The following is a 72,089-nucleotide window of genomic DNA, read 5'->3' on the forward strand; positions in this document are numbered from 1 at the left end:
CGCATTCCATTGTGCACTTTGTGAGTAAACATTAAGTGAATGCACTATACGTTTTCAGTCAACTACACGTCTCAGTTTTATATTTCATTGCACATAACCTCATTTGATATTCACTGTACGTGTCGTCGCTGCTTGGTTAACCTAGTTGCATTCAAAAACGTTTACATGATTTTATTTGTAGTATTGTTGGTTAAGAGGTTCAGTTATGCTTGGCATATATCAGTCTATTTTCAATGAATATACAGAATCTGAATAATGTTTTTTGAAATTTTGTATTGTTTTATTTGTACACATACACTAATTTACAATAAATACAAAAATAATTAAAACAAAGAATTTATTTTAAAGTCGAATGCCTCTGTTTGTAGAAGCAACATAATTGAGAAGTTCCTCACTGTCTTCACAGATGAAAGGCTTTTCGTGATAGCAGGCAACATCATGCCAAGCGATGCCATCATTGTAGACATTGTTGAGGATAGCAAGGCATGATTCGTTAGTGCCGTTGATGTCGAATTCTGCATTGTCAGGTTGGCGGAATTTCTTGTGACCAGTTTGACTCCAAGGGTTGAAACTGAAGCCGGGAGGAATCTGATTCGTAGGAGCCATCTTCTGGCGTGTTGCTGACCAGAACCATCCAAATATGCTCTTTGGTTCAAGATCACGGCGGTTTTCACAGCCTTTGAAGTCACAAAGACGTCCACTTGTCCATATGTAGGGTACGTCACCTATAAGGAGAAAGATGTTATCGTTATATACGATAAGTAAGAGCTCAAATGTTAAATGTAGGATCTGACTCGAGTAACGATAGTTCACAAATTCCCAGAAACTGTGATTATAGTTGTTTCTCATTAACAAAACTCAAAGCCTCTGGATGTCACCATCCCACAGAAATTTATTTGTGTTTAGATCATTCAACTGTTGTGTTCTATGTTATTAAATTCTCCAATCTAAAATGCACTACAAATTAAAAATTATTTCTTTTACTTCATTCAGATTATAGGGTGTGTCGGTTATGTGTGAGAAGCTAAAATTGTGTCCCACAAGCAGCCTGTCACCAACTGCGCCAACCAAGAATGCCGAAGCTGACTCAAAGCTTCAACCTGTCACAGGCTCCTCCCGTCCCTTTCAAAGTCTGGTAATAAGTTACCAATGTAGTCAGTTATGTGCAGGAATGTCTCTTCGTACCTTGCTGTATCAGCCTGAAGGCCAAATTATTTTCTTCCTGAGTTTCCATGGAGATCAGATCCATACAGTATTCTCTGCATATGTTTCGAGCGTCTAGCCAGTCGACACGACTATTGCGGTACTGAGGTACATTACCGCTGAAGAAGTAATTATGACCATTGAAGAAAAATTGCTTTGGTCCTGTAACAAAATGAAACAAAAAAGTAAATTGCATTCACACAAAGTCCACTAAAGTTTATAATCACTAAGTCACATTAAAAGAGCAATTATAGGTTTTATGATGCAAACAAATTATTACAGATCTACATTAAATATCCTTTCAAATCACAATGACTGTGTCCAACAGATTTAGCTTCATGTATGTAAATGACAGTTTATGCTCTTTTTATTTGGTCTATATCTCTTCTGGAGCTCTTTTATGCACTAATAAGCCATCCATTTTTTACTGATGTATCCATGTAAAAATTTTAATACATTTTACCAATAACCATACGCCGAAGTACAGAAAAAGTGATATACAAGCACGAAAGCTACCCTGGAAGAAATTTGCATGATTAAAAAAGACAGCAAAGTCACGGACGTAGGAATACCTATATTTTTTTCTTAGTTTCTTCCAGAATTGAACATGTAGTGGAGGGAGGAACCATTACCCCACGCTGCCCTGGGGTGACAAAAGTCATGGGAACCTCTTAATATCGTTTCGGACCTCCTTTTGTCTAGTGTAGTGTAGCAGTTCGACATGGCAGACTCAACACGTCGTTGGAAGTCCTCTGTAGAAATATTGAGCCATGCTGCCTCTACAGCCGTCCGTAATTGCGAAAGTGTTGCCTTTGCAGGATTTTGTGCACGAACTGACCTCTCAATTACTTCCCATAACATGAGATTCATGTCGAGCGATCTGGGTGGCCGCGTAATTCGTTCGAACCGTCCAGAACGTTCTTCAAATCAATCACGAATGATTATGGCCCGGTGGCACGGCGCATTGTCACCCGTAACAATTCCATCGTTGTTTGTAAACATGAAGTCCATGACTGGCTGCGGTTCGGTTGGACCAGAGGACCAAGTCCATTCCATGTAAACACAGCCCACGCCATCATTGGGCCACGTCAACTTTGGACCATGGCTTTGTGGGGTCTGCGCCATACTCGAATCCTGCAATCAGCTATTGCCAAATGAAATCGGGCCAAGGTTTTACAGTCCAAGCCAATACGGTCACGCACCGCAGTGAACGTTGATAAATGGACTGGGTAAACTCAACTTTGCCAATGAAGTGTTACCAACAACGTGGTTGCCGAATCTGTTGTTGAGAAGCGTACGAACACTTCGACTGAAGTGTGCAGGAGCTCCATCATGCATGAACCACATGTTGTGTCGTACTTGTAAAGGCACATGTTCTAGCAGCACAGGTAGAGTAACCCGTATGAAATCATGATAACGTGCTCCATTGAGCGTAGGTGGAAGAACATGGGGCCCAATCAAGACATCACCAAGAATGCCTGCCCAAACGTTCACAGAAAATCTGTGTTGATGACGTGATTGCACAATTGCGTGCGGATTCTCGTCAGCCCACACAAGCTGATTGTGAAAATTTACAATTTGATCACTTTGGAATGAAGCCTCATCCGTAAAGAGAACATTTGCACTGAAATGAGGATTGACACATTGTTGAATGAACCATTCGCAGAAGTGTACCCGTGGAGGCCAATCAACTGCTGATAGTGCCTGCACACGCTGTACATTGTACGGAAACAACTAGTTCTCCCGTAGCACTCTCCATACTGTGACCTGGTCAGCGCTACCTTGTACAGCGGCAAATTCTCTGACGCTGACATTAGGGTTATCGTCAACTGCACGAAGATTTGCCTCGTCCATTGCAGGTGTCCTCGTCGTTCTAGGTCTTCCCCAGTCGCGACTCATGTGCTGGAATGTTCCGTGCTCCCTCAGACGCCGATCAATTGCTTCGAACGTCTTCCTGTCGGGACACCTTCGTTCTGGAAATCTGTCTCGATACAAACGTACCGCGCCACGGCTATTGCCCCGTGCTAATCCATACATGAAATGGGCATCTGCCAACGCCGCGTTTGTAAACATTGCACTGACTGCAAAACCACGTTCGTGATGAACACTAAGCTGTTGATGCTATGTACTGATGTGCTTGATGCTAGTACTGTAGAGCAATGAGTCGCATGTCAACACAAGCACCGAAGTCAACATTACCTTCCTTCAGTTGGGCCAACTGGCGGTGAATCGAGGAAGTACAGTATATACTGACGAAACTAAAATGAGCTCTAACATGGAAATTAAGCGTTTCCGGACACATGTCCACATAACATCTTTTCTTTATTTGTGTGTGAGGAATGTTTCCTGAAAGTTTGGCCGTACCTTTTTGTAACACCCTGTAAAATGAAACTGACCACATTTTTATTCATTGAAGTGTCTTCTGTGTACATGTAATCAGTCAGTAGTGTGGTATGAACAGTGAAAAGTTTGATTATGTCGTATCATCCAAAGATCGTGGTGTTATACAACAGCTGGCAACGCGCATTGATACTACAGACACTAGGGATGTCTCGTTGCAAACCGCAAAGACGAGTGGGGGAGGCTAAAGAAGACTCGCCCTCTCTCTCAACACAGCAGCGCCCTCGCACGTAGGTCAATATAGAGCCGAGCATGGAAGCGCTGTGCCCCAGTTCATGGAGTCAGCTGAAACAGTCAACATCATCGAGTATGACTAAAGAGTGTTACTCAAGTCTCAAACGCAAATGTAGTTGTAGTTGTATGAATCTTGTGATGCTTTAATAGTCAATGAGAGTAGTAAACTATCAAGCACTCCTGTGGCTAAGGATTGTATCAAATTAAGTGAATCTTTTTATCATTCACGTAATAAAGTGTTGTAGTTCAGATGAGCAACCTCGCAGAGCAATTAAAGAACCGACAGCTGTTGCTGGACTATTGTAGTTTCGACTTGTCATAACACATTAAGCACACAGGTCTAACAGAACAGCATTAAATATCCAGTTAAATTATAATGGTATTGCACCTATAAGATTAATCTTTCGTAACAAGAGAAGATCCTGGTATATCATGGTGATGGGTGGAAGAACACAATGGATGGGTGTACATAGATTTATATACTTTATTAGTATTTTTGTACTTTAATCACATGAAACGCGTAACCTGGTGCCTCAGACGCAAGCTGGCGAAGGCATGGGACTTATACGGAGGAGAGACGAGACTATAGGACTAACTAGCGACCAGCCCCGCCTTCACATAGGTATCTACGACTGGACGACTTGTCTGACGTAGCGGTATTAAATTATATGTACAAATGAATCTCTGTTCCTATTAGTGAAAACCGTATCAAAATCCCTACAGTAGTTCCTGAGATTAGCCTTCACACACAGAAGGAAAAAGTGCGGCAGGAAACCTTAATTTATTAATATGTGTAGATAAGGGACAGCACTGGTACTCGAGAGGTGTAGAGTTCCAACCTCTGACCGAATTACACGATCAACGTTTTCTGTGGTTTTTCTAAATCATCTCACGCGAATATCGTAATAGTTTGTCCAACAAGTTAACGGCGGGTTCGTCCGCTGTGTATTTTTAATTTGCGCCGGTAGGTCATTGGTATGGGATGGTTAACAGAGAGAACACGCTCCGTTATTAAATGTCAATGACAGTGTAGCCTAATACGAAAACGCACCTCTGTATTTAATCAATATTAAAGGGACAGTTTTTGCATGTAAGAAAGTTTCCCTTCAGCACACAATATATTGATAGGTGTCAATTTATTCCGACTCAGTTTTTGTGGTACGGATTCTAGAAGCATGTTTTGTGAAAGGGGAGATTTTTACTTTCTGTCGCCTGTTCTGTCGAAAGAGTCAAGTTAAAGAATGCGGATCAGCGTGAGCCGCTGGCGCACGCCGCTTGCGTCTTATTGAGAATTCTTGAAGCGATTGCTCGAAGCTGGCCAAGGCGGTGCTTTCTCTTTCACACTTTAGTTTCACTGACATGTTACATATCTGCAAACACATGCATCAACTCCTGATGTGGGAGACGCTAGTTACACCTAGTAACTTATCACAGGCACGGTGTAGGAAGCACGGAAAAGTGCATTTTTTTACGTTTATATCTACATCTATACTCTTTGAACCACTGTTAAATGCATGGCCGAGGGTACTTCTCGTTGTACTGCTTATTAGTGCATTTTCTCATCTCATTCGCGTGTTGAGTATGGGAAGAGTGGCTGCTTAAATTCCTCTATGCGCTCTATAATTAGCCTAATAGTCTTCGTCGTACCCAAGGGAACGGTAGGTAAGGGACTGTAGCATATTCCTAGACTACTCACGTAAAGTTGATCCTTGAAATTTGTGAGCGTAAAATAGTTGGTTTCTGCATTCAAGCGTCTCCCAGTTTAGGTGTTTTGGCATCTGTGTGGCGCTCTCCCACGGGTCAACAAACCTATGACAATTCGTACTGTTTTCTTTCTATACGTTAAATATCCCTTGCTAATCCTATATGGTGTTGGCGCAGCAATGTTCTGGGATGCACCGCATCTGTGCTTTGTAAGCAATCTCCTTCGAAGACTGACTGTTTTTTCCCAGTATTGTAGGGACTGCACAGGATATGGTGGCTGATGGGCAGTGACCTATTCTTCAAAGCGCTGGACGGGTTCATTCATTTGTTCACAAGGGGGGGGTCTACAGCGTTTGCCCCCCTTTCGGCCAGTCGGCAGTGACAGAATAGAGGCGCACACCCTACAATCTTTCTTAAGTGATGTTACAGAAACCATTCGGGAAAAAAATTTATTTTTTGGTTGGTTATAGTTTTATATGCCAGCTTCATGCTGACGTTCCCATAATTCCTTAATGGTTATACTTATTGTGATGTTTGCATGGAGCGAAGACACTGCGCGAAATTAGAAAAAAAAATGGTTCAAATGGTTCTAAGTACTATGGGACTTAACATCTTAGGTCATCAGTCCCCTAGACTTAGACCTACTTAAACCTAACTAACCTAAAGACATCACACACATCCGTGTCCGAGGCAGGATTCGAACCTGCGACCGTAGCAGCAGCGCGGTTCCGGACTGAAGCGCCTAGAACCGCTCGGTCACAGCGGCCGCCTTGGAGGGTCTCCTAAAGTTGATAGTAGACATTATTCCGCTGTCTTATCATGATTTAACCTTGCCACCGACCTATCCGCACTCCCCTTTGCGAATAGTGTGTGATCAACGGTGCTCTCTGAGACTTTTATTCCTTCCGCAGAATTTTGCTGCGCTGCAACCTGTGACACAGATTCCTACCTGTGAAGTCTTAGCGTGTGGGGTATCTAACGAAGCTTACTTTTTTGGATGAGCCAGATCACCCTACGCTTCACTGTTTACTTGTGATTTCGCAACCATTTCCAAACTTTCGATGCGTACTGATGACCGCAGGATGTCAATATCAGTCGAGTAATTATCGGTCTGGCGTTTCGAGTTGCCAGACGCAGACTCATCATCATCTACCTTTTACCAAAGTCACTTAAATCGACTGTTTTCCTCATTTCTTGCACAAAGTGGTGACCAATGAATTTTCTTCATCATCAACGGCTGTTAAAAAGTACAAGGTTCCGTTCGACCAGGTCTAACCACCAGAAGGGTGGATCGTCGTATTGTGCACCAAGTACATCGTAACCACCTTTCATCTGCGCCTACTACCCAAGAACAAGTAACAGACTCTCTGCAACATTCTCTATTGTTCCGCACCATTGATCAGAGTCCGCAACTCTTGGTCTTGCGGTAGCGTTCTCGCTTCCCATGCACGGGGTCCAGTGTTCGATTCCGGCGGGGTTAGGCGTTTTCTTCTGCCTCGAGATGACTGGGTGTTATAGTGTCGTCTTCATCATCATCATTCATCCCCATTACGGTCGGAGGAAGACAATGGCAAACCACCTCCGCTAGGACCTTGCCTAGTACGGCGGTGCGGGTCTCCCGCATCGACCCCTACGCTCCTCGGAGTACGGGACATCGTCATCATCATTGATCGGAGATTATCAGCAGCTGGACTTGGAAATACGCGTCCCTCGCTTAGGCTGTAGTAAATACTACAACAGAAACGGACGCGTTTGGGGTGGTGCCGTGACAAAGGGGCATACATTCTTGTTCGACGGACATTCGGGCACCCTGAGCATGTCGATTGGACTGTTAAATTGCCTAATCTTAACATCACAGAAAATGTCTAGGACTACATGGAACAACAGATGAAATATAGTAACAAAGATCCCCACAATTTGTTAGCTGAACTGTATCCAAACATCAGGGAGTGGCTTCAGATGGATGTGGCATACCTGGAGAAACTTGCAGACTCTCTTCTTATACGAGCCGTTTTGTCCGATTTTCTTTCGTCAGTCGTGTGTTCGATATCAGTTTGCGCGTGTATGGGGTCACACGCTGCAACAGCGTTACGCCACGGGTCAAAATCAACATTCCGTATCGATATGTTCAACAGGCTCGACTTCTGAGAAATACTGAAGAAATGATTTAACACAATTTGCCACTCGTACTACATCTACATACGTACTCCGCAAGTCACCATACGCTGCATGGCGGAGGGCATGAAAGCGAGTTAAGAGAAATTCGGGAACGTACAGAGGCATATAGGCAGTCGTTTTTCACTCGCAGATAGAGCGAGGGAAAAACGACTGTTTATATGCCTCCATACGAGCCCAAATTTCTCTTACCTCGTCTTTGCGGTTCTTAAGCGAAATGTAAGTTGGCAGCATTAGAATCGTTCTGCCATTATCTGTAAATGCCGGCTCTCTAAACTTTCTTAATGTTGCTCAATAAGAAAGTCGTCTTGCCTCCAGGGTTTCCCATTTGAGTTAATGAAGCATCTCCATAACACTCATGTTTTCATCAAATCTGCTGGTAACGAATCTAACGGCACAACTTTGAATTGCTTCGAACTCTTCCTTTAATCCGACCTAACGGGAAGCCCAAGCACTCGTATAGTATTCAGAATAGATTGCACTTATGTTCTGTATGCGGCCTCCTTTATGGATGAGCTAAACTTTCATAAAATTCCTAATATAAACCAAAGTCTACCATTTATCTTCTCTGCTACCTCGCCCTAGCCGTCTACAGCTATATTCCACAATCCACCTGGCGTTATGTGGTGAAGGGTAATTCTGGCGGCACTATCTTATCCCTTTTTCCCTGTTTCATTTTCTTGTGTGGTGTGTGGGAAGCATGATTGTCGTTAAACCCATGACGCAATGTTCAGATCTTCGTTGGATATTCTCTTTCTCTTCTATCAGTACTACCTGGTAAGGATTCCAGATTGATGAAAAATACTCAAGACCCACTCGAACAAGCGCCTTGCAATCCACTTCTGTCATGGATGAATTATACTTCCTTAAAATTCTTCCTACGAATCTCTCTGGCATGCGATTTTCCTACTATTCGTTTTATGTAATCTTCTACTTCAGGTTCCTTCGGGTATTTCAGCAATTTGTTATCAACAGTATAATTGTACAGTAGCGGATTTGTTTCTCATGTACACACAGTATGTCACATTTATTTACGTCCAAGGTCAACCAACAGCCCCTGCGCCATTCAGCAGTCCTCTGCATATCTTCCTGCAGTTCGCTACAGTCTTCTGACGTTGCTAATTTTTTACAGTCAATCACATCATTTGCAACTAAGCTAATGAATGTTCCCAATGTTATCCACTGACCTTATCACAGTTATTTGGGGTACTCCTGAAATTACTCCTACATCTTTCAGTTTTGTTGCGTTGACTTCTATTAGCAATGAAATCTTGAATTTAGTCACAAACCTGGTCCACCACTCGATAAACTCGTAGTTTTTCTGTGAGGGGGGAGGCGGTAATCGGTTCTGTATCAAATGCTTTCTGAGTTTGAGGAACACAGCATCAACCTGGGCGCCGATATCTACAGATATCTCATGAGGGAAGCGAGCGAGCTGAGTTTAAGAAGGTCTCTGTTTGCGAAATGTTTAATGACTTTTGTAGAGGAGATTTTCGTTCTCCAAAAACGTCATAATATCCCACAACAAAACATGCTTTATAATTCTGCAGAAATATGGAAACACCTCGAGAAATGTTGCGCTATTGTGTTTCAGCACAAACGTACCTGTGCATCGTCGTCAATATGTTGCAAGTGTCAGTCGTGGTCAGAACAGCGTTCTGTGTAGTTGTGAGTGAGTGTTATCGAATTTCAGTGCACTGGAATTTGACCGAATTGTTGGAGCTCATATCGTGGATACCGAAGTATTTAGTGTTTCCAGAAGCACCGTACCGAAGATTTATAGCTCGTACAGGGTTGGTTGGGTAGTTGATTCGGGGGCGGCGAACTAACAGAGAGGTCATCATTGGTCTCATCGGATATGGGCAGAACGGAGAAGGAAGTCGGCCGTGTGCCTTCACAGGAAGCATCCCGCCATTTGCCTGAAGCGATTTAGGAAAATCGGGGAAAACCTAAACGAGGATGGCCGGATGTGGGTTTGAACCGCCGTCCTCCCGCATACACGGAAAGCGGGAAAACATCACCCGCTAAGTCACAGTGCTGACGACAGTGTGTGTTGAGTGATCGTGAAGGACGGTCACTGAAGAGGATTGTGACCTAAAATAAGGGGACGACAGCTGCAAAAGTCACTGCAGAACAGAATGTCGCGCTCGCGAACTCTGTCAGTACCAAAACAACACGAAAGGAGATCCAGAAGCAGGGGATTGCAGCGCGACCTGGAATTCCAAAACCGTAACAGAAGAAACGTGGCGCCGAAGCGATAAAACCTGGATTGTGGAGCAACGGCAGAAAGTCATTTGGGAGGAGACTTGTTTCACACTGCTGCCAACTTCTGACTGAGTTTACGTTCCCGGAGTCAAACATGCCGGTGGTTGGGTGATGATTTGGGCAGCCGTATCGTGGAATTCCATGGGCCCCAAGGTTACCCTGCAAGGTCGCATTACTGACAAGGATTACGTGAACATTTTGGCTGACCAGGTCCATCCCATGGTACAATGTTTGTTTCTCAATGGTTACGCTGTCTTCCAAGACGACAGGGTCCCAGTTCACACAATTCGCATCATCCAGGGCTCGTGCTGTCGGTACGAGGATAAATCGTCGCACGTGCTATGCCGACAAGTCACCAGATCTCAATATTACTGAGCCTTTGTGGTCTACTTTGGAGAGAAGTGTCTGTGATCGCTATCCATCCTCGTTACCTGAACTAGACGCTATTTTGAAGGGAGAGTGATGTAAGATTCCCTTGCAAACCATGCAGGATCTGTTTTTTCCATTCTGAAACGACTGGAAGCCGTTTTTAATGCCAACGGCTTTCCTACGCTGTGTTAGGCATGGTAATGGGTTTTGCTTATGGTGTTTCCATATACTAGTTCACCTCCTGCAGTCCTTTCTAAGTGTGTCCTACAACCGTTCTTGATAACGGGAATGACCTGCCCTGCTTTTTTCTAGTTGCTAGTTACTCTTCGTTGCTGGTTGACCACAATAAACTGCTGCCAGCAGGGGAACAAGTTCTTTCGTATAATCTTACAGGTATCCCATCCGGTCCACATGCCTTTCCATTACAAAGCGACTGTAGTTGATTTTCTATTACGCGATCAGTTATCTCGGTTTCTGCTGTCTGATTAGAATACTTGATGTGAGAGGAAAGATACCAGTGTGTGAAATGTGTGTATGTGTGTCCTCACTTTGCGAGCACTTGGCGGGCACGGGCAGCGACAGGAACCTGCCGGGCCGCGGCTGCCGCTGCTGGCCCACCTCGCTGATGGCCGGCGAGCCCACCACGAGCGCGCAGCCGAACACCGCCAGCATGCACACTGCCACCCTCATCTGCAACAGGCACACACCGTCACTGTAAGAGCGAAGCAGCCACAACAGCAAAAGTCTCAAAATGTCATCATCTAAATCATACAGTAGACAAATGCGCTGTATGGTTAGTGTTATCACTTCAGGAAATACAAAAATCCATACATTCTGCATTGACAGAAATGGTAAATGCTACAAGAGGACCCTGAATAAGCACTACCAATCTACACGGAAGAGCCAAAGATACTGGTACACCTGCCTAATATCGTGCACGCAGAAGTGCCACAACACGACGTGTTGACTCGACTAATGTCTGAAGTAGTGCTGGAGGGAACTGACACCATAAATCCCTGCAAGGCTGTCCATAAATCCTTAAGAGTACGAGGGGGTGGAGATCTCATCTGAACAGTACGTTGTGAGACATCCCAGATATGCTCAATAACATTTCCGGAGAAAATGTTTTTATTGTTTCGTTCACGATACAACGTAATGCTGTTAGACTCCTCAACGTGTTTCATCCATACGGTGCTAAGTGGAAGTGGATGACTGTGGTTGGCAGGTATCTCAACATAATGGGCGATGTGTAACAATTACTCCTCTGAGAAAAAGCTATATTCTCTACGAATTTTGAACTTCACCGTACTAGCCAACGTACTCGCTTACACAGTCCTCACCCTGTTCCATCCCTACTGTCACTGTTTTGCACACACTTATTTAACCGCGGGTAACACCACGAGGCCAGTTCTAGTATAATGATATTGTCTCAACATATAGTATTTAAATGAAGCTGGAAAGGAATGGAAGTTACTTTATTTCATTAGGCGTTAGTGAAGTGATTGACGAAAACGTGCTAAATTATGAAAGGGATTATACTCACGAAGAATAAGCGAAATCACTTTAGTGAACCATTCGATTACTCGTTTTTTGTTGCTAGTATTTTTACCTTGGAGTCTATCTCGATTTTTTTTGTTTCTCCGTCCTTCGTCGGGTAAACTTCTATGCTTACGTTTTTCTTATGAAACTCGGCGTCTCCCATTCTGCAGGCAGTTTATGTTGATTAAGTTATCTACCCTCCGTCACCTGCTCATAGCGACGGCTCATAAGCAACAAAACGTTGCACGTACAACTTGACATACACTTTAAAGCATTAATAGGAAAGCGTTACTCTATTACTTTTGCCTGTCACCGACCTCACGGCCGGTCGGTGTGGCCGTGCGGTTCTAGGCGCTACAGTCTGGAACCGCGTGACCGCTACGGTCACAGGTTCGAATCCTGCCTCGGGCATGAATGTGTCTGATGTCCTTAGGTTAGTTAGGTTTAAGTAGTTCTAAGTTCTAGGGGACTGATGAGCACAGATGTTAAGTCCCATAGTGCTCAGAGTCATTTGAACCATTTTGAACCGACCTCAGGAATATGTTTTCGATCTTTTGTCTGTCAGCTTCAGCTTCAGCTTCCGCAAAAAGGAACAAGTTCTTATTGTGCAGCCAAAAGTTTTAAAAAAATGGAAACGAAGTCATAAAGAGTACGCTACCCCGTAAGAGACGTCGAAATATATTTTAGTAGTAAAGATAGAAACAGACTTGCATGGATAACTACGCTCACATTCAGTTGGAGCGATGTTGCAATACATATCCGGCCACTCTGGTTGAGGAACTCTTTGTTTTACCTAAACAACTGCAACCTAATGCCGAGATACTTCATTTACAATGATTGTCGCCGATTCATTCGCTAATATTCTTCCGGCTGAGTTTGTGCGTAGTCCATAATTTTCTCCTATGTGTCAGTAACAAGTAATGATGAAACTTGAATAATATATAGGAAGAACTGCTACAGCATAGTACAGAAGGTAAATTAAAGGAATACGCAATGAGACGAACAGATATCACACTTTTATTCAAAGGCAATAAATCACTGCGATTCATGATGGTTACCTGATCATTAAAAAGGGCGAGAGGTGGTTCTTAAAAGGGTGTGTGATCACCACGGACAGCAATGTATGCTCTATAAAGCTCTCTCACCCCGGTTACAAGGGTAGTAAGGAGTTCCTATGGCAGGGTGTTCCCTTCCTGCAACAGCGCGGCTGACAACTGCTGATGCACGCGGAACGTGCTGCTGTACGACTCCCCAGCGCCTCGCTCACGCGATCGACGGAATTTACGTCGGGGGAACGGGCAGGCCAGTCCTCGCATCGTTCCATGAGCACCTCCATCTACGCTATTCGATGCAGTAAAAATGAAGTCAGGACCGAATGCACCTTTGAAAAGCCGAACGTGGGGAAGCACCACAAATACGAGCACGTTCACCTGTGTCTGCACCATTTCAAAAGATTTGGCGGTCAGAATCCTTCTGCAACACTGTACTTCCCTGCACCAAAACGATCATTTTCGACAGCGCTGGACGTACCCTCATACGGCGAGAGGTGGGAATCCGTAGTGCAACCAGGAACGTTGTCGAACATGTAACGCATGGGATTGGTGAAAAGCCTACTGATAAACATACTCCACAACTTATCCAGTATCTTCACGGGGTCGCCATGTTTGCAAGCCAAATACACGCATCGAAGAAAAGTTTTGCATACCTCGGTTTCCAGAACTCCTGAAGATAGACGTCGACTGTGCATACTGTATCGCAGACACAGTCCCTTTGACTGTTCAGAGATGTCACTAAACCCGCCCAAAGATGTAAACAACCATGCATGAGCAGCGCCTATTGGACGGAGGCGTGTTCGACAGCCTATCAGTTCCAGTCATTCCACCAGGAAGGATGTAGACGGCTCTTGTTGTCTGTAGTTCAACCAAGCCTAGACTGTCAACGCCGCGGTTCGATCGCGTCCGCATTCTTACATTGTGCCAGGAAGGGCTCTCAACAAGGGAAGTGTCCAAGCGTCTCGGAGTGAACCAAAGCGATGTTGTTCGGCGGACATACAGGAGATACAGAGAGACAGGAACTGTCGATGACATGCCTCGCTCAGGCCGCCCAAGGGCTACTACTGCAGTGGATGACCGCTACCTACGGATTATGGTTCGGAGGAACCCTGACAGCAACGCCACCATGTTGTATAATGCTTTTCGTGCAGCCACAAGACGTCGTGTTACGACTCAAACTGTGCGCAATAGGCTGCATGATGGGCAACTTCACTCCCGACGTCCATGGCGACGTCCATCTTTGCAACCACGACACCATGCAGCGCGGTACAGATGGGCCCAACATCATGCCGAATGGACCTCTCAGGATTCGCATCATGTTCCCTTCACGGATGAGTGTCGCATATGCCTTCAACCAGACAATCGTCGGAGACCTGTTTGGAGGCAACCCGGTCAGGCTGAACGCCTTAGACACACTGTCCAGCGAGTGCAGCAAGGTGGAGGTTCCCTGCTATTTTGGGGTCGCATTATGTGGGGCCGACGTACGCCGCTGGTGGTCACGGAAGGCGCCGTAACGGCTTTACGATAGGTGAATGCCATTCTCCGACCGATAGCGCAGGCATATCGGTAGCGTATAGTCTTCATGGACGACAATTCACGCCCCCATCGTGCGCATCTTGTGAATGACTTCCTTAAGGATAACATCGCTCGACTAGACTGGCCAGCATGTTCTCCAGACATGAACCCTATCGAACATGTCTACGATAGATTCAAAATGGCCGTTTATGGACGACGTGACCCACCAACAACTCGGAGGGATCTATGCTGAATCGCAGTTGAGGAGTGAGACAACATGGACTACCACCTCTGAAGGTCTCGCTTTATGGCCCTACAACATGCAGTATGTGGTTTTCATGAGCAATAAAAAGTGTGGAAATGATGTTTATGGTGATCTCTATTCCAATTTTCTATACAGGTTCCGGAACTCTCGAAACCGAGGTGATGCAAAACATTTTATGATTTGCGTACTTCCGACGAAAATTTCTTCCCACGGTGGAATTTGTGTCGGCGTCCTCAGGGATGAAGAGCACACGAATGGCATGCGTTACCTACGAGGGGTGTTCAGAAAGTAAGCTTCGATCGGTCGCGAAATGGAAACGACTATGAAAATCCGATAAAGCTTTGCACAGATGTGTTGGGTAGTGTCTCTAGTATAACCCCAGTTAGCATCACGTCGCTCTTCTCATTTCTGAGCTCGCAGTGAGTACGTAAAGATGTCTAGAAAATAGTGTCTGCCGCCAAGTACGAGGGCCTGGTGAGAAATTTCGCCTGAAGCTATGCAGCTAACATTACATAACTGTCGTGCTGTTTCGTCTTCACGACAATTCTCAGCCGCATTCTGCAGGGGCAATGAAGATGCTACTGCATCGTTTTCAAATGGAAATATTAGATTACCCGCAATACAGTCCGCAATTGTCTCCCCCTGAGTTTCATCTCTGGTCACATAAACCGCTGTCTTTGAAGACAACATTTTGACACAGACAACGAGGTGTAGGCCAGCGTGGAGAATTGGCGGAAAGCACTGGCGGCTGCCTTCTATGATGAGGCTATTGAAAAGTTGGTACAACCCTATGACAAAAGTCTAAGTCAGAACGGCGACTACGTAGAGAAGTAGCTGAAAGGTGTAGCTAATTGTTACAAGTAAAACATTTCTGATGTTCACTGTGGTTTCAATTTGGCAATCAATCGGAGCTTACTTTCTGAACAGGCCTCGTATTTCAGCTGTGGAGGTGAAAGTCAGGAAGGGAAAACGAGACAAGAAACAAAAAGTGAGACGAGTATTAAGGCTGAGACGCCGAGAAAAAATTGAGACGCTAACAGACGAAAAGAGAACGGACGATAACTAAGTTGTGTATCATGTTGACGTAGCTTCCGGACACAACAGTTAAAAATGTACGCCCAACATAGAATGATGACTACCTAAAAAGCTGAATTAATACAAAGTTGTGTTGCCAACCGAGTGAAATAGGCGAAAAAGTGTATCTTTATGTAGAACTGCCACGGTGAGTAGACACCAGAAATAAAGGACAGTCATCATAAACGAAATGAGTGAATGTTACGGCGAAGTCTCTAGATTGAAGTATTTTCTTTATATAGCTGTTCAGATAACCGGTCTTCTTGTTTTCCCTGACCTTCATGGGGTCGACATGTTAATTTTTGGACTTGGAAATGTTTGTGGTAGAGGATGATAGTTTGCCCTTCTTGTAGCCACCCCTCCTCCTCCTCGTCGCAGACCCCCCCCCCTCCCCCCTTCACCCCCGGACGGAATATGTGCATCCCAACTTCCTGTATCTACTATTATTCCACGTGGGGACGTCCGAAGCCCCGAACGTTTCGTAAATAATTGCAAATCGTGTAACTAAGGCAGGAAGTCGGTACCAGCTCGGCATTCACCCACTCGGATGTGGGAAACCGCCTAAAAATCACATCCAGGCCCTAGTCGTTAATCCGGGACCGGCGCGCTTTCCCAAGTCCCGGAAGCGACGTGCTAATGCGTGTGACTACTCGGATAGTTCTTTCACTAACCTATAACGAATTATTTTCATTACCAGCCTACTAATTTCCAGCAGGCGAAAAATTAATTCCTCACGTAATATTACTTAACGGAGGGGAAAGTCCTGCAGTACTGGCCGGCTTACAGAACTGGCCACTAATGTGATTTTCCTTTCCGCGTCCACATGGCAGAAGTGTACAGTAAGCAGAAGATAGATTGGGTATCCATCTGCACTGGAGTCGGATATCTTCTTCCTCTTCTCAGTGTTTTGTCTGCTCTGAGTGCTTGATGGTGTTGCTATAGCTCTCAGTGCGCGGGAGTTATTTTGAGGCTGTAGTACCCGTTTCTAAGGCAAGTCATAAATTTCGTTGCTATATTTCGGTTAACTATGGTATGTGAAGAATTACTTCTAAGAAATGTTTCGTGATAATTTGTGTAAAGGAACGTTCAATGTGACAAGATCCTCTACGTGTCGCGCAGAACCGGCCACCTCATTGTCTTTCAGTATCGGCCAAAAGATAATTTCAATTTTTAAATTATGTTTTCTTCACCCTGCTTCTTTCCAGCTTGCAAAGGCGAAAAATGAGAAAAAAGTGAGATAAAATGGAATGTAGAGTGCCTGAAAATAAGTTTATTTACGACAAAATGACCGTGAGCGAAGCAGCTGAAGCGTTTTCAACAATCAGAGAAGAAAAAGATCGCCACCCAGGAGAAGAGATTAAAAGCAGACAAAAAAAAAGTCTGAAAGAGAGTTGAAGAAAGCTGGGGTGTTCCAAAATAAAATAAACATGCGAAGGATGGCCCGGAAAGCCAATTACAAAGCGGCGAAGGAACCTGGAGTAATTTACTGGAAATAACGGGTCAACAGAACACAGCGATAAGTGTCTTATATGTTTGAAGTCATTTGAAGGAAAACTGGATGCTGTGTATGAAGTGTAGAGTCTGGTCACATTCGTATTTTATTTGCGATATCTGTAAAACCTTGAGCTAAACATTAGTGAACTGAGCTGAAATGGTAACAATAAGTTCTGATGCTTAAGTGTTCTATTATTATTCTACACATAACTAATGAGGAAGTATTGAATAGGATTGGGGAGAAGAGAAGTTTGTGGCACAACTTGACCAGAAGAAGGGATCGGTTGGTAGGACATGTTCTGAGGCATCAAGGGATCACCAATTTAGTATTGGAGGGCAGCGTGGAGGGTAAAAATCGTAGAGGGAGACCAAGAGATGAATACACTAAGCAGATTCAGAAGGATGTAGGTTGCAGTAGGTACTGGGAGATGAAAAAGCTTGCACAGGATAGAGTAGCATGGAGAGCTGCATCAAACCAGTCTCAGGACTGAAGACCACAACAACAACAACAAGTATCAACGCAGTGTACTATTAACAACGGATATTATAACAGAAAAGACAATGGAAGACATTACAAGAAACTGCCTACAAGCCTTTTAATAGTAGCTCTTTTAGTTTGATGTAATTAATTACTGTTGTTGTTGTGGCCTTTAGTCCAGAGGCTGGTTTGATGCAGCTCTCCGTGCTACTCTATCCTGTGCAAATCTCTTCATCTCAGAGTAACTTCTGCATCTACATCCTTCTGAATTTGCTTGGTGTATTCATCCCTTTGTCTCCCTCTACGACTTTTACTCTCCGTGCTTCCCTCCAGTACTAAACTGGTGATCCTTTGATGCCTCAGAATGTGTCATACCAACCGATTCCTTCTTCTGGACAAGTTGTACCACAAATTCCTCTTCTCCTCAATTCTATTCAGTGCTTCCCCATTAGTTACGCGATCTAGCCATGTAATATTAAACATTCTTCTGTAGCACCACGTTTCGAAAGCTTCTATTCTCTTCTCGTCTAAACTATTTATCGTCCGTGTTTCGCTTCCATACGTAGCTACATTCCATACAAATTCTTTCAGTAAGTACTTCCTAACATTTAAATCTATACTCGATGTTAACAAATTTCTCTTCTTCAGAAACGCTATCCTTGCCATAGCCAGTCTACATTTTATATCCTCTCTACTTTACCATCATCAGCTATTTTGCTTCCCAAATAGCAAAACTCATCTACTACTTTAAGTGTCTCATTTTCTAATCAAATTCCCTCAGCATCACCCGATTTAATTCGACTACATTCCATTATTCTTGTTTTCCTTTTGTTGATGTTCATCTTATGTCCTCCTTTCAAGGCGCTGTCCATTCCGTTCAACTGCTCTTCCATATCCTTCGCTGTCTCTGACAGAATCGCAATGTCGTCGGCAAACCTCAAACCTTTTATTCCTTCTCCATGGACTTTAATTCCTACTCCAAATTTTTCTTTTGGTTTCTTTACTGATTGCTCAATATATAGATTGAATGAAATCGGGGATAGGCTGCAACCCACTCTCACTCCCTTCTCAATCACTGCTTCCCTTTCCTGCCCTTCGACTAACTACTACAAATAAAAAATATAAAAGGTTATTACGCAGTGATATTCGTAGAACATGTTTCGAGGTAAGAGAATAGTATATTAGTATTCCAATTAACCGCCACAGTTACACTGCAAAGTCAAAAAACCTAATGCGGCCGATACTGTACGACTCTCCCCTACATGATAATGGTTTTTCAACTGATATTAATAATCTCGACTACAAGCATGATGTCTAAGGACAGGCACTACTAGTTTCGTGTGGGTTATTCTGGACACATTTTAGTCGGCTTCAGAAGATGACGTGCAGAAGAAGTTCATAAGCCAAAAACGCTGAGCGTACCGCTTCGGCTCTCGGCACATTCATTTCCTTTTATCGTTTGCGCACTGGGTGCTGTCTGCGAGAGAGTCATCGATACTAAGGGGAAACGACTCCGTTGAAGAGCCATATTTGTTTGCAACTACAATTTATGCGCGGCTGTCAGAACAAAAGCGTTGCTATCCATCCCGCTTGCAGCAAGACCGCACCGCCAGCTTGGAATCCACGATGCTATCTCCCCGTTTGTTTCACAACGCTGCCGTCTTCGTGTTCGCTAAATGAAAGGCGGCCTGTGTGAAATGCTGGATGGCCTGTGTTGAAACGACTATCGCCTGCCCCGGATCTGCGCCTGGATGCTCGCGGACGGGCCAGCGCGCCTCGGCGGCGCGCATTCCGAGGGGAGAACAAAGGGAAGGCTGCAGGTGAGCCGTGCTCCGTTGCACGCGACCGACCGCACCGCGAGCGGAGGGTCTAGCACTGTGGGTCAGTCTGTGCAGGGGCATGCTCAGTGAGCTGCTGAGATACCGCGCCTAATGACTTCTGTCGACGCAACTTTAGTTTCAAAAGCGAGATTTAAGACTGGCTTCCCATCGACAGAAAAATGGGCTGGTGTGTAAAACTTAACCCTTGACTACTATGGATTGTCTTTCAGACCGCTACAGTTTTTTTTTCGTGGTATTTCACGAACCCCTGTGAGGTGAAGTTAACTCTTCTGTGTTCCTTCCTACAGGATGGCAAGCTACGCGAGCCAGAAATCTCGTATTGTTGTTGTTATTAGTTACTTATTTTTGGGCCTTGAGTGATCTCACAGACGTACCACAGTGTTTGTGTGTCATGTTTTTGTTGAACGTTACCGTTTCTCCGTGGTTGAGGAAAGCTACACCTTCTATGTAACGTTTTCTATGCGAGACTGGTGTGGGTGTTCTCATGGTAGTCATACAAATTCTCATGGCTACTCTTCAGACAGATCGATTCCGCAAAATACATGGCACAACAAATGGTTCAAATGGCTCTGAGCACTATGGGACTTAACATCTGTGGTCATCAGTCACCTAGAACTTAGAACTACTTAGACCTAACTAACCTAAGGACATCACACACATCCATGCCCGAGGCAGGATTCGAACCTGCGACCGTAGCAGTCACGCGGTTCCGGACTGAGCACCTAGAACCGCGAGACCACCGCGTCCGGCATGGCACAACAGATGAAGACATTGATGACAGTGGTAATGGCCCTGATTTTGAGTATTTAGTGATCTCGGTACTAATTATGAGAAGGAAACTAAAAGTGATGAAGATGTGATAGGTTACGACGATGGAGAAGCGTAATTCTTCGGTAAGAACAGGAAGATGTTTTCGATGGAGAGAACAGAACCCGCTACCTAACGTAAGAGCAAGGCAGCTCAACATTGTCTCGCAGCTGCCTGGACTGCAACTGATTCCTAAAAGTCTCAGAGAAAACTTACTGTTTTGGAGACATGAGTATCAAATACGGAAATAGTTTTTTGAAAACAAAAAACATGAACCTTGCATTGTCCTTGTTTGAAGTGCAAAACAAGATATCCGTGTCAAAAGTATGGTGTTCCGATTTGGCTGGAGAATTGTAGGAGGGTCTGCGTGAAACGCATGCAGGCTGAAAGCAATTAAAATTTTATTCAGCACCTCAGAAGAATACTTTCTTCTCGATTTGTAATATAAAAATTTGGCGAAATTTCTTCCTTGATAGAATTATGGGGTGGAATAATCGCTCTAAGGCTGAAATGATGAGTAGTGAACTCAAAGCTGATTCCACATAAAATTTATCATAACTCAAATGTGTTTTTCCATACAGTTTTGTTGCGAATCTGTAATACCATGTCCCTGATGATAATTTGTGAGTGGCTAGGGAGGTAACTATGTGCTGTTATTTTAGTAATACATAAAATAAAAATAAACTGCAAATTTCTCTATGTTTTAGTTTTTAAAGTGTTTTAAATTCTGCACTGTTTAAAAAATGCAATTTTCCAGAAAGTCTGTTTCCAAGAAGTGTAACGAATAACAGGAATTCATGTAAATATATACTCACCAAAAAAGTTGTTTTATACATAAAAAATAAAAGTATACATAAAAAATAAAAGTAATTGTCTTCCTGTCAACATCCATAGTAGCTAAGGGTGAAGGACGAAAGTAATATCCGCGTAATGTGTCACTGCCCAGTAACATAGCTCGATGAACCTTGCAACATAAATGGAGAGAACTGTTACAGTAATGTACTGAGGGTAATTGAAAGAAATACACAATGAGACAATCGCAAATGACACTTTTATTCAAATAGAGCAATTACACTGAAGTCACCGCCATTCAGCATGGTCCCCTGGATAACAAAGATGAACGGACATGGTTCTTAATAGGGTGTGTGATCATCAGGGAGGGCAACAACCTCCCATGCTGACCAGAAGACTGGTTAAGAGTTCTTGCAGCAGGGCGTTCCGTTCCTTCATCTGCTTGGTTGAAAACTGCTGGATGGTCGTTCGTGCATGTAGATATGCTGCAATAAGTCTCTGCATTACATCCCACACATGCTCGGTGGGAGGATGGCAGGCCAGTCCATTCCAAGATCTCCGCCCGCGCTGTTCGATGCGGTCACGTATTCTCATCCATAAAAATGAGGTCAGGGGCGAATGCACCCCTGAAAAGACGCACACAGGGAAGAAGTGACACAATGAATTGACTGGTGAGTGCGTCCTGCTCTAATTGGATCCGGAGGTCAGTACGCCCACGAAACATCATGACTCCCTACACTATAACACCTGAATCACCAAAAGGATCATATTCGACAATGCTCCTTGGTACATCACGCGTTCCTGCCTCTAGCCGCATGAGGTTACGTCCAGTATTGTCGTACTTGATCGTTCTGCTGGCATAGCTGTTATGTTGTGAGAAGGCATAATGCTGCATGGGCATACTGATCTGCAAATCTTTCAACAAGGTACACTCACCAGCCAACGCCACTGTGACACTGTAGTCCTTCCCCATGTATGTCATGTGCAGTCGGCTCTGACTTCAGTTTTGTGGATGACAATGCGCGATCACATCGTACTGCGCAGGTGGAACAGCTCTTTGAACGAGAGGAAATTCGGCGAATGCACTAGCCTCCCCTTCCTCAACTTATATGGACATGTGTAATGGGTTTGGAAAACTATTGCGGCTCGTCCACATGCACGAGTGACCATAGAGTAGCTGTCAGCAGCGCTGGTGGAGGAATGGCAAGCCCCACCACAAGAAATACAGGGTGATCAAAAAGTCAGTATAAATTTGAAAACTTAATAAAGCACGGAATAATGTAGATAGAGAGGTAAAAATTGACACACATGCTTGGAATGACATGGGGTTTTATTAGAACAAAAGAAACCTCACAAAGTGTCCGACAAATGGCGCGTGAAAGATCTCTTGCGCGCGTCGTTTGGTGATGATCGTGTGCTCAACCGCCACATTCGTCATGCTTGGCATCCCAGGTCCCCAGACCCCAGTCTGTGCAATAATTGGCTTTGGGGTTACCTGAAGTCGCAAGTGTATCGTGATCGACCGACATCTCTATAGATGCTGAAAGACAACATCCGACGCCAATGCCTCACCATAACTCTGGACATGCTTTACAGTGCTGTTCACAACATTATTCCTCGACTACAGCTATTGTTGAGGAATGATGGTGGACATATTGAGCATTTCCTGTAAAGAACATCATCATTGCTTTGTCTTACTTTGTTATTCTAATTATTGCTATTCTGATCAGATGAAGCGCCATCTGTCGGACATTTTTTGAACTTCTGTATTTATTTTGGTTCTAATAAAACCCCATGTCATTCCAACAATTTGTGTCAATTTGTACCTCTCTATCTGCATTATTCCGTGATTCATTCAGTTTTCAAATTTATACTGACTCTTTGATCACCCGGTACTTACCGACCACGTGAACAGCATGGAAACGCGATGCAGGACTTGCTTTGCCGTGTGTGGAGATCTGATACCTTAGTGAGAATCATCACCCGTCCTTTGTAACGTCCGGGAGACCTTCATGAATCGCTGTTACTGAACTACCATTATTGTCTTGAAATAAAAGTGTCGCTGTGTGTTTCTTTCAGTTGCCTTCTGTACTACACTGTGGCAGTTTTTTCTACTATGACCCAAGCTTCATCGTGCTTTGTCACCTAGCAGTGACACATCACGTGAAAATTAGTTTCGACGTTGAGTTTTGCAGATCAGCGTATTAGGCATCAGAGAAATAGCTCAGTTGAATGAGAATTGGGATACGGTTGGCTGTGGCCTGTTGAACCACACCAGCGTTCGTATGAAGAGACTTAGGCAACCAACGCAATAGCGCTACGAGAATCTGAAACTCGTTTCAGCCGAACATGGAAAGGAGGAGGGAATGTCAGGGGTGAGCATTCGAGCTACAGCTGGATCACTAGTGGTTGAGCGAAGGCTTTCACTGGGGAAGGTTTAGGAACAAAAACTGGTAACACCTTTTCAGAGGAATCATTCTGACATTAGCTTTGAGCGATTTACGGAAACCCTAGAAAACCTAAATCTGGATAGCCAGACACGGATTTGAGCCCCCATCCTTCCGAATACGTGTCCAATGTGTTAAGCACTGAACCGCTTCGCTCGATGAGGGGCAAGAGTCCGTTGTATTAAAGATTGTCCCCTTCCCTCCCTCTCTCCCTCTTCTGGATAATGCATACGCCATGTCTCTTCCTACTGCTGTAAACAACAGAAAAAAGTGACCAGAAGAGAAAAAGCCAGTCACCGAAGAAAGCACCGAGTAATTAGCATACAAGATGCTCCGTGACACTGCACTCTTTGTATGACATGGTCCTTTCGCTTTAGCCTCTGCTTCAAGTGTCATTAGAAGGTTCCGTTTTAGCGGCACCAGCCCTCACAGCTTCAGAGAGGTTCTGCCAGGACTGACGATATGAAGTTGAGTCATGAGTCAAGGAAAGATTACTCCTGGTCCAGCGCACAGTTTCAATCTGTTTGGAAGTTTCACGACAGCGCATGCTTCGTTGCAGAATGAAAGAGCCACTCTGGAGACGTTAAGTACCTCAGTGCTGTAGCTGTAGGATCAACAAGGTCTACAGGATGTTTTAAAAAATGTGTCGCATATACATACAGGGTATAGCATTGGTCAAGACTAGAAGAGAAAGTCCGATAATTATACAAGGTGATTCAGCTGCCCTCACCGTGTCGTTTTGTGTAACTCGCAATCTATAGCCAGCCTTCATAAACCACGCGCGAGATTTTCATATTCTCTCGCTTGCCACGCGTAAACTACTAGTCCTACTGAAAAAAAATGTACAGGATATTTTTGTGGCAAACTTACGTAGTTAAATTTTGTACTGGGATACGTTTTCGCTGAAGACCGTGGTTTCCGAGTTATTCAAGAAAAACGTAGAAAGGTTTCCTTCACTGTTCCCACCATTGCCGCATTCGGCCCCCATTGGTCAGGATTTCTAGTATGTTGTTCATGGCTCTCCTTCCTACCACAGTACAAATATTTGCGACTGTAAACTCCAAAACCGTGGCCTTCAGTGAAAACGTTAAATTTCCTGCATAAATATCCTGCTCATTTCTTCTTTATGGCTAGTAGTTGAAGCATACGAGCGAGAGAATATGAAAATCTCGCGCGTGGTTTGTGAAGACCAGATAAAACATGGCGGGTTGCATAAATCGACAGCGGTGGGGGCAGCTGACTCACCCTGTATGTCTGGAAACCAATACGTGTTCAAAGATGGGCCGTTTTACTTGTGTCGAGTAATGTGTACGTACAGATGAGGTAGGATTCACAAGATATGGCATGGAAAATTGCGACAGTACTGACTTGCGGGCAGACGGAAATCCTCGAGCAGTCTTTGAGGCGAGGCATAGCTGTCGCTTCAGAGACAGTGTATGGGCAGCAGTTGTCCACGACAGACTCAGAGAGTTGTACAATTTACCAAACAGGATAACAGTTGCTGTCTATAACTGAGTTCTGCGCGATCGATTATCGGCGCTATTTGGAGAGCGCTACCCTTGCAGAAAGTCAATGACTGGTTTTCTGCATGACAGAGACCCACCCTATTTTTTACTCATCGCGCAACAGTACCTCATCACAAGGTTTCATGGATGATGGACTGGTCTACGAAGTCCAGTAGCAAGGCTTCCTCGTTCACCAGACGTGAATTCTTTGGACTTCTGGCTATGGGATATTTAAAGGCGTTGGTGTATGCACAACCCATCGAGAACGTGAAGATGTTACAGGAGCGTTTGACCAATGTATATGACGCAAACCGTATCGAGCTAGGTGTGTTTGAAAGAGTGCATGATTTATTGCGAAGAAGGGCTGAAAGATGTTCCAGGATGCGTGATAACCACATGCTGCGTTGTATCTCGTGTCCTGGTTAATATAAAGATGGGATTGTGAGGCCAGACAGACTTATGATTCTAGGAAATTCTATTCTAGTTTCGACCGATACTACCATCTGTAGGAAAATGCGACACATGTTTCGAAACCCTGTGTACCTTATCTCACTGCGTTATCTATCGGTAAGTTTGGGAGTGTTACACCGACAGCTGTCGAGAAGTGAAACTTGATTGTACACAGTCGACGTTCGTCTCCTGAATAACAGTTAGAGAGCTATTCTGAACAGACTCTAGAATAATCGGCGCTGTTAACTAGTATACGGTAAAGGTGGCAAAAAGTTAGCTTTAGATTCTAATATATAACTCTGCTTCATTGTCGCTATCTATCTAGTTATACTTTTCAAAGGATTATCACCTCGAGACACCGGAAAACCATGCTCATTTGTTTCGGCCGCATTTTAAAACTGCGTCACAGATATTCAGATTTCTTTTTATTGAAAAGCATGGGTTGACCTTTTTAGAACCGATCGCAATAGCCATTTATGGTGAAAAATAAGAATTAGGTTTCTCTGAGATTATTATAATGATTTCAAAACGTGTGGAAACAAAGAGCAGCTTTCACGAAAACTGGGTACGCTCTAGTCGCAGTAGTGCTGCAGGTAACTGCAGATACAGACAAACGTCGCTGCAAAATTGTGTACGGGGAAGGCATTTTTATGTTTTGGAGCACGACCGCAGCTGAAGTCGTAGGAGTGAGGGAAGACAGGTGTGACAGCCACGTTGGTAGAACGACCCGTGTCATTGCTGACAAGGCAGTTACATGCTCGTCCTTCGATTGGTCTTACATTATTATTATAAAACTGTTTAATCATCAACAAGCGAAGTGTGCGACGCACAGTCATACCGAATGGACACCGCCATCCCCACTACGGTTTGCCTTGATAGCGATAAATATACTGGGATATTATAAGCTCTGTGCGCAAACGGCTGCATCAAGGTGGTTTGAACGTGCGAGGCTTCCCCCACGTGTGAATCAAGATGACGTCTCGTCGGAGGGAGAAATGTTCGCAACAACATGCGAACACGTACGCAGGTCTGCTGTACTGTCATTCTCTGCATGATATTGTTCCGGTCTAACTTATAGGAAGGAGTTCCCTAAAGTTTCTGGCACAGTTTTGCCTTGGGCTGATTTTCAAGATACGGTTCGCTTGTTCTGCAAAATTGTGGTGTCACCGCCAGACACCACACTTGCTAGGTGGTAGCCTTTAAATCGACATCGACCGCGGTCCGTTAGTATACGTCGGACCCGCGTGTCGCCACTGTCAGTGATTGCAGACCGAGCGCCGCCACACGGCAGGTCTAGAGAGACGTCCTAGCACTCGCCCCAGTTGTACAGCCGACTTTGCTAGCGATGGTTCACTGACAAATTACGCTCTCAATTGCCGAGACGATAGTTAGCATAGCCTTCAGCTACGTCATTTGCTACGACCTAGCAAGGCGCCATAATCAATTGCTATTTATCTTGTGATGCATGTACCGTCAGACCGATGTTCACCAATTATGGATTAAAGTTAAGTATTCCAGAAACCACGTACCTTTTTTTTTTACTAGTGTCACCTCCTTTAACTGTTCCAGACCTCACGCCAGCCTGCGTGAGTTTAACCGCTGACTTTCGGCTTCACCTCCTAGTGGCTTGGCTGTCTTGCCAAGTCACAACAAAAATAACTTGAAATAAATAGCTTTTAAAAATCTGTGTTGCTGGAGGGGTTGTTACCTCACATAAACTGGCAACTGAGATGTTTCGACTTGGTGATAACTACAAGCTCGTTATAATCCTCCAAAATTACGTGAAAGGGGTTCTTCTGAGACAGTACTGTGTGTGTGTCCTGGATCTCTACGTTGTTCCACGTGGTACTGTGACTAGCGCTTCCACAAGGAAGATCAAGTTTTTGGACATGCGCTTCCACACCTGACGGAGTAGGCAGTGATTTCGTTCTACAAGGGCAGCTCCTTCACACAGAGCTCACTTCGTGGAAGGGTGTCTCTAACAGCAAACAACCCATGTTGTGGACAATGGTGGCGCTTTATGCTTTTAGGAAGTACGCTTGGGTGTCATTGACACTCGCGCTGTTTCTAGTATGCGACTAGTGTGTTTCCCGGATTGAACGTAAATACAAACGTTCTTTTCTACAGAGTGATCAAACCACAACTGGTCCTGAAATTACACACCAAACACCATTCTGACCATTATGTAACGACTATCCAGGGTACTGGACAGTGTGGGGCTTCAAGTTTGAGTACTTTTCAGATGACTTAATGTGTTAAACATTTAATTGCAGTAAAACCCTCGTGGTTAAAGACGCAAAACTGTAATTTTACGACAGGAATAGCATACATTTAGTAAGCGTTAAACTGTTTTCCTTTCAATATTTTTCAGCGAAGAAAGCGAGAAAAAGTTTAGAAAAGCTTTGTTTGAAGTTTGTCGGAGGTTGCTAAGTGCTCCCATTATCAAAACCTGGATGAGTACAGTCTGTGTAATTTGTGCTTCTTTCCTTTACATAAAAAAGGTATTTTTTCACTCATTTCAGTGTTTATGATGTCATACGTCCTGAACTGTGTGTTGTACAAATATAAAATTTCGCAAGGATACTTAGCGCTATCCGCTGATACTGTCAGTAAAATGTGTTCCGAGTGGAGTTACTAGTAAAGAAGCAATAAATGAAAATATCATGCCTGATGCTGTAGTTTTACTCCACGAACAGCGAAAGCAATGAAATTTTTCCTTGCATTATTTCGTGTGTGTGAGTGTGGGGGGAGGGGGTGGGGTAGAGTGGGAGAGAAGGTGGGATGTCAGGAAGAAGAACTTTCGAAAAGGTTTGAAACTATTTGTAAAGTTTGTTGGAAGTCGCTCTGTGCTTTCATTCTCAAATGCTAGATGAATGTAGTCTGGATAACTTGGACGCCGCGTGTTTCGCTGCCTCAAAACATAAGCACAGTTTTTAACTTTCATATTTGAGTTATTGCGTTAAACCTTTAACATAAAATTATACCTCTTAATGAAAAGACAGCATTTTACATTTTAAAATTCTGCAAATAATTTTAAGAAACACCGTAAATCACTAGTTTTTCCCCTGGAACCCATTAGATAGGGAACCTGCGATGGAATATTGATGACTAGTTGTTTAGTTGTATAAGTCTGCTAACCTGACACAGGAAGCAAAGTAAGAGGGCAAAATTATAGAAATCAAAAACAGGCGAAAGATGAATGATTGAAAAATCCATCTGCCAAATTGTCTGAAGGGCGCTTGGAGAATCAGGGGAGACGGATAAATTATTCCGTGGATCGCACTTTATCCGCTCCGGTACGTCTAGACTAGCATAGAGCACCGAGTGAAAGACTGAAGATACCACTGCAAGCAGAATGTGAAGGAAGTGTGCGACAAGCTACTGTGCAGCTGACATCGTCTCCTTGCTTGCGTTTATCACTGTGTAACTACCTGCAAAATTTTGTTGCAGAAGTGGCAACACGAATCTCTCACACTGCTTCTGACGTAACACGTTTGGTATGCTCTCTGGAGACGTCTTGATACTCGGAGTCCCCTTTGTCATAGCAGCTTCACAATAAGAGTGGCAGAGACATACGAATTCGGATTCACTCAGCTACCAAATTTTTCGCCTGGGTTGTACTGACTCGAATTAAATTAAAAATAGTTCCTACCCGAAGTTCTGGCAAAGGTTTTCACTAAGTTTCCCTTGGTTGTAAGGTAGATGCCGGAAATGTTTTATCCAAAATATTGCAAACTGGAATTCACACAACTATCGGTCCTCTTGATATTTGAATCGAATGTCCCTCACACTACAATAGGCCATCAGTCGAACTGCCAGAATGAAACGTATAATAAAAAGACTGCTACGCGTGGATCCTACAGATACTAGCATTTTAAAACACAATCTATTTTCCACTTTGGCTGTATTCTGATGAGAGTCATCTATTTTCTTACTATTAGCAGATTTCGGCGTTGTGCCATTTTCAGGTGCTTCCACATTTTCTCATAATTTTACAAAGGATACAAGGAAGTGCTTGAAAGTGGCACATCGCCGATATCTGTTGACAGTTTGAAAGTAAATGTCATCAGAAAACAACCAAAGTGCAAAATGAAGACCTCTTTTAATAAATCTGTGGCTATGGCGCCCGATATGAAAAACTTGTACAGTATTTTTGTCGTCGTTACTTTGTCTACAACACACAAATGTGAGGAACGTTAACCACAGTTAGCCGTTTCGGCAGTCAAGCTCCCATCATCTGGTTGGTTGCGTTCAAGCTACGTACTCCTAAAGTACAAAGCTGTCATGAAATAAGCAAAACAGCGGATTAGATGCTGTCGATTTTAAAGTAAGACAAGGACTTTCTTGTCTGAATACGTTTATTTTATTTCATGGCTAGATTGTGCTTCTTAAGTACGTGTATCTGACAGCTTGAACTCAGGTAGTCAGATAATGAGAGCCTGACTCCTGAAACGCCTAGATGTAGATTACATTCCTCACATTTGTGTGTTGTATGCTAAATAACTATAATAATTATATATATATATATATATATAGTCAAAAACAAACAGAAGAAACGGCAGCTTTCGAGCAGATAATGAAAGCCGGCTCGGTAGCTCAGTGCGTTCGGTTAGAGGGCTGAGTGCTCTCTGTAACAAAAAAACTGAATCAAGGAATCAACGATCAACTTGTGACGTCCGCTCAGACCAAACGCAACGAACTACATCGAAAAAAAAATTAAGTTGGATTGAGTGTCTGCCATGTAAGCAAGAGATCCGGGTTCGAGTACCGGTCGGGGCACACATTTTCAACTGTCCCCGTTGACTTATATCAACGCCTGTACGCAGCTAGGGGTATTCATTTCATTGCAATAACAATTATCTTCAGAACTTCTACCTCTAGCCCTTAACATAGATAACGTCTTTATGCAATATTTTACTTGAGACAATCACATTTCTCATGTACTATGCTAAACCTATGAATCTATGGCATATATTTCAATCGTTTTCTTAGTTGGTAGTAGGCACGAAGAAAATTATTTAGCTTTAAGCAAAGAAAAAATAAATCGAAGCACCAAGAAAGAATTTTCCGAATGGAACGGAAAAGGGTAGATACGATGTACATGAATAGTCAAATATTACAATTTAAGAAAAATCGGATAATTTATTGAAAAGAGAGAGAGAGAGAGAGAATTCACAAATTGAGCACGTCAGGAACGTATTTTCCTACTTATGGCCCTGATCAGGTAGTTATTCTGCTTGACATTGATTGATAGAGTTGTTGGGTATCTTGCTGAACTATATTGCGACAAATTCTATCCAACTGGCTCATTAGATCTTTAAAATCCCGAGATGCTTGGAGGGCCGTGCCCGTAAAGTTCCAAACATTGTTAATTGAGGAGAGATCCGGCAACCTTGCTGGCCAAGATAGGGTTTACCAAGCCCGAACACAAAGAGGTGAAACTCTCGTCGTGTGCGGGCAGACATTGTCTTGGTGAAATGTAAGCTCAGGATGGCTTGCCGTGAAGGGCATCAAAACGCGGAGCAGAACATCGTCGACGTACAGCTCTGCTGTAAGGGTGCCGCGGATGATAACCCAAGAGGTCGTGCTGTGAAATGAAATGGCACCCGAGACCATCACTCCTGGTTATCGGGAAGTAGGCGGGCGATAGTCAGGTTGGTATCCCACCGGGGTCCAGGGCGTCCCCAGAAACGTTTTCGGCATGGAATCTGTCTTCAGTGACGTGTCCCGCTTCGAAGTGAGCCCCGATGACAAGCGAAGGCGTGTGTGGAGATGCCCAGGACAGTGATGGGATACCAATCTGACTGTAGCCCGCCATACGACCAGACAACCAGGAGCGATGGTGTGGGATGCCATTTAATGTCACAGCAGGACCTCTCTGATTGTCATCCACGGCGCCCTTACAGTACAGAAGTACATCGACAATATTCTACGCCCCGATTTGTCGCTCTTAATGGCAAACCATCCTGGGCTTACATTTCACCAAGAAAATGCCCGCCCGTCCGCACACAGCCAGTGTATTACGGTTTGTTTTCCTGCTTACCAAACCCTACCTTTGCCAGCAAGGTCGCCGGATATCTCCCCAATTCAGAAGTTTGGGACCATTGTGGGCAGGGCCCTCCAATCATCTCGGGATTTTGCCTATCTAACGCGCCAATTGGGCAGAATTAGGCACGACAGCCTTCAGAAGGACATCCAACAACCTATCAATGGCGAGCCAAACAACCACTTGCGCCGGCCGCGGTGGCCGGACGGTTCTAGGCGATTCAGTCCGGAACTACGCGGCTCCTACGCTCGCAAGTTCGAATCCTGCCTTGGGCATGGATGTGCGTGATGTCCTTAGATTAGTTAGGCTTAAGTAGTTCTAAGTCTCGGGGACTGATGACCTCAGATGTTAAGTCCCATAGTTCAAATGGTTCAAATGGCTCTAAGCACTATGGGACTGAACATCTGAGGTCATCAGTACCCTAGACTTAGAACTACTAACTAACCTAAGAACATCACACACATCCATGCCCGAGGCAGGATTCGAACCTGCGACCGTAGCAGCAGCGCGGTTTCAGACTGAAGTGCCCAGAACCGCTCGGTCACAGCGGTCGACAAGTCCCATTGTGCTCAGAGCCATTTTTTTAACCACTTGCATAAGGGCCAGAGGTGGACCAACGCGCTATTAAGTTGCTCAATTTGTGAAGCTCTTTCTTTTGAATAAATCATCCATTTTTTAACATTTTAACAATCTGTTTGTCAGTACTTGTTTATTACATCTACAGTTTTTCGTCACATTCGGATAATTCATTCATGATGCTTCGTTTTTTTGTCTTAGTGTATTTATACATTTTCATGTTTTCATTATTTTTGGAAACCAGATATTCGCGCGAAGGGAGTAACCGCTGTAAGAAAGATACAATCAGCGGACTTTCGCTGCATAATGGGCTAACTGTGGAGAGCTGTTAGCGAAGCAACGAGACGCGACAAATGCGTTTGCTGGTTACGCCAGCGCCGTTGAGCTGTCGATTAACTTTCTCCGGCGCCGCTGAGGTGACGCCCACATGGCGTTTTATGAGATAACTCTAAGCAACGAATCCGCGACCCTCCCAGCGCTATGTGCCGCTCCGGGGTCCCACGCTCTGCCGCAGGCCTTCCGGCGTGCTCCCGCGGAAGCGAGGGCAATGGCACCCAGCCAACAAGAGCACTGCTTTCTTTTACGACGCCGTGCTGCGCCGCGGAGAAAACAACGTGTGCTGTTCCCTGTCAGCTGGGAACCAGTTGCTTACCATTTAACTGCTGTCTCCGGAAGACAGTGCTAGAAGGCAGTGAGTGCGCTGTGTCAACACAGATTTCACATTAGATGGCTCGGAAAATATTCCTCAGCCCGGTAGTGAAAGATCTGTTTTTTAATTCGTAAAGAATGCACTTGTTTTTTGACATAATCCTTCTACAGTGTGTTTCACAACTCATGTTACGCAATTCTGGAGGTTGTAGAGGGGACTTAGCAGATCATATTTAAAACAGGAACCCATGTCCAGAAATGTCATCCAACGGCGCTACAAAGCATCAAAGTTATAGGCGCCGGCGCATGTGTATGTGTGTATAGGTGATTCCGCGATGAAGTTACAAACTTTCAAGAACGACAGTGAAGGATAAATATATCAATTTGAGATAAGGGCCCTTCTGCCGGAAACGGACGAGTCGCAAGCTGTGAGCTAAAACCGTTCTGATACCTCTGACAATGACCACATGTACTGGTACTGTTGTTGCTAAGACCGTGGGGTATGTAACTGTCAGAGGTGGCAGCACGGGACAAAACAAGGAAAAAATGTCCAGTAAATATGGGCTCTAAAATGTATATCCTCAGTAGAGGAGATGTGTTTCACAGTAGCGAAGATGAACTAGTGCTCACAGCTCCTCAGGTATACATTTTAGAGCCCATGTTTAGTGGATATTTTTGCCTTGTTTTGTTCCATACCACCACCGCTGATTGTTGTCTACCCTACGATAGCAACAACAGTACTGCCAGCCGTAACGGAATGGTTTTCGCTTATAAATTGCAACTCGTTCGTTTCCGATACAGGGACTCTTACCTCAAACTGATAAATTTATCCTTCTCCGTCACCCCTGAAAGTTTGTAACAACATCACTGAATCACTCTGCACACAGGGTGAGTCACTAACTATTGCCACGTAGAATAACCCCGAAAGTATGATAGTAGCTGAAAAGTTAGTGGGACAAATGTTGCATGGGACAACGGGAGCTATAATACGACGTTGGTTTTTTGTTGCTAGGTGGGGGCGCATCCGAGATATGAAGATCAACTTTGTTTTTTTAAATGGGGTGCTTTAGTTTGGTACTTATTTTCTGATAGCGGCTATCGAGACCAATCCAATGATATTAACAGTGAGGTCTTTGAAGGTCAATGAAGGTCACAAAGGTGGCATGAACGTACATTTACAGAAGGTGTTCGAAGTGATGACCATTTTTATCAATGCAATCTTCTTATCATGGATTGAATGGTATTCCTTATCACTTCCGCACTTGCTCTGACATTGTCAGAGCACGTGCTCTGACAATTCTCTCTCGTATACCGTTGAAGTAGTAAATATTCGCCGAATACGGCATATCCATCTAACGTGCCATTGACATGTAAACACCATTCGACGGTTTCGCAATACAACACTAATAGGAACGGTAAGACTAGTATCGTCGAATCAGGCGAATGTAAATGACGTATTCCTTCGAAGAACAAGTCGATATGCTTCTCATTTACGGAGAACGCCAACGAAATTCAGTGAGAGCTAAAGACTTATACAGCCGGCCGCGGTGGTCTCGCGGTTCTAGGCGCTCAGTCCGGAACCGCGTCACTGCTACGGTCGCAGGTTCGAATCCTGCCTCGGGCATGGATGTGTGTGGTGTCCTTAGGTTAGTTAGGTTTAAGTAGTTCTAAGTTCTAGGGGACTGATGACCATAGATGTTAAGTCCCATAGTGCTCATAGCCATTTGAACCATTTTGAAAGACTTATACGCTGAAAGATATCCTCAACGTACTCACCCTGCACGTCGTACATTTAAATATGTGTATGATAAATAAGAAGAACTGGATCTTTACCGCATCGGAAACATATCTGGCAAAGAAAAATTACTAACAAGGAAACTGAAATAGGAACGCTTGCCACTGTGGGTCGAGATCCTTGTGTTAGTTCGCGTCAAATGGCAAGGGAATCTGGCATGAGCCAGAGTAGTGTTGTTCGTGTTCCGCAGCGCCATAAATATCACCCGTACCATATCAGTCTCCACCAAGAATTAACTGGTACGGATTGTATGCGTCGCAATGAATTCTGCCGATGGGCTCAACCTCAGATTCAGAGGTTTATTAATTTGATGTTATTTACTGACGAGGCTACATTCACGAACCATGCAAATGTTAATTTGTATAATAATGCATTACTGGGCAATTGCAAATCCATATTGGCTGCGGCAAGTTGCACACAAAAAACCGTGGTCGATGAATGTATGGTGTGGGGTTCTGGAGGGCAGAATTATAGGCCCCTATTTCATTTAAGGAAATCTCAATAGTAGGAATTACACCACATTCCTGCAAGAAACATTAGGTCTGTTATTGGAAATAATATCATTAGGAACAAGAGACAGAATGTGATATCAACACCATGGATTGCGGCACATTTTTGGCTGACGGCTAGAAATGAGTTGCAGAGACATTTCCCAAATCGTTGGATTGGACGCGGAGGAGATGTGCCGTGGCCAGCTCGTTCGACTTGACGCCTCTCGATTTTTTCTTGTGGGTATTCGTAAAAGACATTGTTTATAAAGACGTTCCAACTTCACCTGAAGATATGCCGGAGAGAAATGTCAGAGCATGTGCTTCGATAAGTGCCGATGTGATAGGCAATACCACTCAATCCATGATAGTAAGATTGATGCACTGAATTGATACCAATGGTCATCACTTCGAACACGTTCTATAAATGGACGTTCACGCTACCTTTGTGACCTTCGTTAACCTTCAAAGACCTTACTGTTGCACATCATTGGATTCATCTCGATAGCGGCTATTAGAAAATTAGTACCAAACTATAGCATATCATTTTTAAAAACGATGTTGACATTCATATCTCGGAAGCGACCCCACCCAGCAACAAAAAATCACCGTCATATGCATGTCCCGTGCAACTTTTCTCCCACAAACTTTTGAGCCCCTGTCATACCTTCGGAGCTATTCTTGGTGGCAACAGTTAGTGACTCACCCTATAATCATACATTTACAGGCGCTGGGGCCTATAACCTTGACGTTCTGTAACCCTGTTGGATGACGTTTCTGGACATGGGTTCCTAAGTAAAACATTATCTACTAAGTCCCCTCTATAGCTTCTAGAAGTGTGCAACATGAATTTTAAAATACCCTCTAGGTCAAGGCACTTTTTCCCAGTTTTGGCAGTGCGTAGATTCCTTTCCTAAAATGAAATTCACGAAGGCCTGGAAAATTACTCATCTCTTCATTGTACTAATTTTTTTCAACCACATATTTCCTTAGACGTCGAAACAGGTGAAATTCAAATTGTACCAAATTGGGCGAATAAGGTGATGTTGCAGTACTTTATACTTGAAATGTCTTTGTGTGAGCTAGTGCATTGTCCTGATGAAAGATGATTTCATTTATATGAAACTAAAGGTCTTCCTCACGATTTCTTTTTCCACGCTGTTTGTCCCGAACAGTTATTGTTTCACCTTTTGAAAGGTAATCCATCTTTTGTATCCCAGAAAAGGCTAGCCTTAAGATTCAAATTTGGACAAACCTTTTTTAAACACGCCTTTTGTACGTTGCAACTGAATGCATTTAATCACCCAGTCGCGTTTCGCCTGTATTAACAAGGGGTCATCAGTGGCTAAACTGGAATGTAATATGGTATTGGTTTACAGGTATTCAGTTTAGATTTAAAAAAAATCACTCATATATTTTAATTTAAAATGCAGGGGTACTTTCAATTAAAAGTATTTCTCACTTCTTGACTACTAAACTGCTTTCACTCATGTGGTAACAGACTGAAAGTCGCACTTTTCCGGTATTTTGTGTGTTCTTAATACGTTTGAGGCAAAAATTTTCGTCTTTCACTAAATTCTTTGCATATGCCGTGATTTACACTTTAAATTCACTGTGACTGGCGTCACTTTAACAGTAAACACAACTGCAGCCTTTATTCGAGGTCTTTGGTGTGTCATTTATTTGTGTAAGTAGTGTAAACAGTCTTGACTTTGTGTTAGCTTTATCTGATTCTGTGTATGCAAGTGTGTGTGTGTGTCTGTCTGCATGTTTGAGCTTTTTTATTTATATCCATAGAAGAGAGATGATGGGGGGGGGGGGGGGTTAAGATGGTATATGTGTTTGTGAGAAGTATATTGTACCTTTCGAAGGCACATGGGTGGTAAGAGATTGGTGGCTGACTGGATTTTTTTGAGGAGGAGTAAGGAAAGGAAAGCGATTGATGGTTACCTATCAGAATGATTGTCTAGGATGTTATCAGATAGTGTAAACAGTGAGTTGTTTGTCCTGTTGCCCTGGTTATTTAAGAGTAGTTTCTTTCCTGCGTGTGTTTTGTGTAAGTGATACGGTAGTTTTCTGAAAATTTGGGCCGGCTGGGGTGGCCGAGCGGTTCTAGGCGCTACAGTCTGGAACCACGCGACCGCTGCGCTCGCAGGTTCGAATCCTGCCTCGGGCATGGATGTATGTGATGTCCTTAGGTTAGTTAGGTTTAAGTAGTTCTAAGTTCTAGGGGACTGATAACCTTAGAAGTTAAGTCTCATAGTGCTCAGAGCCATTTTTTTGAAAATTTGGCAGATGGCTTTCGTTATTGATTCTAATTATTCTCAATTCTTTTTCTTTTGTAGTTGAGCTGTGATTCAATTCCCTTTTTTGTCAACAATAATGACTGTCTCCGTTGTTCTTTAGCGCAACTAACTTTCTTACGTGGATTACTTTGATAAGAAAACGAATGGAATACGATGGAAGAATTACGGTTTCTTTATCTTTACTGCTGGACCAGAATCCCCGTTTCCAGTCAATTTAGAAGCTTTATCACCTATGAAAAGACTTTGATTCTTTTTTTCGAAATCTCCTCTGAGTTTTCGATGTAGGGAACGAATGGAAGCACGGAAATTTCTCGGTGTGACATATATACGAAGCTTTGTTTCTGGAAAATTGGTAAGTGCTTCGCAGTAATATTACATGATAAATGGAGCAGTTCTGTTTGTACGAGACTGAGTTTACCCTGTACCAGTCGTACCACCAAGGAAAATTCCTTAGAAGTACCAGGAATCGAAGCAGGACTGACCAGCCCGGTATTCGCCTAGACGGATATGGGAAACCGCCTAAAAACTACATCCGGTTTGGGCGGTACCCCGGCCCCCGTCGCTAATCTTCCAGGTCGTCTTTATAGGGCCGGCGAATCTCCCCGAATCCCGGAAACGGCCTGTTAACGCGCTCTTATATCCTGGCTGGTATTCGTCATATTTGGTACGCGCTAAAAGTACATTGTTTTCCCGTCTACAGAAATTTGTTCCTCGAAAACATTTTGAGTGCAATGGCGAGCTTATGGCAGCCATTCGTTAGTGTTTTGTAGAGTATCCAAAAGTGAGCTGCTGGGATGGAGTTCACAGACCTGAAAAGTATCGGGTAGGAGCACTGGCCCGAAAGAAGATTTTGTTGGGATGTCACTGCACGGCCAGTAAAACGCGATTAAATTTTTGTCATTCCTCCCGTAGGTGTGGTGTCCACGGTGGCTGCTCTGTATGCTTGCTACGTGGAAGTAATAATGTGACTCGACGGCACGCTATCGTCAAAGCTTCGTAAGAAGGTGCGCGTGGGTCAAAACGATTGCTGAAAGTGGGGCCGGTTGCTAGGGGACGAGTGTCGGCGGTTGAAAATGGGGGTCAGGATCGAGCCAGGCGGCAGGTGCTAGTGACCCCAGCAGCGACGGACGCGGCGCCGTTACGAAAGCGCCTGTGGTGGGCGTCGTGGCGAGGCGTCCGCAAACGGGACGCACGGCGTCGCTGGCTGCGTCACGCGCGGCCGCGGCGGTGAAAGTGCGCGCCGGCTGTTGCCAAGACTGCGCCTCAGGCCGGGACGCTACCTTGAGGCGCGTCTACTGCGAGCGTCTAGCAAAGGCGAGGCCTGGCTAGCACAGTAACGTCTGAGGCCGCTGCTGCAAGAGCCTACCGCTATATATGAGGGGCGCGCAATAGGTAATACAACACATTTTCTTTCACGCCCATTTTGAGTTGAAAAAATGTGGCATTTACAGTGGGACATCGTGGAATATTCCCACTTCTGCCCCTGGAGTTTGATGAATTTCCTATAGGTGCCGGCAATATACGTAGCCTTCAAAATGGAATCTGTAAGGGATTATGACAACTGCTCGCCGCAAGACTGCTTGCTGCTTGGTTTCATTGCGAGCACGTGACGTGTCATAAGGGAAGTACACAAACAGAGCAGACACAAGTGGGGAAACATTGTGGTGCGTTCCAAGCAGAGAACTGTCACTGAGTTCCTTTTGGCGGAAAACCAGAGCGTCGCAGATATTCGTAGGAGTTTGCAGAATGTCTACGGAGACCTGTTAGTGAACAAAAGCACGGTGAGTCGGTGGGTGATGCGTCTCTTATCATCGCAACAAGGTCTCGCAGACTTGTCCGACCTCCCGCGTGGCGGCCGGGCGCACACAGCTGAGATTCCTGCAATGTTGGAACGTGCACACTGCGATTCGAGGTGATTGACGGATCATAATCAGACACGTCGCTGCGCAACTGGACGTGTCAGTTGGTAGTGCTGTCACACTCGTCCACCAGTTGAGGTGTTCAAAGGCGTGTTTCTGGGTTTCTCGCTGCCCAACAGCAGAGCAACGAAGGACCTTCTGTGCGGAACTGTTTGCGCGTTACAAGGCTGTTCGTGACAATCTTTTGTCGTGCATAGCCACAGACATTGAAACATTGGTTCATCACTTTGAACTGGAAAGAAAACGGCAATCCGTGGAATGACGCTACACCACCTCACCTCCGAAGAAGAAATTCAAAGCCGCATTCTCAATAGGTAAAGTTATGACGAGAGCCTTCTGGAACTCCGAAGGCGTCCTTCTGTTTGATATCCTCCTTAATAGTACAACGATCAACTCTGAGGTGTATCGTGTTATCCTCAGGAAATTGAAGAAGCAACTTCGGTGTACTCGTCACTACAAAAATGCAAACGAGCTTCTCCTTATTCGGGACAACACAAGGCTTCAGACAAGTCTGCGCATCCGAGAGGAGCTTACAGAACTTCATTGAGCTGTTCTTCCTCGTCAGTCTACAGGCAGGATGTCTCATCTTCCGACTTCAGTCTGTTTGGCCCAATGAAAGGGATGCACTCCAACGGAGTGGATGATGCGGATGTTACTGATGCAGCAAGACATCGGCTCCGACGTCGACTAGTAGAGTGGGTCGATACAGGCATGTAGGCCCTCCCAGTAAGGTGGCGTAAGGCCGTTGCATTGAACGGAGATTGTGTTGGTAAACAAGGTTTTTACCCAAAAGAGTGGGGAATAGTACGGTGTATTGTAATCCCGAATAAAACCAGTTGCATTATTGAACGCCCCTTATATTTCCTTGGGGACTATTTTTGACGTTGCAAACGTTTCAGAATGATTTACTTGTTTCGCTGTTAAGATACAGTAATCACCCAAAACATTATGACAACTGCTCGTCGCAAGACTGGTTGGCGCTTGGTTTCACTGTGGGCACGTGAAGTGTCATAAGGGAAGTACACAAACAGGCCACTGACAAGTGGGGAAACATTCTGGCGACTAAACTGGCGGCAGATGGAGAAATTCGCTGACATGAGCGAATTTGAAGGACAGAGTGTTGTGGCTCAGCACCTAGGAACGAGCTTCTCGGAAACAGATAAGGCCGTCGGCTATTCGCATTCTGTTGCCTTGGGTATCTATGCAAAGTGTCTGAAACCACGAACAGGCGATGAGGTGTTGGACTTCAACTCATCACATAACGTGGAGGTCGGAGGGTTGCCTGCTCTGCAGAGACGGACAGATTCTGCTGATCTGTGGAACATCTAACGACATGGTGGAATGGCTACAGGATCGTCTAGATCGAGAGTGAATCAAAGGGAACGCGCCACCTGGTCGAATGAATCACAAGCGAACGGCTGTTCGATACATAAACCTCGCCACGGACGCTGGTCGGTGGAGGCAGCTTTATGCTATAGGGGACGCTCATCTGGGCTTACATGAGACTTGTGGAGGTAATCAAAGGCACCATGACAATGGACAAAGAGTTCTAGATTAATCTAGTTTAAGACTGTTTAACTTTAAGTAACATTTCTCTGTATGTATGTATGTGTGTATAAACGCCTGAAGGTGGACAGAACATGTTCGAAACGCGTTGTATTATGTTAGATTAAACATAAAATAAAAAAGTGACTGGTAGCAGGAACTAGAAATAAATAATCACCATGACAGCTGTGGATCAGGTGAACATTATTGTGGACCTCTTGGATCCCTTCATGCTCGGCGTCTTCCCCAACGATGGTGGCTTTTCCCAGCAAAGTAACTGTCCGCGTCACATGGTCAGAATCATGCTACAATGATTTGAGGCACATAATAATGAATTCACGTTGATATCTTATAACCAAATTCGTCCGATCTGAACCATTTGGAACACGCCTGGGACGCTGTCAAGCATTAGCTCTACGTCCGCATACCACCGGCCCGTAATTTACGTGAAATGTGTGGCCTGTTCGTAAATATCTACTGCCACATACCTCCGGAAACTTATCGAAACTATGCTGCGTAGAATCGCTGCTGTGTTGCGTTGAAAAGGTGGACCAGCACGCTGCTAAGCAGGCGGTAACAATGTTTTGGCTCATCACTGTGTTTAGCGATGGAAGGGTTTATGATTTAGTACTCATTCGGATTTAGTACTCACACAAACTGTAGGGTACATACGACAGCACTAGTTGCTTGCGAGGCTATATGTGTGTACGTAAGTCGATTTCGTAGCTTAGTGGTCAGCGTCGATGGCTGCTATGCGGAGGACCAGGGTTTGATTCCCTGTACTGCCTAGGATTTCTCGTGGGTGGTAGGACCGGCAGACTCGGCCTTGTGATACCGACCGAGGAGCTATTTGATAGACTAATAGCGGCTCCACGGCCTGGACATTCTGCAGAACGGCCGTGAGAGTCGTGTAATGACCACATGCCCCTCCAAACCACATCTGCATGACACCCCAGGACAAAAAATGACATGCATTCGGTAGAGATCCGTCGGACTTTCACGACCTCGCGAGGAGCTCTTTTTTCATGTGTGTACGTGCTGAGCGATAATTAAGTGCAAAACTCTGTGAAAACATCGCTACTAGTCTACTGATTCACTTGCCCACAACGCCAACAGGCGTACGAAGTTGGTATGTTAATGGAGAAATGGAGGAAGATTTGTGTTTAACGTCACATCGTCGACAAGATAATCACAGACGTAGTCCTAGCTTGGATGATGGTGGACGTAGCAGTTAACTGGCTGCCTTCTTGAGCAAAATCGCATAATTGAAGGAACGAGCCTTAAGTAAGCTACTTTCTGCACTTTCGGGAAGCAAAACTGCAGATAACGGGACATGCGCGAGAGGAGAAAAGCCTTGATATTTCTTCTCAGTATTGTAAAGCTAACATATTATGACTAACCATCACTTCGAGGAGGATGTACTAGAAAAGGCGCGATATCTGCAGAGTCACCAAACCCAGAAGGACAAAAAATGGTTCAAATGGCTCTGAGCACTATGGGACTTAACATCTGTGGTCATCAGTCCCCTAGAACTTAGAACTACTTAAACCTAACTAACCTAAGGACAGTACACAACAACCAGCCATCAGGAGGCAGAGAAAATCCCTGACCCCGCTGGGAATCGAACCCGGGAACCCGGGCGTGGGAAGCGAGTACGCTACCGCACGACCACGAGCTGCTGGCGACAGAAGGACAGGTTCATCAGTTACGTAATACTTAACTGTCGATGAGGAGGAGGAGCAGATTAGAGTTTAACGTCCCGTCGACAACGAGATCATTAGAGACGGAACACAAGTTCGGGTTAGGGAAGGATGGGAGAGGAAATCGGCATTTGCCTGAATCGATTTAGGGAAAGCACGGAAAGCCTAAATGAGGATGACCGGAAGGGGGTTTGAACTGTCGTCCTCACAAATGCACTAACCATTGTGTCACCTCGCTTGGGGTTCACTGTCCATGCATAATATATGCGGTGGATAGTAAGAGATTGTTTGCAATGAAAAATGTCTTTGACATAGAATTTTTGCTGTTGCAGAGCATTTGCCTTCCAAGTTATACTCACTGTCGATTTGGTAGTTCGGCTTAGAGCTTCTTATGTAGAGTAAAACTTAAGGTCCCCGCACTATGCAACGTGTTTTACGTTCTAAAAATTTAGACCAACTTTAAATAAATGAGATTTCCAAATACTCTTACCAGTTCTACAAATGACTTAGGAAGACTGTGGCTTTAAAATTTAGCACTGAACAAGGCTGGAAAATAACACGGGATGTATTTTGTTTTAGTCTGGCTGACAATTCGCTCTGAAGTTGCTGGTGGTTTTCTCTGTCCTAACGACTGTTTGCTCTGTAGAACAGTGTCAGATCTAGTACTTTGCCACTGATGATGTCACTACCGGCATCATGTCATCTACAAGACCAAACAAGAGGTAAAAGCCCTGAAATCACGCACGAAGTTAAGCGTAGACAGATGTGAGGGAAACCACTTAACTTCCGCATTAAAACATGAAACCACAGGGTTTTAGTACCATATTCATTCATGTAGCGGATTGTAAAACTGTATTACGTAAAAGTCTGAAAATACAGTTGTATAATGTGCAGTCTCCGCGGCTAAACGCATATCCTGAGTCGTGAGGGACAGTTAATGCCGAGTATGAGCTAAAAAATGAAACCAGGAAGGAGCTACATCCAACGCTCTGTGTCGTTTCCACGCTTGCGGTTCTAACCGTGTAAATTGTGTTTCGAAACAGCAAAGTGTAGGTGCTGTCAATCTCTTATTCACTGCTTCTCTACCATGAAATTCTCCTGGTTTTATGCGATGTAAGGAAGTAGTCGTCAACAAAGCTTGTCATAAAAAAGGACAGTTGTTCTATGCGATCATTAGCTAGTTAACACGAAGGGATAGGCACATTAATTGGGGAGATTTTCATTTTCATGCATAGACACCTTTCCTCGCATGACATCCCGTCTTAAATGTAGCTGTTGAAATGACTGTGACAGCTCGCTTTCAGGTGTTATTATTCGATGTTTATGTCTTCTTCACCACACAGCCAGATCCATTGTGGATCGTGGTCCATGGCGAGGGGTGGGGGGTTGGGGGGGGTGGGAGGGTGGGGGGGGGTGGGAATGGGGGGGGCAGCATCGTCTTCAGTTATCTTCCGCATCTGCACATGCAGCTGCTGGTTGCTGGTTGGCTGCAGAAGATTACTGAAGATGATATCCCCAGACGGATCAAGAGAGACAACGAGGTTGGCCAGCTGAAGAGGAGACAAACATCGAAACGTAACAGCTGAAATAGATATCCGTGATTATAGCTGAAAGGAAAATTTCTTGTTACAAATGACTATTGCTCACGCTCAGCCAATAAATGGCTAATTTAAACATTGTGTTCGTGTTTTTGGTAAGAGAAGGGGGAAAGCGAAATGTGGTGTATTCATCTTGCCTCCCTCCTTGTGAATGGTGGGACATAAAATTCTTATCTGAAGTCCTCATCCGACGATCAGAGCCAGTATCACATGTCCTCACTTGACGAGACGCTGTTGGGAGATTTGGGAGAGGTTCCAGCAGACAGCCCAACAGTGCGGTGAACAGCCACTACGTAACTACACGATTCCTCCCCTGTTGGCCAAAGTGTGGTGAACAAAATTTGTTCCACTGCTGGTGTCCTATAGCAACATTTTCTACGGAAGCGGTTATAGATTTTTGTTGGTCACTTCAGGATACGGCTATAGTGCTCTAGGAAAGTCATTTACTGAAAAGATAGAAATCGGAAAACCTTTACAAAGATAACAAAGTATGTTATGTTTCGAAAACGAGAAGAAAAAGTAATACATGTTTTTAAAATTATCTTCCTGGAATTTTCCCCAAAATTCGCATAATTTCGTCTCTACTCTGCTTTTCTGCACTTCCCAAACCCGTTGATTTTAGTGAAACAATCTAAGCCATCCAGTCAGCGTTTAATATTTTTAAACTGTAGTACTTGGCTTTAACAGGAGCGCTCTCGCGTTCTGTAAACACTAAATGCAAACTTACGTGGAATAGTAATTACTATCTAACAAGCAGTTTTTCGACACAACAGAAGACGTTATTCACGTCTCTGTCGTCTCTATTGATACATTCAAGTATGGTAAACACAAAGAAGCCACTATTTACGTACTACTGTAAGTGCAGTTTCCAGTCGACATTAACGACTGTGCAAAGGAACAACGACTGCTTGTTCTCTCGAACCATCTGTACAAAGTAGAACCAAGCGCTGATTTTCTTTTGGCTTGTTCAGTTCAGATTATTTAATAGGAAGCACTTAATACGTAATGCCATCTTGCGACAAAGAATCTCAAGTGCTGTAAACGATCCTACGCCCTAGCGACTGGAGATTCAGAGAAGCTGTTCAGCTTTCCAATTAGGGAAGGTTGGCTCAACTCAAACAGGGTTGTATCTCACGTGAAGTACGAGTGAGTTATCTCAAATGCAGTTGTTCGGCATCTGCATCTGCCTCAGTACTCGACAAGTGTTGTATGGTGTGTGGTGGAAGGTACATGGTGTGCCATATTCATTAAATTGAAAGGTGTAATATATCTCTAGAATTACTGTGTACTGGAAAATGGACTCTGAATTTTCCGGTTATGATCCACCGTCTTGCACTACGGATTTCTTGTCGCCTGTTCACTCTGGTTTGTTGAGCATTTCTGTGATGGCCCCACATTCACTTAACAGGTCCACAGCGAATCGCGCAATTCTTCTTTGAATCGTCCCTATCTCTGCCATTAATTCAATTGAAAATGGCCTCAGTCTGACGAAAAACAATTCAAGATTTCGTCGAACAAGGGATTTGTAGATAACATTCGTGAATGAATTGTATCCCTTTAAATTCATCTAGGCAAATCTCATTCTGGTTTCCAAGTTCCTCATGTCTAGACTTATGAATTTGTCTCAGTATAAATCGGTCTCGGTGGTTATTCCTATACCGTTGATGGTTCTGACTGCCTACGAGCAGTCAAACAATTTCTTTTTCGGCTGGTAGATACCTAACCAGCGATCCAGAGTTAGACGTCTTCAAACCATCCGAGACCAAAGTGAGAAACAGTTACCCTAACAAGGATAGTCCTACATCGATTTCCTGCCCTTGCTCAGTCCAATTATCGGTTTTATTTGTAATTTTATCGCCTTCGGCATGACATTAAGCCCTAGTATTTGTTTCCCTCGTCTGTCTACATGAATTGACTGTAAGTGAGCTACATGGCAAAGAGTTAGAGCAACACTGTACCATAATACTGGGAGCTATCCATGTACTAAGGACAAATAAAACATAAACTTTTAAAACGAATCAGGTTCAAATGGTTCAAATGGCTCTAAGCACTATGGGACTTAACATCTGAGGTCATCAGTCCCCTAGACTTAGAACTACTTAAACCTAACTAACCTAAGGACATCACACACATTCATGCCCGAGGTACGATTCGAACCTGCGACAGTAGCAGTCGTGTGGTTCCAGGCTGAAGCGCCTACAACCGCTCGGCCACAGCGGCCAGCAAAAGAATCAGGGATAAAATCATGCTGGTTGTTCTGGATCTCGAGTGCGGCAAAAACGTATTGTTTTCATGGCAGGAGCACACTGCATTTGGTCTTCTTACAATTGTCCTGATTCCGTAAACGTGTACTTTATTTACTAAACAACGATATGGAACTGTATCGACAGCTCTGCAGAAGTCAACAAACTCGGCATCGACCTAGGCTCCGCTATCTGCCATTTTCTTCAACTCGTAAACGAGTAGAGAGAGTCGGTTTTACACAGTCAGTGCCTACGGAATCCCTTTAATCCGTGCAGAGAAAATGAGAACACTGCAAGAAAAAGCCTTTATATACTAGCTCAAGATGTACTAGATACTTCTGCAACAAATTGATGCCAAAGAGGTGTTTGTAAAGTTCTGTTCATCTGCCTTTGTCATTCTTAAACAACTAGAACGCCCCGAGACTTTTCCAGGCACGGTCAGAAAGTGAAACTTGATGCCGCTATGTGGGAAAAACATCAAGTTGTCCAAATGGTTCAACGTGTCCAGCCAACGGGCAGATCGCCACCAAGCGTGACTTATACTTTCTCCTCACAGTATGCTGCAGAGACCTCTGGAGCTTCAACTGAGGACAGTAACACATGGTTTAACAATGGAGAACAGTTTTAGCGATCTCTCCTCGTTTTACTGGCAAAGTTCCTACAACGAGGATTGTTACCTCCACGCAGAGAGCCACATTTTCATCTCGTTGCCATGGGACCGACTGCCTTGTGACGCTCGTGCAATGATCACGGGTTCTTTTATCGTGCAATATTTTGGTAAAGAGGCGGTAAGAAGCGAACCGGGTCAAGATAATTGCTGTTAGCGCCGTCATTACGTTAGTGATTCAGTGCGCGAAACGGCCTCTCTCGTCTGCTCGGTATTGGTGTTAAGGACGCTTTCGTGCCTCGCAGCTGTGTGTTAACCGTGGGGCTAAGCGAACGACCGGTGAATGAAAGACAGTGCACTCCCGCGATATTAAATGGGGATGGGAAACAATACACTAGGCGATTTTTAAATGGTGACTTACTATCTTTTGAGTTCGATTACTTGATGAGTGATAAAGCTATATGTAACAATTACATAATTTATGTAAGTCGAAGCGTCTTCACAACCGTGGAAGGTTTCACGGTGAAGTTTAATACAAGAAGGCGTGCTGAAAAGCTATGCTTCTCAATTTTTTATGAAAATTTTAAAGCTTTTTAAATAGAAGAAACGTCATTAACATTCTACTTCTTCGTTCTTCATTTTTACATATTTGCAGCCCTCTGCTGCTTGAGGGTTCCGAATTGCAGTGTGTAGCGTGGAGGTATGTAACGTAACTATGTCGGTGTGTGAGAATTTGAAGATTTAGTCCGCACATGCAGCATCCTCTCCTTAACATGACAATGCCAGACCACACACGAGCCCTGCGAGATCTGCAGTAACGAGACATCTTGGGTTCACAGTCATCGATCATCGTCGATGGAGTCCCGAATTGCCTCATCTCGTTTGCGTCTTTCGAGGACTTCACTTTCATAGTGATAAGGCTGTGCGAGCAGAGGTGATATTGTGGCTCCGTCAACATTCTTTAGTGACGGTATCAACAAACTGATCTCTCACTGTGAGAAATGTGTTCGTTGCCAGCGTGACTATTCGGAAATGAATATGTAGATATGAAGATTAAAGATGTAGAATGTTAATAAAGCTGGTTTCATTTAAAAAGGTTTCAGAGTTTTCACATAAAAGATTCGGAAGCATTAATTTTCAGCACGCCCTCGTGGAGTCGATTGTACATGCTTCACACAGTGTTTATTTTGCTCTCGCAACCAGTTGCGCGATTTAACGATCCCATCTTCAGGTGACATTTGCGTGGTTGTTTATCTATGTCCACACTCACTCCCTCCTCCCCCCCCCCTTTATCAGAGTCATATAATCGAGTCAAAAAAATGTTCAAATGTGTGTGAATTCCTAAGGGACCAAACTGCTGAGGTCATTGGTGCCTAGACTTACAGACTATTTAAATTAACTTACCCTAAGGGCAATACACACACTCATACCCGAGGGAGGACTCGAACCTCCTGCGGGAGGTTCCGCGCAGTTGGTGAGATGGCGCCTCTAACCGCGTGGCCTATAATCGAGTCCACATGAGTATTTGTGTTCAGTACGCTCACACAAGGAAAAAGAAGGAACGTCAAAGTTATAGGTCCCGCCGACAACAGAACACAAACTCGGGTTAAGGAAGGCACCTTTACTCCCCGAGACACCTTTCGGTGTGTGGCACCAGTGATATTTTTGAGGAACCTGATGCTCCTGCTGGGAAAAGCGGGCTTTTGCAGGTAGCATACAGGCACAGTACGAATTTAGCAGTGTAGCACGGTGTGTTGCTGCCTACGACACCTGTTAGTAGGACACAAGCTGCGACATGATCGCGAACTGAACGGTGACCCGGAAAATTGAATAAATTTCCTTTATTTCACGTCTATGGTCGCAAATTTTTAGGTCCTCGGACTACCGGTTTCGGTCAGCAATGACCATCTTCAGATCTGTTTTATAAAAACTTGTCCTAACATACAGGTGTTGGCGAAGCCAACGAATGTGAAAGCAAAGAACCACCTCAAGTGTTTTAGCCTCCACAGAAATGTCAACACGTTCCATCTCCGCGCAAGTGTCGCACCGTACAATTTTCACAAACTGACGATACCATCCAGGTATTCATCTTAAGTGATTTAGGGAACGTACGGAAATCTTAAATATGTTCTGGATGATTTGAAGGGGATTTGAACCGCCTTCCTTCGGGAATACGATTCCAGTGTCTTAGTAAACGCTCTCAGAGGTCAAGCACCTGAAAGCATATCTCTGTAAGCGAGCTGTGTATAGAGCGTAATACACTCTTGTTTACTTTCGACTAGTGCATAGGACGGCTAATGTTTGATAGATGTAGGTTTGGTAACATAAACGCCAAACGCTCATAATGGTTATTACTTGCAGATGGTATTGTTAAATTGCAGTAATGGCAGCGACTGTAAATAAAAATCCACAAGAAACACACGCAGGCAGTACGCTCAATTTGCGCAGAACCTTTACACAAGAAGAGATGACTCAGAATCTTAATTCTCTCAGAGAGATGTGTCAGGCAATTCAGTCTCTGATGCTATTATAGGCAAACTGTTCTGACAAAGCCTCGAATGTATCAGAGGAAATCCACAAATGAACTGGAATCAAAGCAAAGCACACAGAAAATGGTGTCAAAAGGTAAACTCGGTAGAATCGAGTTGGTTCAGGCGAAGACTTTTTTTTTTTCAGGAACTGGATTTTCTAATCGAAGTATAGAAATAGAAATGAGAAACGAATTTCTGACGGTGTACGTGTGAAAATAAAAGTTGGACCGTGTGAAAGCTGGGCTGGTGCTGTAGGCGTGGATGTGTCATAAATGCAATAAAGACGAGGGTCATGGTACGGATTTAGTTTTCGACATAGGCTGCTCTGATGGGAGGAAAGTGAGAGCATACCGCGACGCCGAGACACACTTGCTGAGCAGAAAAACTGAGAAATAAACAGAAAACAACGAAGAAAAAGAATGTGGTGTTGGTAGTGCTGTATTTCGAAAGACTAACGAAACATAACGGATATCAGAGTCGAGTTGGTTCAGGCTAAGAATTTTTTTTTTTTTTTCGGGAACTGGATTTTCTAATCGAAGTACACGTACAGAAATGAAGAACGAATTTTTGACGGTGTACGTGTGAAAATGAAACTTGGACCGTGTGAAAGCCGAAGGTGAATAAATGTGTGAAGCATGTGGAACGTAATGGTACGGAATGATGGTTTGTGTTCTCTTACTTTTTCAAAAGAAAGTGTAAGAATCGTAAACAAACGCTATAATAGTTGGCCTGCTGCACTATTATATCCCCTGATGACAGTACTAAAAGTCAGAATTCTCAACTTAGGAGTCAAAACCGTGCAGCAAACAGTATTTTCACTTTTTGTCATTAAGTGATTGCTATACACTGCTGACTAGCTTAGCCGTAGCCGTACCCTTTTGGTAGCATTGTTTTAAAGAGATCTCCAGAGCCTCAGCACAGACATTACGTGATCATCGCCAATTTTACATTAATGTTGCTGATTATTACTGTAGCGCCGTTTGAGAATCATTGAAGGGATAAGACTTTACCATTACTTTGATTTCTATTGTTCAAATTTTTTTTCAGTTTGTTTTAATCTTTAACTAAAAAAGCTGAAGAGATCTCCAGAACCTCAGCACAGACATTACGTGATCATCGCCAATATTACATTAATGTTGCTGATTGTTGCTGTAGCGCCGTTTGAGAATCATTGAAGGAATAAGACTTTACCATTACTTTGATTTCTATTGTTAAAATATTTTTTCAGTTTGTTTTAAACTTTAACTAAAAAAAACTGATGAGTTTTCGTGAAACCTGTGCAGCGAAGACATTTTGTAATTTCCCGCTAGTATGTATTTATAGTCGGGAAGGGTAGTAGGATTTTTTTAAACTGTGAATCGAAGTCGTTATCTTCTTGGCCTGAGATCGATAAAAGTACGTATGTTATGAACAGGAACATTAGTTGAAACAGATCATCGCTTCACTATAGTTAGTCCGATTGGAGGTGGTCATGCCGCAAATAATTTCAAATATTATTGTGCTGGTGGTACTAAATACATTTAGATGGAAGCTTCTAAGTGAAATGACAACGAATTATTATTTGTCAGGCTATGTAGTGCTGCTTATGTGGTGTGGGGACGAGAATGTTATGTTAAAAACGACACATAAAATTTCAACGCCACGTAACTAATAATAAAAATTGTCGTAAAATATTTTCGTCTTTCTTGTAAAATCAGACTGCGTCTAAATGTGTCTGTCTTTATCATCATTACAACTTTTGCGGTGATAGCAAATTTTTTTCGATGTTGTTCTCTGTAAATTTTGGCATTTGATGTCTTATGGGGCGCAGAAGGTAACTTATGGACGAATAAAATTTTCAAGATGAAAAAACATCGCGACTGGTTGCCGTTCTTCTAAAAAAAAAAGAAAAACAAAAAAAAGGTCTTTGATTGCATCGACGCCAGCCGCGTTAGCGCATCCACTTACCTTGATGGAACGCGGGACGAGAGGCGGTTAGAAAATCCGTGCGCTGCGCCGCAGTCGTGTGTTTATATATGGTGGGGTGGGGGGCGCGGAAGGCTGCAGACGGGAGAAAGGAAGAGGGTGAGGAGGGCGCCCGCCGCGGATCATCCTCTTCCCCTCCCGCCTACTAGACTCTCCCCACTCCCCTCTGCCCCCACACCCCCCTCCTGACGACGCGGAGTTTACCGACTCATCCTCGGCGGCAGCCTCCGCAGTACCGGCATCTGCACGAGCTCCTGACCTTGAGAGCTCTTCAGCTGCACTTTCACTTTTCTTCATTCAATGTCAGTCCGTGTATCCTCCTCCCTTCCTGCCGCTTGCAACCAGGATAGCTGCGGCGGTGGAGCTCCTGGAAGTCAGTCGGTACTAAAAATTCGTTCCCGGTAAGACCGCAAGGTCACCCACGGTTCAAGAACCCGAGAGAGTCAACGGATAGAAGAGACCGGAGTGGGGTCTGATATTAGAGTTAGCGAACGTCAAACAGTATTCAGTGCGGACAAAACCAACTGGCTAGGCACTAGTGCTCTCTGTTAGCGCAGAAGACGTTAATCCATAACCACATCGTACCGTGTGCTGTATTCTTTTTTTTTTCTTCTAAATTCTGAATAGGAGGTAGGTACGAGGGTCATCATGGCAGCTATGGTATATTGTGCGAACGTGTGAAATCACCGTAATCGCAGTAAATACGTCATTACCGAAATCAGCCGAAAGATTGCGACCGCATGCGAGGATGGTTTGACACCAGCGCCTGAAATATTCAATGTGATGTTGGCCGTGCTACAATATGGATACTTTCGCACCCACCCTGCTCAGCCCATGCGACTTGAATTTCATTCCACAGCTGGAGTAACCATTGTGTGGGAGGCGCTTTTCAAACAGTGCTAATGTCCTCGCGGCATTTCGGCGACAGCAGTCACACAACGCCTTCCCCATCGTTGGAAACGCTGTGTGTATACATGGGGCACTGTTTTGAAGCACGGTAGTTGACTTGGATTCATTTTTGTGCATTCTGAACTCGTGCACAATGAATTTTCAGAGTTCCAACGCGAGTGTTTCATTTCAACCTCTAAAGTGACCTCCTGTACTGAAACTCAATTTTACGTTGACTTTCAGATACACACTGCCGTACTGGTTCAATGTACATGCCGGCCGCTGTGGGCGAGCGGTTCTCGGCGCTTCAGTCTGGAACCGCCCGACCGCTACGGTCGCAGGTTCGAATCCTGCCTCGGGCATGGATGTGTGTGATGTCCTTAGGTTAGTTAGGTTTAAGTAGTTCTAAGTTTAGGGGACTGTTGACTTCAGATGTTAAGTCCCATAGTGCTCAGAGCCATTTGAACCATCAATGTACATCGTGGAACTCTCATGTTTATCGCAAGATATACCGTAGTAGCCATGACTTGCGGAACGACCCTCGTATATGAGTGTTCCTGAAGGAAAAGGACCACTCCGCTTAGCAACAAAGTTTGTGTGTACACGAATTTGTAAATTCTGTGGAGTTGGTAGATGCATTTTTGAACATTGTCTCAAAAGTGATAACAGTAATAAGAAACAAATCATGCATATTGTAGAACAGAATATAAATGCAGATAACTGCCATCTTTACTTACGAAATATTTGTTTATTTCTATTAACTAGTTCAGGAGAGGCATGCAGAAGTTACATATTCAAGCTTGTATCGTTATCAGCTTCCCCCATCGGAGGTTCAAGTCGTCCCTCGGGCATGGGTGTCTGTGTTGTCCTTAGAGTAAGTTGGCTTAAGTTAGATCAAGTAGCGCGTAACCTTAGGGACCGATGACCTCAGCAGTTTGGTCCCATAAGACCTTACCACAAATTTCCACTTTTTTGTATCGTTATACAGGGTACTGGAGGTTGCTTCTTGCGTCAGTGTGGGTGGTATTTGTGTTAGCATACACCTGGCAATTTTTATTTTCAAATTGCATATCGGCCATAGAGTGGATGAACCAAATAGCTGCTTACAATAAGTAATCTTTATTCATGATAGACTGTTTCGGATTTATTGCCATTTTCAAGTACGTCTAGATTGATGTGACGTCCATGTTACGTCGTTAGTGAATTGTCTTATAACTGTCACTGTTTTAATAAGAAGGTAAATGCTGTCAACATGTTGAAAATAAACTATTAATTACGATTGACAGTAGTTCGACATTTCCACGCTATATGTTTATGCACGTCACATCAATCTAGACGTACTTGAAAATGGCGATAAAGGCGAAACAGTCCGTCGTGAATAAAGATTACTTATTCTAAGCAGCTATTTGGTAAATCTACTTTAATAATCATGTTGTTACCAGGCATATACGATGCTGCTGGTCCTCAAGAAGAAAACTTGTTAAATACCATTTACAACAAACGATGCCAACAGAAATCTGCCAACGTTCAGTATGTGCAGGCTCGAAAAGTAGTTAATAGAAGTGTGCAAGTATTATATAAGTGACTGGCCGCATATATCTGTATTTATATTCAACAAAAAACAGATTTTGGTCTGTTTGTTAACCATGAGTTGCGCCGCTCGCGTAGTTGATACTTTGCAGCAACTGAATCTCAGAAGCAGTTGTACAATATAGCACATTTTCTCCTAATGTGTGCATAATCGACACTATCACATTTTGAAGTCTGTCCAATCATTCAACCTTTCAACAATACTACCGAAGATAGTTACAACTGACAGTATGTCAAGCTACAGAGTGCTAGCTCGGTAGTGCAACAAAAACTGACATGAATCTAGATGACATTCAAATTTTGGCCTTCTGTAGTGTCTAGACAACTGATTACATGACTACACCAGCAAACAGAACAACTAAAAAAGTGTGATAATATTGCATAAAGTGTTCAAGCTATCGAAAAAAAGAGTTTTCAGCATGTGATAGTAAGCAAAAGAGCGACTGTTTTGGTGTATGGTTAGCACTTGCATTATTTTCATCTTGTGCTTGTTTTATGATTTAACATTTGTGCTCACATGCTGCAGATTAACAGTAAAAGACAATCCAGTTTAGTTTAAATCATTTACCATTACATCGTATTAACTACATGACGTACTACGACCCGATTTAAATGTAGAAAAATAATGAGTTTATTGCGTGACAACATCATCTATAAATCAAATATACAGTTAATTTTTGGTCCAGATCTCGTAGGAGCCTTGCTTAATTCGTCGTTTCACTGTCGAAGTTCTTTTTCCATCAAAGCAGATAAACATCTCTCATAGGGAAATATGTGATGGTTCAGATAAGATCTGCATATGTAAATAGCTTCATTATACACGTTTAGTTTCACATAATCATTTTCCAGGGCAGCAGAAGCACTTTCGGTGAAAACATCTAAATCTTCTCACATTTCAGATTTTCCAGTTTCCTGAAATGATATAACGGAAACTAAAACGTTGCTATAGAAATCAGAAACATTGCTAATTTCTAGAGAGACTGGACTACAACTCGCAGTTGATTCATCATGCTAGATCTATTTTCCAACCCAGCTTATTTATTACTCTAGCTTCAGTTCAACAATTATGTAAAAATTAGGTATACCACTGAAAAATCGTAATGTGTCTGTAGTTCTTTCTTGTTTAGGAAACACAATTGTTGCAAGCAGTTAAAAATTAGATACCACTGACGCTCAGTACCACCTTCTCTGTTCCAAAAATTCAAAGAAGAATTCTGCAAGTTTCTTATTCTCCACATTTCCTCGATTTTATCATCTGTTTCACTAACGTATCGTTCCTAGACTTTTAGCTTTTGTATATGTCTAATAGCCTTATCTATTTCGTCTGCTAATATGCAATATACAAAATCCGTTATCCCCTTACCCACGACATTTCGTGACCTGTAAAGGGTACTGAAGAAACTTTAACCACGTTTACTACGATCTCTTTGTTGGTGCTAATGGCCTCCCCAAAATCCATGATTATGGGATGTGATGACCAGTTAGCCAGCATAAGTATCAGTTTCTTTTTTTGGAAACTACTGCTGTCTGAAGTTCAGACTGGTTACTGTGGATTCTGATATTTTTACGCAACAGTATATTTTTTTTAAATTCAGCTAAGTTCTACACCGTTATTTAAATAATAAACCGCTGTACTAGCTACATTTTTACATGCGTAGCACGACGAGTTTCGCGAATCTATTACGATTATCGAGAGCAAATATTGATATTGGTATTTTAAAGTGATGTTTCGTGTATGTTGTTCTGTCTCTCTTGCCTACACTTGTCTTTTTATTGATTTAAGGTACTGTGCCTCCTTCATAGAAATCCACATACACGTAAACCATCACTCTCAGCTGAGTTACTGCTTGACAGAGGGTTTGTGTTCCTTCGCGAGCGGTGTTCTTACTTGTTGAGCTATCTGAACACTAGTCACGAGTTTTCTTCAGAGCTTCAGTTCAGTTCTGCCAGAACCTCTTACCAAAATTCATAGAGACCCTCCTGGATACCTTGCTGTACTAGCACTTCTGACAGTAAAAATATCGTGAAGCTTTTTTCTTTTGTTTTATTTTTATTTTTTTTTACAGTTTTGATAATTTTAATATTTTCATTCGGGCCTTCTGCATGGAAATCTAACTATCTTAAAGAGATATTCTTATTAGTCACTTCCCTTTAAATAATTGTTTTGTCATCTTCAGATTTAAAATAGCACGCTGTTGCTGTATGGTGTAAAATAAACTGTGATTTTTGACAGTGGTGCGAACTTGGTAAATGAGCCCCACAGGTTAAAAAACAAGAAAAAACAGAGATAAGATCCAGACGGGAGTTGGAGCAGGATCGGATTCGACGCGCACCCGGCGCTGAACCTAAAATTAATGGCGGATGAACACAACAAAATGGCCGATGATATTCAATGTATGAACGTCGAATCAAGCGGAATTGTGCAATCTGGATATAAGCTTAACTTAAAGACAGTCGAAAAGCACACATGAAAGACGGTATGAGGCGTGATATCGCGGTACCGGTAAAGAGAAGAAGCACGAATTTTGGCTGCGACAGTGAAGTAGTGAAATGACGCATGTTTTAAATTCTGTGTATCAGGGGGAAGAGACAGGGCTTTCAGTAGAAGAGAGGATGAGCCGTATTATCAAGGAGACTTTTTTATTCATCGAATGCGCTCTTTCTCCTTTCGTGCGGGGAGAGTTATGAGAGGATTAATTTGGTGTGCAAGCCAATGGAAAGGCTCGATAGACTGTGACACAGTATAGAGGTCTTAATAGTTACGACTCTCAGTAACTCATGGATTTTGTAATAATATCATAATACGTGCCTTTGTTGCGTGCTGAGATCGTTGTGTGGTCTTAAATACTAGGAGCTTCAGGAGGAAATGGTTATTCCTTGGCATGTAATAAACCTCTCAATCTATTGGTAAAATATCGAATAAAAACACTGCTCTGCAAAACTTAAGTGCCAGCTAGGTAAAGCAACATAACATGTTAACAACCCGGTGGATGTGAATGGAAGTGGGCAAGCATCTTGCCAGAGGTTTCCCCGGCAGCGTACAGAAAGCTGGACGCCACATGGTGTGAGGTGAGCGTGACTGCAGCGCCAGATGGAGCTGGCCCAGCAACACGAGGCAGCTGGAAGCAACGGGAAAAGACAGTGTGAGTTAATCAGCGAGCGGTTATTATGCGGAAAGAATACCGTGGCAGTCGCCCGTAGCCGCAAACAAACGGAAACTGCGACTTGCAGGGGACCAAGCCCCCTCCCCCCCCCCCCCCCCCTCCCTCTCGAATGGCTTAGTCTCTTCACTCATTTCAAAATAAGAAAACAAACAACCCACAACACAAAGTAAATTGTACACAAGGCATTTGGTGGTGGCTACAGAGCAATTGTTTCCTGCGGTTGGCAGTGGGAGTTCAGGCCCGACCTCTACCGTCGTCTTACGCAACCACAGTCCAAAACACTCCTCACTTAAAGCTGCCACGATATAGTGTTTGCATAATAATGTTCACTGTGGTGGTGTTCTTCATTACAGCATGGCATGGCCTGGAGAGAACATTTGAATGATGTCACACGCTGACGAATCATCCGGAAGCTGGAAGAAGGACAAAGTGTGACGGGTGTAGCCCATGAGTTTGATATTATTCACAGTCTTTTTTCACGCTCACGGGGAGCGTTGCGAACTACCAGGAGGGGGGATGGTTGACCACGGTCAAATACAGCAGCAGATGACCTGTACATTGTGTAAGAGACAAGAAGGGATCCTCGTCGAACTGTGGATATAATTGCAGCCAGTTTTTCAAAGGACTACAAGGTATGCAATCTCACTCTCCACAGTGGCACGGCGTCTGTATAGGGTGGTCTCTTTGCCTGGAGGCCAGTACGTTGTATACCATTGAGACCTGCACATCGGTGACACAGTGTGTGATGGTTCCAAGAGCACAGTGACTGGGCCAGCGAGCAGTGTGGTCGCACGCTCTTCTCAGATGAGAGCAGATTTAATGTAATGCACCCGGGAACAGTGTTGACATAATCATTTTGGTGGTCCAGGTGTTGTAGTGTGGCGAGACATAACGTTGCATGGGTGTACTGACTTCCAAATCTTTGAACACGGTCGACTTTGTTGTGACACTGTACTCCTTCCCCATGTGCGTCTTTTCAGGTGTGCTTTCGGCGCTGACTTCATTTTTATGGATAACAGTGCGCGATCACATCGTAAAGCACAGCTGGAGGACCGCTTGGCACAAGAGGATATTCGGCGGCTGGACTGACCTGCCTGTTCCCCCGTCCCCCGACTTACAACCGATCGACCACGTGGGGGACGCGATGCGCAGACGTATTGCAGCAGTTGTCATCTCCACTGGTGGAGAAATTGGACGCCCTACCACAAGAAAGCCTTACCAACAATTTGGCTAACATGTGTACACGTTGTAGAGAATACATTGTTGTCCATGTTGGTGACAGACCCTATTAAAAGCCATGTCCCGCCTTTTGTGATGTCCAGGGGACAATTATAAATCGCGGTAGCTTTGGTATGATTCATGTCTTTGAATAAATGTGTTATTTCTTTTCGTCTCATTGCGTATTTTTTTCAGTTCTTTCTTTACTACACCGTGACATTTCTTTCTACGTGTCATCCAACTTTCATCGAACTATGTTACATGCGAAAGTTGATTTCGTCCTTACATTTTGCACACCAGTGTATGTGCACTATCTCAATCGTTTCTGAACAACAACTCTTTCTACAGTCTCGAGTAGGAACAGGGCTGACGTTAACATGCTGTTTTCTACTGTCAATTTTCCTTTACCACTCATGGTGTAAAATACATTTTCCTGCAACTTGTAAGAGACTGTTTTGCTAACTGAGGATGTGGATATTCATCTGTAAAGTGCACAGAAATATTTAAAGCGCCGGAGAATAATTTCTCCATTGTTTTCAGCTTTTGTATGTTGACTTTGTTCGTTTGCTAATCGACAAACAATGATCTGATGGAAACATTCGGGTGCGCAACTGCGATCAGTCCGACGGCAGTACTGTATCACAGGTAGTGACTATGGACACAGCCATGAGTCTGTTGCAGTAATATTTCGGCCCTTGTAAATCGACAGTGCATTCTCCTAGTATTCCGGCAACATATAGTGAAGCAGTTTTCACATCATTGTCCGTTCAGACGATTGTCTATAATACGAGGGATATTCGGAAAGTAATTTCCATCGGTCAAGAAATGGAAACCACTGTGAAAATCTAATAAAGCTTTGCACATATGTGTTCGACAGTGGCTCTAGTATGCCTGTCAGTTACATCACATCGCTCTTTTCAGTTCTGAGCGCATGGTGAGCGCATAAAGACGAGTAGAAAATACTGTCTCCCACCAAGTAAGAGGTCCTGGTGAGAGATTTCGCCTGATGTTATGCAGCCCACATTACAGAACTGTCATACGGTTCCTACTTTGTGACAACTCTCGGTCGCAATCTGCAGGGGCAATGAAAATGCTCCTGCAGCGTTTTCGATGGGAAGTGTTTGATCACCCGTACTGCAGCCCGTAATTGCCTCCCTCTGTGTTTCATCTCTGCTCACATTAACTACTGGCTATGAAGACAACATTTTCGCACAGACAACGAGCTAGAGATGAGCGTAGAGAATTGGCGGGAAGCACAGGCGGCTGCCTTCTATGACGAGGGTATTGGAAAGTTGGTACAACGCTACGATAAATGTCTAAGTCGGAGTGGTGACTGTGTAGAACAGTGGCTGGAAGCTGTAGCTAACTGTTGCAAAACAAAAATTTCTGATTTTCACAGTGGTTTCCATTGCGCGATCAATCGGAACTTACTTGCCGAATAGCCCACGTATTTCGGCCCTTGTAAGTCCACGGAGCATCCTCCAAGTATTCCGGCAACATATAGTGCAGCAGTTTTCACATCACTGTCCGTTGGGACGATTGTCTATAATAGCTCGACCAATAAGTTATTGATAATCAGTAATTCTGTCCTACACGTCATCTGAAGAATAAGGCTGAATAACATTTCGAGATACAGTACTGTTAGCATTTGGACATGTGTGAGAATTACGACTCCCCGCAGTTCAGTCGTGGGTAAGTGTTGATTCCTCACTTAACAATGGCAGTAAAACAAATATATCATTAAAGTTACTTATACATCTAATATTATCTTCTTCGTTAACGTACTAGACACGCTGGTAGTGCTAATCTTTCTTGTGTCTTTAGTTGTTTTTGGAATATCTGGTTGTACCTTCAACAATTACTTTTCGGACCATGTTCAAATGCTCTAGTAATGTTTTCCATTTCGTTCACATCTTGATGGCATCGGTTTTTCTATACCACACAAGACTGAAAAGAGAACCGCATTCATACAACGCGTAAGGGACGCCAGACAGTGTTCTGTTGCCTGTTATTCGTTTGATATATTTTCGTCTGTGTTCTCTAACAAAATCAATCGCAGCTTCATGCAGTAACTGTAAATGTACACCATGTGTGCGCGTCAGCAGCACTGTGTGGAGTATTGCTGCACAGAATACCAACTGTACTAATAAACTGTTGCTAACTCTGGCAACCAGAACAATAAGACCAGCTGCTCGAGTACTCCATCCAGATGCATAACTACAGCAGAGTCGGCGAGAAACGTTGACAGATGGCGAAAAACCTTGTCTGACTGCAGCAGTGGGCTTGGGATGGCTGCTTCACTCTTCTGCCTCAAACAGTTACGTAATGCAAACGTCTCTATGGCAACGCATCAATGTTATCGCATCTCTATACACATGCTATTGTTTTCGCCTGAAGCTGTTTACGCTTCAGCTGGAAACGGCGCTGCGAGCTGTCAATGGCCTTTTTTCGCAGACTCTACTATGCAGTAACTGGCGCCCAAGTCAAACAGCGGAACTGCACGCCTGCTAACATCTTCCCGTTTCTTTCCTTCTTCCTTTTTTTTGAAACTTGTATTTGTTTAGCCTGTTTATTCGCTTGTTGTGATGATCACGACTTTTCAGTGAAGTAAATGGTACACATATCAATAATTGTTTTTCGTAATTCAGCTCAAAATATGGTAGAACGCACGGTTCAACGTCAGATTGCTTGCAACAATAAAGTGATTCCTTTTTCATTGTTTCATCGTCGATCAGTACAAAACTATAACAAACAAAACAACAAACGCAAAATATACTCTTTACGCTTACGCTGTGTTGTTTTGCCTAGCATAAAGAAAGTCGCGACTGTTATCCTTCACCTCTTTATAGGATGAAAGTTCAGCCATCTCCATACTGCGAAGTTCACCCGACTGAGATTGCAGATCTCTGCCGTGTGATACCAGGGTGTTCATGATGTGGCAGACAAGGCCTTGTTCAGAGCAAGAATTCCCTATCCTACATCTGTGACGGACCTGTTTCGACAGCTGACCACAACGGACTATGTCAGTATTGAAACTTCCTGGCAGATTAAAACTGTGTGCCGGACCGAGACTCGAACTTCGGACCTTTGCCTTTCGCGGGCAAGTGCTCTAGCGACTGAGCTACCCAAGCACGACTCACGCCCCGTCCTCACAGCTTTAATTCCGCCAGTACCTCGTCTTCTACCTTCCAAACTTCACAGCTCTCCTGCGAACCTTGCAGAACTAGCACTCCTGGAAGAAAGGATATTGCGGAGACGTGGCTTAACCACAGCCTGGGGGATGTTTCTAGAGTGAAATTTTCACTCTACAGCCGAATGTGCGCTGATATGAAACTTCCCGGCAGATTAAAACTCCCCGCTAAAGGCAAAGGTCCCGAGTTCGAGTCTCGGTCCGGCACACAAGTTTCATATCAGCGCACACTCCGCTGTAGAGTGAAAATTTCACTCTATGTCAGCATAGCCCGGTTTCTGCAAGAAGCGGATATCCAGTTATAAATCAGACACAAAGGTTCAAGCGTAAGAAGTTGTGGTATATGGCCTGTATTGAGTGTGTAAATGTACAAAGTGCTTTGAAGTTTGCATGCAATTAATGTAATTTTTTAATATCCTCAAGATTCTCTTTCATACATATTCGTCACCTTATGCTTTATTGCTCCACAATTCACCCCCATCTTTTTCTCCTCTTTCTTCTTCTTCTTCCACGACATCCTTACTTCGCTCTCCCACTTTCCACTTTTCTTTTGCCATTCCTTCATTTTTTTGCTTGTCACAATATTACGCCCCCCAGGAACTGGAGCCCAGAAAACGCGCCCCTTCTGCTGTACCCTACAATTACCACATTGACTCCATGTCTTTGTGCATCTTCAGGTAAGCAAAGCCTACATGACGACCGCTTAGGATGAAACATAAGTTTTTTAGTTTTTCCCTAATAGAGTGTTCCACACAGTTAACTTATTCCACGCGCTTCTCTCCTCCTGAAGTACCTTGTATTTGAAGCTAAGTGTAGATGATTCCAAAACCTATTGATGTGTTAGCCTGGTTATCTTTCGTGGTGTTCGTAAGAATAGCTAAGTTCGTGGCAAATGCAGAGAAAAGCTTTTCACATATATTGCACAGGTGTTAGCTGGACTGGCGACACTGATGTATGATGGAAAGTAGCAGCAAAGTGCGAATGTGTGTTCCCTTGAGTTCGTCTTCGAGACGACAAGAGGTACCAGAGAAAACCAAAAGCGAAAAGAACTGTATAAGAAAGTATTGCGCATTGGTTTCACTGGAATTTTATCACGATGGGTTTCAATTATCATCAGCCAACGATTTTAAATAGTTTTCGATTTTTCAGTCTCAGAGAGATAGCAGCATGTGCAAAACGCAGCAAGTTGTTACCCATTTTTCTATCCAGTTTACATGTACATCTACAAACACATACTTATTCTCCAAATCACTATGCAGTGTATGTCAGAGCGTGATAACACATATTAGGATATCTTCCCGTTCTATTTACCTATGGTGCGCGGGAAGAAAGACAGTATAAATGCCACCATGTATACTATAATTAGTCTAACTAGTTGTGACTCAGTTGTATCGTAATCAGAGGACACCACTTTTTGCGTTTTTGGGTACAGTTTTACGTTTCTGACCATTTAAAACGATTTGCCAATCTCTGCACGACTTTGAAACGTCATCATGATCTGGCTTGGTAAATGTGCAGTTCTTTTATTTTTATTTTTTTATTTCAAACAGTCAGGAAGGTTCCACTGTAAGATAAACTGAATTTTCATCATAGAAATGGCTGTTGATAGAAGTTCGCGGGTTACACATATAGTAAAGTATCATACCAAATATTTTTAGGAGAGAAAGAAAATACTATACAGGAACTATATGCACTTTTAAGGCTTACATGACGATCACTTTTCCCGACATAAGGGGTAATGCGGCCAATGCCATTACAGTAGGGTCCCGTTTTTGTTCTGGTTTCCAGACATTTTTCTAGGCATCTAAATGTCCTAATACCTGAAACAGTATGAAGTGGCTGCAGGAAACCACTTGTTATTTTTGTATTAGGCCAAATATAACAGAACTGAGACGGTTGTAAATAAGGTAAATTAATTAATTCAATCGTCACAAAGGGATAGAATGAATGGACGATAATTTTCCATGTAAAAGGATTTAGAAGTCAAACTAATATATAGTATTAAGAGTGGTGTACAGAAGAAAATAGCTCTTACATGGATAAACACCTTGGCTACGTTTCATGACCAATAGTGTTGCCACTTTCCTCGATCGCATGCTGTGTCGGCATTGTTGGTTTACTGATGAAACTATCAAACTAAATGAAACAAATTACTACTCTACATATAAGTGAGATAAAAATAATATATATATGACTTTATATCAGACAACTGTAAATCAGAGAAGTTTTTACTAAAAAATAGCGGAAGACGTCTGCTTTGTCATACTCACTGAAAACAAAGATGGTCTGAATCAGAACTAGTCTGACCGCTCTCCGGCAGGCAGCAGCACTGTTCAGAGCAAAAAATGTGCAACGGCCACTTTTCCCGCCCTGGCCAATAGGCACCACCTTCCCCGGCTACATCAGTTGCAAAAATGTCGGATGCTGCTATCAATATTGTCTGCCAAATTATTAATGTACAACATGAAAAAAAATCAACACACTTTCCTGGGGCAAACTCGGAATTAGTTTTACTTTTGTCAGTGAGGCTCCATCCAAGACAACTTCCTGCGTCCTGCCTACCAGCAAATCGCCAATCCAGCCACAAATTCTGTTTGATACCCCGTAAATCACACTTTTGTTAATCAACATTGGTGTGGCACCGAGTAAATGCTTCTGGGAAGTCAAGGAAAACTGCACTATCAGATTTCCTTGATACACGACCTTCAGGGTGTCATGTGAGAAAGGCGCAAGAGGGGTTTCTCATTATCGAAGTTTTAGGAATTCATACTGGTTCGGATAGAGGAGATCGCGCTCTTAAAAGGAAATTAGGAAATTTGTGGTAAGGTCTTATGGGACCAAACTGCTGAGGTCATCGGTCCCTAAGCCTACACACCACTTAATCTGACTTAAACTAACTTACGCTATGGACAACACACACACCTATGCCCGAGGGAGGACTCGAACCTCCGAAGCGGGAAGCCCCACAGACCGTGACAAGGCGCCTCAGACCCCGCTCGGCAACTCAACATACTGCATTTTGTATGAGCTCAGAATATGTTTTAGGATTCTACAACGCCATAGACGACAATGAGATTTTGCGGTATTTTTTTTTTTTTGTCATTTCTGCTACGCTTCTTGTGCACGGATCCGCCCTCTGCTTCCTTCCAATTACTGGGCACAGTTTTTCGTTCAGTGGCGTGTAAAGGTTAAAACGGGAAATAACTAAGTTTTGAAATCAGTATAGAATGTGACAGGGGTTGCATCGTATCCTGGAACTTTCTTCTACTTTAATTTCAGCTGTTTCTTATCACCAGTGACACTCATATCTACGACACTCCTGTTTGGAGTGGTGCTAGAAGTAAACTGGGGAAGAGTTTTGATATCTCTTCTAGTAGACGAGCGTTTCTGCTTTTGCTTAACCACTGTCAAATTCCAGTTACTGCGTCATCCACGAGTGTCTGGACACTGACTTGAGTGTCACTGACATTCTTTGTTGCACAGCATTTGTAATACTTTAAAATGTAGTTCAAAAGTGAAAAGTGATGCTCTCGGAATAATTAGCAGCTTTTGATGGACCCTAAAGAACGACCAAATACACTGGGGTGACGAAAACCATGGTATATCTCTCAATATCGTGTCGGATCTCCTTTAGCCTAGCGTCATGCCAGAGGACCCAGTCCATTCCATGTGAACATGGCTCACACCACTATGAGTCACCTCCAGCTTGCACAGTGGCTTGTTGACAGCTTGGCTCCATGGCTTCGTGGGGTCTGCGCCACACTCCAACTCTACCATCAGCTCTTGCCAACTGAAATCGGGACTCATCTGTCCAGGATACGATTTTCCAGTCGTCTAGGTTCTATGGTCCAACCGATATGGTCACGAACCCAGGAGAGGCGTTGCAGGCGATCTCGTGCTGTTAGAGAAGGCACTCGCGTCGTCATCTGCTGTAATGGCCCATTAACGCAGTATTGCTTGTCTGTTAGCACCGACAACTCTATGAAAACGCTGCTGCTCTGGGTCGTTAAGAGAAGCCCGTCGGCTACTACGTTGCGCGTGGTGAGAAGAGGCAACGCCTGAAATCTGATATTTTTGGCACACTCTTGACACTGTGGTTCTCGGAATATTGAATTCGCTAACTATTTCCGAAATGAAATGTCCTATGCGACTAGCTCCGCATTCATAATCTGTTAATTCCCGTCGTGAGCCTATAATCACATCGGAAAGCTTTTCACATGAAGAAAACCGTCTTTTGACACACAGCCAACATGGGTTTAGAAAACATCGTTCCTGTGAAACACAACTAGCCTTTTATTCTTATGAAGTGTTGAGTGCTATTGACAAGGGATTTCAGATCGATTCCGTATTCCTGGATTTCCGGAAGGCTTTTGACACGGTACCACACAAGCGGCTCGTAGTGAAATTGCGTGCTTATGGAATATCGTCTCAGTTATGTGACTGGATTTGTGATTTCCTGTCAGAGAGGTCACAGTTCGTAGTAATTGACGGAAAGTCATCGAGTAAAACAGAAGTGATTCCTGGCGTTCCCCAAGGTAGTGTTATAAGCACCTTGCTGCTTCTTATCTATATAAACGATTTGGGAGACAATCTGAGCAGCCGTCTTCGGTTGTTCGCAGATGACGCTGTCGTTTATCGACTAATAAAGTCATCAGACGATCAAAACAAACTGCAAAACGATTTAGAAAAGATATGTGAATGGTGCGAAAATTGGCAGTTGACCCTAAATAACGAAAAGTGCAAGGTCATCCACATGAGTGCTAAAAGGAACTCGTTAAACTTCGGTTACAGGATAAATCAGTCAAATCTAAAAGCCGTAAATTCAACTAAATACCTAGGTATTACAATTGCGAACAACTTAAAGTGGAAGGAACACAGAGAAATTCTTGTGGGGAAGGCTAACCAAAGACCTCGTTTTACTGGCAGGACACTAGGAAAATGTAACAGATCTACAAAGGAGACTGCCTACACTACGTTTCTCCGTCCTCTTTTAGAATACTGTGGTATCCTTACCAGATAGGACTGAGGGAGTACATCGAAAAAGTTCAGAGAAAGGCAGCACGTTTTGTATTATCGCGAAATATGGGAGAGAGTGTCAGAGAAATGATACAGGATTTGGGCTGGACATCATTAAGAGAAAGGCGTTTTCGTTGCGACGGAATCTTCTCACGAAATTCCAATCACCAACTTTCTCCTCCGAATGCGAAGATATTTTGTTGACACCGACCTACATAGGGAGGAAAGATCACCACGATAATATAAGGGAAATCAGAGCTTTTACGGAAAGATATAGGCGTTCATTCTTCCCGCGCGCTATACGAGATTGGAATAATAGAGAATTATGAAGGTGGTTCAATGAACCCTCTGCCAGGCACTCAAATGTGATTTGCAGAGCATCCATGTAGGTGTAGATGTAGAAACACCTACCCTTTTACAGCGTGTATACGTGACACTATCGCCATCTGCATATGTGCTTGTCACTATGCAGTCATTTTTGTCACCTCAGTGCACTTCTGGCGCTGTAGATATTGAGGATAACATCTAGAGTATTTATTTTAATGTAACTACAGTTTTGTGCGAGGCAGTTTTTAAAGTAGTATCGTACGGATACGTCACAATACTATTTTGTCAATTGTTTCTGCAGAAAGGAGCTCTTCATTCAGTGAATAAACACGTTTTCGAAGATTACGCAGCCTTCGAGAGCTCATTAAATAATTACTCGTGACACAGAATAATTGACAACGTTTGCCTTTGCGCGTGTTAGATTCGTCACAGTTTCGCTGCGTGGTATCGGGGACGCAAGTCGCTAGCAGTCAGTGATCCCCGTGTAACCGCGGGGACAATTCATTACTGACGAGACGCTCTGCTGTTCGCCTTGTCGCAGAACTCATCAAAATACTGCGCTAGAATTTCTAATTAGTGCCGTGGAGAAACCACGACTGGTTGGTTGCGAGATACATTACCTTGCAATGGACTAGAAGCTTTCTGGATGTGTCTAGTCAGTGTGAAATCAGCACTGCAATCCTACTTAAACGAGTCGGCGATAATTTCAACAGTACTGCTTCCTCTGCGTGTCGTGCCGCAATAGACGCTTATTGGCAACCATTTCCAGTGGCATAATATGTCCTTCTGGTGCGGAGACTGAGTGGCGAGTGCAACTGGCAGAGACAAGATCATCCGGGTTTTACTCTGAAACGTTCTCTTTCTACTTCGTTAATAACACTTTAAACGTACCAGAATTAGATTTTCACTCTGCAGCATAGTGTGCGCTGATATGAGACTTCCTGGCAGATTAAAACTGTGTGCCGGACCGAGACAGAAACTTGGGACCTTTGCCTTTCGCGGGCAAGTGCTCTACCAATTGAGCTAGCCAAGCACGACTCGCGCCCCGTCCTCACAGCTTTACTTCCGTCAGTACCTCGTCTCCTACCTTCCAAACATTACAAAAGCTCTCCTGCGAACCTTGCAGAACTAGCACACCTGAAAGGAAGGATAATGCGGAGACATGGCTTAGCCACAGCCTGGGGGATGTTTCCAGAATGAAATTTTCACTCTGCAGCATAGTGCGCGCTGATATGAAACTTTCTGGCAGATTAAAACTGTGTGCCGGACCGAGACTCGAACCTGGGAGCTTTGCCTTTCGCGGGCAAGTGCTCTACCAGGAGAGCTTCTGTAATGTATGGAAGGTAGGAGACGAGGTACTGGCAGAAGTAAAGCTGTGAGGACGGGGCGCGAGTCGTGCTTGGGTAGCCCAATTGGTAGAGCACTTGCCCGCGAAAGGCAAAGGTCCCAAGTTCGAGTCTCGGTCCGGCACACAGTTTTAATCTGCCAGGAAGTTTCACTTTAAACGTACATTGCTGGGGACGTATCACGTAGGTAGAGAACGAAAATTATGCAGATAATGGGCGGCCGGTGTGGCCGAGTGGTTCTAGGCGCTTCAGTCTGGACACGAGCGACAGCTACGGTCGCAGGTTCGAATCCTGCCTAGGGCATGGATGTGTGTGCTATCCTTAGGTTAGTTAGGTTTAAGTAGTTCTAAGTTCTAGGGGACTGATGACCTCAGATGCTAAGTCCCATAGTGCTCAGAGCCATTTGAACCATTTTGGAGATAATGATTCACGGCGATTGATTTATTTTCACTCTTATCTGGTTCAACAACTATCACATTATCTTAACAGTCACTGAATGACTACACTTTCCCTTATATTACAGCGCCATCAGCAAACTGTCAGAGATTGTTGCTCGCCCTGTACGTCAGATCATTAACATGTATGTGTATGGAGAACAAGGGCGACTCTATCATACTTCCCTGGTGCACGCAACTACCCCCTCCAGGAAAAAAAAATGGTTCAAGTGGCTCTGAGCACTGTAGGACTTAACATCGGAGGTCATCAGTCCCCTAGAACTTAGAACTACTTAAACCTAACTAACCTAAGAACATCACACACATCCATGCCCGGGGCAGGATGCGAACCTGCGAACGTAGCAGTCGCGTGGTTCCAGACTGTAGCGTCTAGAACCGCTCGGCCACCGCGGCCGGCTCATACAGGAACAATATTGGCTTTACTTGAGAAGGTCGAGCCACTTACGTATCTGAGAGCCTATTTCGTGTGCATGGACTTTCGTGAGCAATCTACAGTGTGGCACTGTGTCAAATGCTTTCCGGAAATATGCGATTATGGTATCTGCCTGTTGTCCTTCTGTGGTTCGCAGAATATCGTGCAGGAAGAGGGGAGGCTGAGTTTCGGACGAGTGATGCTTTCTAAAACCGTACTGATTTTCGTACTGAATCTCTTCCCCCTCGAGGAAATTTATTACATTCGAACTTATAATATGCTAAAGAGAATGCTGCAGTAAAACGACGATAAGGATACTGGTCTGTAATTTTGCGTTCTTTTACCCTTCTTATTGTATAATGGAGTCACCTGAGTTACTTTCTAGTCGCTTGGGATTTTCCTCTGAGTGAGAGCAATATATAGCCTAAACCGAGTGAGAGAGTCGTGGTAAATACAGGTTGAGTCAAACGCTGTTAACGATTTTACGAAGGACCAGAATTTTTTAGGATTCTCAGCAAGACCTTACGCAAACGTAAGACGTTGAAAAATGTTCTTTCCTTCGCGCATTGATCGTGTTTTGATTGACAAATTTCTGCTAATTCTTGTCTTGCGATGTTTCTGTATTCTTTCTTGAATAGAGAGTTAAATAATCTCCGTTTTCTCGTCATTTTTTCCGAATTTTGTTATTAAACCACGGCGGATCTTTTCCATTCTTAATCCATTTATTCGGCACATACTTCTCCAGAGCTCGATTTAAAATCAGTTTAAACTTTGCCTATGATTCCTCTACGTCCATTATATTTGAACAAAATGATGTCCATTTATTGTTAAGTAGGGTGCTAACAGCTATTTATTTTCTCAGTATAGAAACTTTTGTAACCTTCTTGATTGATTTACTAATTTTGGTAGGCATCATGGCTACGACGGCATCTGATTACTAATCCCTGTCTCTATACTGACATCGTCGATAATATCAGGCTGTTTGCAGGGAGGGGGCATAAAATATTTTCATTGCGTGTGGGTTGTAGAACTAGCTGGTAACGACATTTCTCGGAGAAAGCGTTTAAATTTACTGCTGCCAGATCTGTCTGTCCGTACCACCTGCAAACCGCAGACTAAACTTTACTCCAACTAGTACTGTAAGATTGTGTATTCTAATTATTGTGTATAATGCCGTCCATTACCTAGAGTTTAGTTTACATTGTTAAAAAACATGTTTGTTGCACAACATTAATGAAGAGTACTCAGCTTAACAGTATCTACCTCAGGGGAAAAATCCGTTTAACCTGTAATAATATGTAGTTTAATTATTTATTGTGCTTAACATTGTCCATTGTGTAAAGTATAATTTCAACATTAAGAAACTATTATGTTTGGTTACGTGAGAAGAAATATCCTTTCCAGACGGTAGTTAGTTGTTTCCTGAAGTTGGCCTAATGTGCCGAAAGCAGGTTAGAAATGAACAAAAATTAGTAGAACAAAAACAGTGTACTTGTCATTTAACGTTAAATAACATGACATTATAGGGATAATGCCGCAGTCGTGAACGTAGACTTTTTTAAAAATTATTCTGCAAGCGTCAGATCGGAGTCGGGTGACGGTAAAGACATCCGACGGTGAATTTTAGTTCACTTACACGGTTACTCACCCTCAACGAACTTTGTAGTCAGATTAAATTTCGACCTCGACAGGCATAATATTTTTTCGACTGAAGTGAGCGCTCCCTCCCTTAATGTATACGTACCATGTCTTGTTAAACACTGCGGTGCTTTCTACTTCTCCGTTCTTGGTTCTGAGCATAATTTGAATGCGAGGATGTTACTCTAGACCAGTAATTTATGGATTTTGTTAGGAATGCTTCGGTAATTTGCGGTTAAAATAATTTTCGAAATGTCGTTACTTTGTAGGCGACCTGAGTTCTCTCTCTATCTATTGACTGGTGGACGTGTGTCAGAGACCCTCGAACTATAACTTAGCCTAAAAAATATCCCTGTGCACTACATACGTACCCTGCTACCCAAGTAGCTGCTTTCTCTTTGTAACTCAGTCCTGTCAATGAGAATCTTACAGTTCTTCCCCTCATAACCCAGGTCCAGAAATATATAGCCTAAACCGTCACAGGATCGACGGAGCCTCTGTTTGATATCCTGCATGAATAACACGGACATAAGTCCCTGGGATGTGGAAAGAAGGCAGAGATGTGCTTTGTATGTAACCACAACGAAAGAACGAGTTAAAATTATAAGGTATGATTATGCGTGAGGACTTCTTTGTCGGCAGAGAGGACCTGTTCCGAGCTTCCTGTGGACACGGTTCTGTTGTGGCACGGGTAACAAGTGCATTATAGTGTGCAAATGAAGTGGCACGGCAATTGGAAAAGTATTCCGAAGCTGAAATACGGGGTCAGTACGAGTCTTGTCGGCAAAACATATAAATTGTACACAGATTCAACGTGAAATTCTGGCGGTATATGAACCAAATGCCATGTTACGTCCAGTTGTAGGGAAATGGTGCCAACAACTGGAGAAAGTCTGCACAGACATGAGTGATGCTGATCGGAAAATCCACATCTTGCACATGCGATTTCCATCTTTTCGGCAAGGCGAAAGGACATCTGGGTGAAAGAGATTTTCCGAAGATGATGACATTCGTATAGTGACTCTCGAATGATTCTGAGATGAAGGAACTGAACGAATGGTAGAACGTTCCGATCGTCGTTTGCGGGAACTAATTGCCTACGTTGACAAATAGCGTCATGTACCTGGGTCACTTTGAAGTGTAGTGTAGTAATCAATAAAAGTTACTTCGCTTGCAACAATAATGCGTTACTTACGCTATGAATTCCCCTCGTATTACACTGCTGATATTAAATATAAAGTAACCTAATATATTGATTTCAAGAGTATT

The 72,089-nt window shown here is 43.7% G+C and overlaps 1 protein-coding gene across 1 annotated transcript; it reads right to left on the reverse strand.

Moving 5' to 3' along the window:
* Positions 1-253: 253 nt before the first annotated feature.
* On the reverse strand, positions 254-51,652 carry LOC124795383. The gene is made up of 4 exons (XM_047259394.1): positions 51,559-51,652; positions 10,899-11,040; positions 1,186-1,365; positions 254-725 (listed from the first exon to the last, which is right to left on the reverse strand). Exons 2-4 carry the CDS (start codon positions 11,038-11,040, stop codon positions 343-345), a joined length of 705 nt encoding a protein of 234 aa, XP_047115350.1. The 5' UTR covers positions 51,559-51,652; the 3' UTR covers positions 254-342.
* Between the last annotated feature and the right edge of the window lie 20,437 nt (positions 51,653-72,089).

The sequence above is a fragment of the Schistocerca piceifrons genome, chromosome 4 (genome assembly GCF_021461385.2).
Source record: "Schistocerca piceifrons isolate TAMUIC-IGC-003096 chromosome 4, iqSchPice1.1, whole genome shotgun sequence".
Classification (NCBI taxonomy): Eukaryota; Metazoa; Arthropoda; class Insecta; order Orthoptera; family Acrididae; genus Schistocerca; species Schistocerca piceifrons.

Bases quoted from the DNA above. Each gene is read 5' to 3' on its own strand.
- LOC124795383 (XM_047259394.1), bottom strand. From the start codon at position 11,040: ATGAGGGTGGCAGTGTGCATGCTGGCGGTGTTCGGCTGCGCGCTCGTG. The intron at 1,366-10,898 runs GTGAGGACACAC...ATTTTGTTACAG, and splicing joins GCCCGCCAAGTGCTCGCAAA to GACCAAAGCAATTTTTCTTC. The intron at 726-1,185 runs GTACGAAGAGAC...TTCTCCTTATAG, and splicing joins CTTCAGGCTGATACAGCAAG to GTGACGTACCCTACATATGG.